Below are 72089 nucleotides of genomic sequence, written 5' to 3' on the forward strand. Positions count from 1 at the left end.
CAACAAAGCGGTGACCATATTGAACAAAGGATTTTTGTAGTACCAAGTTCATGAAAAAACAAGCCCAACAACTGGCGTCCCATCCTCAGAGAGAAAAAATTGTGTCGTGTAAAACAAAGATCATCCAGTCTATTACCATGTGACATATGTGGTAAGTAATTGAAACAATTCAAAAAAACATCATCTAGTCTAATATTATTCGGTGATGACATCATGCTTCGATAAAAAAACGTCATAATTTTGGTATCATGTGAAGGATTTCATTTACACTTAGGTAGTTCATGTCATTCTGTTTGTACTTAATAACGCTACCCACCAAACATGAACTGAAGCAGGTCAAAGTTTCAACATTTATATTTTGAAAAAGTTAAATATACATTCTCAACATCAGTGGGTCAAAGTTGTGTAGAATGCAAATGAAGCTATATCTAAGAAGCCGCTTTTTGGTAAACTTGAGAAAGTATTCGGTTAGCTCTTCTAACACTAATGAATAATGTTGCGGCCTGATCCCTTAGCGAGTGACCCATCAAACACTCTCTTGTGTCATACAGCATCCCATCATGATCTTCAGTGCACAGTATCACAAGACGATGTGACGATGCATCTCATAATCATGTTGAGACGACAACGTGTGGGAGGAAGATGCGCGATGATTGATAACGCCAAGAAGTGCATGCTAATATTATAGCTATCAATTAGCAATCCCAGTGCCTTCTACGCCTACACTTGTCAAATTTGAATCCCTAGTATGTAGGGACAAGAAAAATAATGGACATGCTAATATTAGTTAATTCTATGGTGAAAATAAATGAGAAATAAGGTATTCGTCTATTGCTTACAGAATCCTTGGTATTTATAAGATACTTTAGTGGTAGGCAATGATATGAACTGGTGGAGTACAACAGGCCGGGGAGGTACATGCAATTTTTTCACTAGATCACCGATTACTTCTACTAAAACCGTGATTACCCTTGTATTCTCATGGTCTGGCCCTCCCCGACCTAGATTAACAATACTTGCCGCACTCATTCATTTTTCATGGCCCCGCCACTGATATGAACTCAAAAGCCATCTAGTAGATCAATTGCTAAGAACACCTTTGTTACGGGCTTGGTCATTAGGTGGGTCAGAGATTCACTTGCATTTTTCTTTTCTGAAAAGACATGATTTCATTGATATTTTGAACTTTGCATCAAAGCTTAGACCACAATGTCGTTCGTAATTCTGGTATAAACGTGGGATCGATTTATCCTGCAAAATATCTTTTTGATATTGCGCTGGCAGGATCTTTAACTCTAGACCTCTTGCCTGTGATAACATTTTGAATCCATGCTTCAGCTAATTCATCCACAAACCTGAACTGGTAGAGAGAGGCGGGTAATATATTTTGACGGCCACCCATCAACCATGAACTGGAGCACATATCGCTAATGGATGAATTTGTTCGCAAGAAACATGAGAAAATCTTGCTAAGCACTAAACCAGAGGAATCTAGCAACAGCATTACGACCAACTTCTATGCAAACCTATTCTTGTGAGTCAAAAAACTTGGCATCATATCATGTACACAAACTTTTAGTAGTAGATACATGGTGTTCACATCACAAAAAACAAGGTACTTGCAACAAAAATGGACTGATACAAAACAAAGGTAAATGGTGTGTGCTTCTCCCTTAGCAGCCAAAGTTTTGATGCCTTGCAGGTCACTCCGATGAGAGAATGACTAGAGAATGACCATGTATTTATGTCCTGACTCAGCGCAAGGGGTGCGGCTCAATCCAGTGATGATCTCCCCAGTAGAAAACATGAATAGATAGCACATCTCACTGGATGGTCGAGCTTGTGGACAAGGATTAAACACAAAGTACCAAACGGAAATAATTTTTGCTTTACCCAATATATACTTCATAAAATTTAGCCAAGCCTATATATAATGATAGTTTCGAAGACATGGGGATCTCAGGCAATCATCAAAGTTTCATAGGCATGGGTTGACGAAAAGTTACCGCATGGCGAAACTCTAGGGCACGTCATTGGTGGATCAAATGTATTTTTCCGAGCATGCCATTCACCACAAATGGAAAAAAAGTGCCATATTGATTTTGAGGATGGAGACCATATGCTTGATTGTTTAAAAAATAGAAAAATAAAACTTACAAGGTTTATATGCCTCCCTCCTCGTGTTGCTTTTTGCCATTTATATGGTTTTCAAAATGTAATATTGACCACTATTTTTTGCAGTATATGTATAATACATTAATACCGAATAAAATTATAATACTTTGCAATTCTTTTCTAGGAAAATCTCTTCGTATATTTTTAAGTTTCTAATCTAAGTATTCGAAACAATATTAGCTGGAAAATTTTGTAAAACGTACATAAAGGTTTATTCACATCATCATTTTTTGTTTGTGAACTGGAGGCAAATGTTCAGTGATGGCACTTATATCATTCTAGAGGCCGTGCAGGCTCTCTGATCAACACCAGTCACTAGTTAAGCAAGCAAGTCACTCAAGCGAACCAGAGCCACTACATATTCAAAGCCTCAAAATACCACTCGATGTCATTTACGCTCTTCCTCCAAAACCAATATGATTGACGCTTCTGTCCTCTTGTCCCCAACCAAGAATTGTTCCTCCCGAGCAACCCGAGCGCCACATTCTTCACGTTTCCCTCCAATAAGTAGGTTACACGCGTTGGCGTGAGAGTGTGGCGTACATGACATATGAATGATACTTGTTTGATGGTTTGCCAAGTGACGTGATAGAGGTACACTAGCCACAGCGGCAGAGTAGACATCAGATGCAATATGTCCTACACAAGCAGGAAGTGTGTGTTGTAATCCCGGTCACCTATTGGTAATTCCTGAAGCCTCCTATGCCAATACCAATGATATTTAAATCCCTGGTATGCAGAGACACGACGTAACATAATGCACAAAATGAGATTGAACAATTCTAAGGCATAGAAATAAAATTATCAATATACTAGTCAGCTCTTTCTTAGGAAAGCCGTGCTCTTTATAAAAGAGTTGGGTGGTAAGCAATGATATGTGCTCACTAGCCCCTAGGTATATCAATAGTTGAACCCCTTCTGTTATGAGGTTGGTCCTTCCGTCCTTGGGTAGGTTAGGTGCTATCATAGCTTTAGACAGATAATGCATTTACTTGCCATTCTTTTTGCAAAGGAAAATTTCTGTTGATCTTTTGACCTCTTCATCAAGATGATGCACTTAGCCAATATTCGTTTGTCAGCACCAAGTTCTGAGAGAAAAAAAGGCCAAGTGAAACAAATTGGACAGTAATGTGGCGGCCACATCAATGGTTGGAGCACAAAACCGTAATTATGGTATGTCGCGAAGAATTTCATTTATCTATAGCTAGTCCATGTTTTTATTTTTGTAGTTAATAGTGCAACTCACTACGAAAAAGGGTTTCCCCCCGCTTTATATTATAAAGCAACCGCACCAAACATCCGACAACAAGACCAGTTCATGTTCAAGCAAAAGCAAAGAGTGCGACAAGACGGTATTAAAGGTTCCGCTGGGGGCACAGCACAACAAACCCCTGCAAATAAACATGAACAAAAGCATATGTCATCCACAGATGACTTTTTTTTCCAGAAGAAACAAGAGCAAACACCATATCTAACTTACATAATAAATTATAAAATAGAGCAACCATAACAACAACGTGAACACCAACTATACTCTCAAGTCAAATAACTTGACATCCTATCATTTGCACACTAATTTTTGGTAAGTAGTAGATATATACCAATTATGCGCTTCAAGGCCGCAAGCACTAGACTGTGGCTCTACTCTATATTGGGCAATATAGCTTGCTTAGTTTCTGCACCCGTGACACCGAGTTGAGAAGCAGGATGGCCAAGTAGGACTGGAGGCTTGGTGGAACAAACTCCATTATTCGAGCACCATAGACTGGAACGAGAGCTAGGGGACACGAGGAGCGCCAGGGGCAGGTGGATACTTCAGCAGAACAAATTATATGACCAAATCAGCTGCAACATCAAGGATGCCGACTTCGACAAGAGCACCCTTTATCTTGCATCTTTCAACTGAGTACTGGGTCTGCCTCTGCTGCTATGAGCTAGGACTAGGAGTAGCAGGAGCGACAACTGTGGATGACCTGTTTCAGGACCGTCACGAGAGTGCATATCACCTAGCCAAAACCATCAAGGAGAACTCGGACTGCATGCTATTCATCTACGTCGTGGAACCGCACATGCTGCCCGGCCCTGTCTGCAGAAGTCGGTACAACAACAACTGCCATGGTTTGATCGCACTGTGGCAGAATCCCTCACAATGATTGTGAAGACAAAAGGGTGCATGCCACATTTACAATTATTCCTGGTGCCTTCTATGCCTATCAAGTTTGTATCCTAGAGACACAACACATAATGCAAGAAATGGTACTGGATGAATCCAAGCCGAAAGAAATGACAAATAAGGCATTCATATTTTGCATAGGGAATCCTTACTCTTTATAAGAGAGTTGGATCGTAGGCATTATATGAAGCCCCTAGCCATCCGCTAGATCAATTGCCGAGGATTCTTTGTTATGAGTTTGGTCCTCGGGTAGGTCGGAGGTTATGAGAGATTTAAAGACACATAAGTTTGGTGTCATGCATGTGAGGTTCAATTCACATTTAGGCAATTCATCTCCTTCTATTTGTACTTAAGGGTGCCACCCATCCGATACAGGCATCAACATCCTAGGTAGTAGGTCCAAACTATGAGTCACGTCTAGGTCAGTAACCGACCGGAGAAAGAGAGAGAGGATGTCCCATAAAAGATATTACTTGGTAGTTCTCGATGATGCGTGGGAAGACACATGGGACCAAATAAATAGAGCAGCTCAAGCATTTTTGGATGCAAATAATGGTGGTATGGCATTCTTAAACCACATAAATAAAAAATTACAATCATATTGAAATGCCCGCCCATGTTCATGTTTGGAAGAACTTACGTGAAGACAAAGTTGGGAGGTTATCATATTGAAATACCCGCCCAATGTCATGGATTATCACTTGCACTTGAAGTTTTGAGAGGTTATCTATAAAAAAATCTTAGTATACAAGTATGGTCCAATTTGTTTTTGTGTTGCCATCAACCAAGAACACAAAAATGATGCAAGGCATAGTGTCTCATAGTTCGAGCATCGCTAAAAGCAGCACAATATTTTGGTGCCCTAAAACTGGTTTTAGGTGACGAGAGAGAAGGGTTTTGGGCACCATAACAGTTTCTGCATTTCCAGCACTTTGGGAGAGAAACAAGTTTCCCTAGGGGGCGCCACCTTAGAAAATTATGATAAACTTCAAAGTATGTTCTCAGGAGTAAGTACGAAGGAGGGCTACTCTCAAATGGAGGTCAGAGGGTATCTATGTGGGCCCCATGCGGCCTTGCCATGTGACCCTCTTCATCGAAAAAAATTACATGTGACGACCACATCAATTCCCATGGCAAATATTGTGCCGTATGAACACAAACACCCATACCGACTATTCTCTCTAGTCAGATAGCTTGACATCATGTCATATAACACTAGCTTTGAGTAAATAGTACTACATGGGGTTCGCCTTGCAAAGTACAAACTCACTGCAACATCAATGCATTTATTAAGACAAACAAGGCAATTAATTAATTGATGAAAGCTTCTTCCTTACGAGTTAGAGTTTTCATCATACACCTCAATACGAAAGCTATCCATTTGGGAATCGTTGCTGCCCAACAGAGATATTCTTAAGAAACCTCAGTAAAACCCAGTGTTTGATAGCAAGTCCAACGCAGCGCACCAAAAATGTCCAGACCGATCTTAACATCTGAAATCTAAAAAATCAGCATCAATAAAACCCAGTGTTTGATAGCAACTCCAACACAGTGCACCAAAAATGTGCACATCAGACTCCGACACCCTGGACCCACCCAAAAACCCTCTCAGCATCCACTCCAGAACCCTCCGTGTGTATTCAAAGTGGGTGTGACCGATCAACCACCTACCTGCAATCATGCCGGCTAGCCCATTGTCTGCGTACTCGACATTCACACCGACATGGGCTCCCAGATGCCTACTCCATCTGCCTACATTCAACCATCGCCGGTCCACCTACCCTGGCTATTCAAAGTCAGTCAGTCATGCCCCAAAACCATATGACCCCTCTGAGCCCCCTCTCACACGGTATGGGCCGTCGTCCAACGGCCCATAGTTTTCATCCTCGTCCACAGTCACAATAGCTAACTCCGTGCATTCATGGTGGAGATAGCTATCGCAGGGGCACCACACCGAAATAAGGTCCACGTTGCATGCGCAAGATGATGTGGAGCACCCCTCGACCATCCCCATGGACGTCCACTCAACACCCCAAGCAGCAAGGGGACCGATGACAAGAGCTCGTGCACGCGCCATCAAGAACGAGGTCAATTCTTTCCTTTTTGAGTTTCGTTCGGATTCACACGAGAATGGGATTCTACGTCAAGGAGAAACATTGAATGCGAAGAGAATGTTGTGGTGGATGCTCTTTCCCGCAAATGCATGTTAATTACTCAACTTGAATTGAATGTTGTTGGATTTGATCATATCAAAGATTTGTATGAGCACGATGTAACTTTTGCTACTCCTTTTGCTAAGTGTGTGACGCATACATCTTGGGAATGATATTATATCAAAGATGGTTATCTAATGAGAGCTAACAAACTACACATCCCCGAGTCTTCTCTTCATTTGTTACTTTTACAAGAGGCTCATGGCGGTGGACTCATGGGACAATTTGGACGAGACAAGACTTTTGCCACGCTCTCCAAGAACTACTTTTGACCCAAGATGTTTCGCGACGTCTCACGCTTCACCAACCGGTGCTCTATATGTCGCAAAGCTAAGTCACAATCTCAATCCCACGGTTTACATATACCACTACCTATTCCACATCAACCTTGGGAAGATATTAGCATGGATTTTGTGCTTGGATTACCTAGGACTCAAAATGGCAAGGACTGTATTTGTTGTTGTGGACCGATTCTCTAAAATGGCTCATTTTATACCATGCAATAAGATAGATGATTCTTCACATGTTGCAAATCTTTTTTGTAGGGATATCTTGAGGTTACACGGAGTGCCAAAGACAATTGTGTCGGACCGAGACGTCAAGTTCTTAAGCTACTTTTGGAAGACGTTATGCGCCAAGCTCGGAATCAAGCTACTCTTCTCCACGGCATATCACCGTCAAACCGATGGCCAAAAGTAAGTCACCAACCGGACGCTCGCCACTCTACTACGCGTGTTGATCAAGAAGAGCATCAAGGAGTGGGAGGAGTGCTTACCCATCACCGAGTACGCCTTCAACCGCGCTACACACTCTACTACCGGCAAGTCCCCCTTCGAGGTTGTCTATAGCTTCAACCCTTTGTCGCCATTGGACATCCTTCCTCTACTACAACAAGAACGAGCGAACATGGACGCTAGCGCAAGAGCCACCTACCTCAAGAAGATGCAGGAAGAAAAAAGGTCCACGATCGAGCGTCAAGTACACCGCCTCGCCTCCAAGCTCAACATCAACAAGTCACCGATGGTGTTCTGACCAGGTGATCTAGTATGGCTACATCTCCGCAAGGACCGCTTCCCCAAAGAGAGCAAGTCCAAACTACTTCCGAGAGCCGATGGACCCTTCAAGGTGCTGGAACGCTACAATGACAACGCCTACAAGATTGACATTCCACATGACAAGTACAACGTAAGCGACATCTTCAACGTCAAAGACTTGGCCAATTACCATGGTGATGATGATCATGATCCATGGATGGATCTCTCCCAATGGGGGGGGGGGGGGGGGATGATGCGGAGCACCCCTCGACCATCCCCATGGACGTCCACTCAACACCCCAAGCACCAAGGGGACCAATGACAAGAGCTCGTGCACGCGCCATCGAGAACGAGGTCAATTCTTTCCTCTTCGAGTTTCATTCGGATTCACACGAGAATGGGATTCTACCTCAAGGAGAAACGTTATGCATTCTTAGGTACTTCGGAGATCATCGCAAGGAAGCAAGGATGGAGACCCAAGCACCCGAGGAGAAGAAGGAAGGAGAAGGGAACGAAGACACGGAGGCACTGGACCCCCCGGGTGCCCGGCCCCTTGCTGGCGCTGGTCGTGGCCACCCGGGTGCCCGGCCCTGCTGCTGGGTGCAGCCCAGCCCTGCCCGGGTGCCCGGGCCACCAACCCCGGGTACCCCCCCCCCCCCCATCGTCGCCCACCTGGAGCCACCCTGGGTGCCCAGGCCTTGGACCCCCGGGTGCCCGGTCCTACTTTAGCGGGTTCCTTGACCGGTCCGGGTGCCCGGGCCACTTTACCCCGGGTGTTCGGACCCCTCGGAGACAGCCTGCGTGCAATTGGGATTTTTACCCTTGTATCCCTCTCCCCCCTTCCACTTCGTCCCTAGGCTATATAAACTCCTTCCTAGCTCATTTGAGAGGTTAGCAAAGTACTAGAAACACAAAGAGAGAGCTTTGCTCATCTTCCTCCTATAGGAGATCTAGACCTCCTCTTGGAGAAGCTCCTTGTGGAGATCAAGCCCTCCTCTTGGAGAAGATCCTCTTGGATAACAAGACCTCACCTAGTGGGAAGAACTTTTACCCTAGTGCTATTTTCCTTGAATTGTTCATGTATGCTTGTGGATCTCTTGTATGCTACTCTAGTGGGTGTGTTATTTGGGTTTGTTAGAGTGATTTCCTCCTTGTGATTTTGTGTGTTCTTGCTCTTTCCCCCCTCCAAGTGTGAAAAGATCCCCTCTAGGGTTTCACCCTACAACACAAGTACACGGCACAAGGCCAGCATTGTGGTAGGCCAACCTCCGAGTGATCCACAGATGAGCTCGGAGGAGAAGGAGGCGGATTGAGACAGCATGGAGATGGCAGAGGTCGTGGATGAGGAGGCACCGGAGAGTGAAGCTGCTGAACAACTTCGCAAGTGAGTGCAGAGGGCTTTCATTCATATACTGCATGTGTCTGGCAAAATATTTGTTGTCTGAAATCACCGAACTTTGTCCAATTTGATTAGCCCAACATCTGAACATGGTGACTTTGGCCCAGTCTGATGCCAAGTAAAATGTGGCTTGCAGAACTTCAACCATGAGAGTAATGGTGAGAACAAGTACAGTAATGAGAGTATGAGCAGTCTTGGCCTGCAGCTCAGTTATAGCAGCTGTTGTCACGACAGCCAATGAATTCTGTGTGACATAGTATAAGACAACAGATGCTTCTGCGGTGCTGCAAGGGAGAAGCCGCTTGATGTTAATTTCTGAGTAGAGGGCATAGTGAAAGACCTCAAAGAGATGCTTCTTCCACTGCTTGTTGTCGTCGAGATCATAGGACGTGATGGCGTTGGTGCATCCAGCAACCAGGAACAAAGAGACACAGCCCAGAAGGGGCACAGGACATTCTTCACCGGGGAAGTCTGCATCATGCCCAATGTGTAGGTGACCAGAGGGAACGACATGGTGTAGGACAACCACGCGCCGCCCTGGATGAAAGTGTTGCTCGACTGCCGCCTGCAGGAACAGAGGATGAGCCGGAGGAGCAGGAGACGGCCGCAGCGAGGATGAGCGCCTCCACTTGAATGACTATGCTCCATGGGTTTTCAAGCCACGGCGAAAGAGCTTCCAGCGCCTCGGTCATGTTCGTTGATCCTCGCTGCTCCATTTGCGCCATCGGGGTTGCTGGTGTTTCAGAGCTTCGGATGCAAGGCTATGTTAGATCTTGTATGGCTTGAGATGTGGTTCAGGCATCTTTAACGTTGATACAGAGATGGCTTAGGCATCTTTAAATGTCCAACTTAGACCTCAAATGCAACTGCCCGAGTGAGTTGCTTATTCACACTGCTGCTGTTAAAGAATACCCAAACCTCTATTTTCGGGGAGGTTTTCGCCATGAGGTTTCACCACTTGTATGAAAATGACCCTTGGGTAAATTGGTACAGGGCATGTGTATTATTTTGGTAAATGACTGTGTACGAATGCGTGGTATGCCCAGGTTTTCGTTTCAAATTTTTTGAACGTGTGCGGGTGCTGCGTTGGTTTAGCATTTTTCTCGGATCAGAGTTCGTGTCCTGACATATCCTTTCTGCTTCGATGCTTCTCTGAATTTCTATTGGGCATCGGGCTGTGTTCCGGCCGTTGTTGGCCCAATCGTTCCGTCGCATTCTGTCCCTGCCGTTGTTGGTCATCGGGTTGTGTGCGCATCGACATTTGCTCGAATGGAAACACACCGCGACATGCAGTGGCAGTTCTCGCCTGCACTCCAACGGAAATACACCGAGGCATGCAGTGCACGCTTGCACTCCAATGGAAATACACCGAGGCATGCAGTGTACACATGCAGTCCAATGAAAATACACACAGGCATGCAGTGCACGCATGCACTCCAACAGAAATACTAGGCATGCAGTGCACACATGTACTCCAACAGAAATACATCCACCGCATGCAGTGCACGTCTGCAGTCGAATGGGAACACGGGGCCGCATGCAGTGCGCACATTGCACTCCAATGGAAACTGGTTTTCGGGTTGCGTACGTGCCGTTGCTGGCCCAATCGGTGTCCCTTTGTTACGTGGTGCTGTCTTCTTCTTCTGACAAACAGCGGTGCCGCTTCGATCGTTTCATCTGGATGGTGCTGACGCTGCCGCCTTCAACGTTGGTTTGGAAGCCTGCTATCCTTTCTGATCGGTGCTGATTTTCTTACTGTTGTAGTTCCTCCTGTGTGGTGCGGAGCTATAAATAGGTTGATTCTGTCCAATCCGCGCCGCTCCACCGTTGTACTACAGTCTACACACTTATAGATAGCTCCATCTCTGCCTTGCTTTCTGCTCTACCCACCAGCACGCCACCGTCGCCCTTCTTTCCCCGGTGCATCAACGCCCCGCCGTCGTATGCTTGATTTGCTGTCCTCGTCGCCGTCGCCGTCGCTTTGAGAAGCACGCTACGCCGGGAGGGGCGAGCCACTGCCGGCCGAAGGCCATAGACGTGGTGGTGCCGCTGGAGGGCATCGTGGCCGCATTCTCCTGCATGGTCACAGCCAGCCACGCCGGACAGCGCCGCTGTGTCGCTGTGCCAGTGTGATGAGATGCACATGGACCCGGTCCAGTGGCCCTTCCGTTCATGCTTGGACGGTGTCTTGCTGCCATGACAAGGTGGCCATGTTCGTTCGAGCTTGGACTGCAACTTGCGCCATGCTCGGACTCTCTTTCTCTTACGTCTCTTGAAATTTCTCTCGCCGATCAGGTTCACCGGCGAAGTCGAGGCCGATGACGCCGCGACGGAGTGGAGGAGGCGGCCGAGCTCCTCCTTGCAGGAACACGGTGACACTCCGAGGTAGTTCCTGGAATGCAGTTCAGATCTGGCCCAGCCCATCAGGAGATATGTCCACTGTCCACAAGCCGCAGCCCATTTGCAGCACCGCTCGACAGCACAGATCGAGACACTAACACTTGATTGTGAGTCAACGAGTCGTTCCCCAAATCCCCAATCCCCACCCTGCTGCCTCCCTACGTCCGCGTCCGGCATCGCCGCATCGGCGACCTAATTCCTTGACGACGGTGGTCGGCGGTGGCAACTGACGACGGCAGTCGGCGGCGTTCCCCTTCTCAGTCGGCTGCTCAAGCGGCCGCACCCGCGAGCGACGCGCCCGGCAGCCAGCGGCCACACGCCCACCGGCCCACACCCAGTTCGCCTAGGTGCACAGCGGCTCCTCCTCCTGTGCTCGTCTAGTTCACAGCGCCTGCTCATCCGCTTCTTGCTATTGCTAGGTACAGTGACTGATTTAGGGCTTCTGTTGATTAATTGGATGCAAATCAACTGCTGCTACTCACTGCTTTTGTTAATTCCGACGAGTTGAGATGTTGTGGTAACTTTGATGTCTACCCAATTGATTATTTGATAGAAAATTTGATGTTGTATAAATATTTGTTTAGGTAGCAATTGTGAAACAACAGAAGATGCAGTCTTTTTTTAAAAGAAAAGAGGATGAGAGATTAGCTCCAGATGCTCTAGCATTGGTGCCATATATGGATGGAAGATATGCTGAAGATGCACAAGAAGGCCAAATGAAAGATGATAATGTGCAGGAAAATCAGATGCAAGATGATGATGTGCCGGATGTAGAACAAAGAGCAAACGAACATGTCACTTTTCGAGGCATTGAGTTGTTGGAGCGAGATCCTGCACTACGTCCACAAATTTGGCAGTACCCCCCAAACCAAAGAGATGAAGTACGAAGAGCTTACTTGAGGCTGGGTCCCAATCAACCTAAACGAAAGAAATATAAAGCTATTGGAAAACCAGGACACAAAAGACGTTTTCAGTACAGCTATTTTCGTGATTTTCCATCATGGCTGGAGTATTCATTGACCTCTCATTGTGCGTATTGTCTGTATTGCTTTCTCTTTAGCAAAAATAGAAAGAAAAGAGGTGGTTTTGATGTCTTCACAACACATGGTTTTAATAATTGGAAGAAAGTTCATGATGGACAGAAGTGTGCACTTTTAGTTCACATGGGATCAAGTCCTTGCTCACAACATAACAATGCAGTGAGAGATGGCCATGCTTTATTGGATCAGTCAAACCATTTGGCAAATATCTTTGATGTGAAGACCATGGGGGATAAAGAAAAGGATCGTTTAAGGCTCAGAACTACGATTGCGGTTGTAAAGGGGCTCACATTTCAGTCTTGTGCTTTAGGAGGCCATGATGAGAGGCCGGAATCAAGAAACAGAGGTAACTTTCTTGAGATGTTGAAGCTTCTTGTAGAATTCTGCCCTGATGTTCAAGCTGTAGTTCTTGGCAATGCTCCACAAGTTTGCAAATACACATCACACGAAATTCAAAATGAGATCTTGAGCATTTATGCTATGAAAGTCAGGGAGCATATTCGAGCAGAAATTGGGGACTCAAAGTACTCTATTATTGTGGATGAAACATGTGATGTGTCCAAAAGAGAGCAAATGGCACTAGTTTTCAGATTTGTTGATAAAGATGGTTATTCCCAAGAAAGATTCTTTCATCTCATACATGTAGCCAATACAAAAGCACTGACACTAAAGATGGAGTTGTGTAAAGTATTATCCAAGCATGGATTTGATGTACAAAATCTTCGAGGCCAGGGGTACGATGGGGCAAGCAACATGAGGGGAGAGTTGAATGGATTGCAACCTCTATTCATTAAAGATTATCCCTATGCATATTATGTTCATTGCTATGCTCATCGGTTGCAACTCTCCCTTGTTGGTGCAGCAAGAGATGTGGTTCCAATCACCCAATTTTTTTCCGAAACTTCACTTTGTTATAAACACAGTTGACTCCTCTTCAAAGCGACATGATGAGTTGCATGACGCCCAGGTGGTTGATATTGCACGCTTGCTTGCTATCGATCAGATTGAAACAGGCAAAGGAGCCAATCAAATACGCTCATTGAAGCGGCCAGGAGAGACTAGATGGGGTTCCCACTTAGGTTCGATTTCTAGCCTTATGCATATGTTCAATCCAGTGAGTTGTTCTAGAAAATCTAGCCGCAGATTCATCAGCTGGAGCAAACCGGGCTGATGGTGATACTTCTTTCACTTACCTGACCTCTTTTGAGTTCGTATTTATCCTATGCATGATGAAAGAAATATTGGAAACTAGCGAAGATCTTGGGAAGGCTTTACAGAAGAAAGCACAAGACATAGTAAATGCAGTTCGTCTAGTGCATTCCACAAAAGTACTTCTAGAAGAGATGAGATCAGATGAAGGATGGGAGTTGTTCATTGGAAATGTTGTTGAGTTCTGTGTGGAGCATGATATAGATATTCCAGACATGGAAAAACTATACATTCTGCGTGGTGGGCGTGCTCGTCGTCAACCTGATCACTTTACTAGAGAAAGGTATCTACGAGTGGAGATATTTCGAGCAACAATTGACAACCAACTAAATGAATTGAATCTTAGGTTCAATGAGAAAGTGATGGATCTCTTATCCATTAGTGTTACATTGATTCCAAAAAATGGATTTACATCATTCAACGTCAAGGAAATATGTTCAATGGTGGAGAAATATTATCCGGCTGATTTTACACAACAAGAGAGATATGGGTTGGAGATTCAGCTCAACCATTTTGCTGCAGATGCTAAAAACAGTGGAGACTTGAAGAAGCCCATCACCATAACTTCTTTATGCCGATGGCTTGTTGAGACAGGACGAGATAGAATTTACAATTTGCTTGATAGGTTGCTTCGATTGCTTGTTACTCTCCCAGTTTCCACTGCAAGTGCTGAGCGTGCTTTCTCGAGCTTGAAGATTATCAAGTCAAGGCTACGTAATCGAATGGAAGATGATTTTCTTGCAGACAGATTGTTGCTACAAATTGAACGAGAAATTGCATCAAAAATTCCTTGTGAAGATATAATTGCTGATTTTAAAAGTTGGAAGAATAGAAGATCGTATCTTTAGTTGGCAGTAGTGCTAGTTGGTTGGCAGTAGTGCTAGTTAGTTCTGTTTATTTGTTTTCTGGTCATTTGGTGTCACTACTGTTTGGTGTGGTCCGTTCTTTTGGAGCACCAAAATTTACCTATCAACAATGCTCAGGTATGTGTGAACCTGATGTATTTGTGTGAACAAGTACAATATATATATATATATATATATATATATATATATATATATATATGTGTGTGTGTGTGTGTGTGTGTGTGTGTGTGTGTGTGTGTGTGTGTTTGTGTAGGGTCGCGCTATTCGTTACCCTGGGTGAGAAATAGTTATTCTTCACCCCCTCTATTTTACCATCAATGCACCGTAATTTTACGTTTCGTAAGTTTTGTCTTATTTCCGACGCAAAAAGGGACCATAAGAAAATATATAATCGCCGTAAAAGATATTTTATGTTATGTAAAATTACAAACGTAAAAACATAGTCTGAAATACACATAAACTGCAAATTTTCTTGTCTTATGACCTATATTTTAATTTTCTTATTTCAAATTTTACGAAGTGAATCCATAGGAATGTAACTATTTGAATTCTAAACGTAATTTAATTATGAAATGATCGTAAGATCACTTCGGATGAAGAATAACTTATTCTGCACCCTGGGTGATGAATAGTAACACTATATATGGTCCTTTAATTGTCCTTGCATATGTTCTACAACTTAGTAGTTTTTTATGCATATGATGTGTTCTTATATGAAATCGGCCCCCACTTGAGATTTGGTCACGCTCCGCCACTGCTTGCGGGAACACGTACGGTGACACTTCAAGGTAGTTCCAGTCCTTTGCATTTTTCGTACCTGCATGTGCATGTATCAACTGATTTTCAGTATTTTTTCTTTGGCCGCTTAATTTAGACGGCTAGCATATCTTTCCATTTGCATGTGTATGTAATTACGTGTATGCGTTGCTGCTTTGCTGTGTGTCGTAGATGCATGGTCGTGTAATTCGTTCCTTGGAGCGGTCATGGCCTGTAAATACGGGGACTTCTCTAATCCCTACTTTGCTTCACGGCTGTGGTTAGTTAGATTTTTAATCCCATCGTGGCAATGCCCGTGCTCCTCGCCGTCTGGATCATGCATCCTTGTGGGATCCATCTCTGCACCCCTCCTCCGCGATGCCTCGGCCGACAGCACCACCTCTCCTCTCCGGCCATCTCCTCCCTGCGATGTGCCAGACATGATTGAGCTCAAACGTCTTGGGAGTAGCGTCCCCACTCTCCAGGTTCGCCGCTTCGATCTGTGTTAACTGCTTGCTCCTGTAGGCAAGCGTGGGGCCTCCTTCTTCTCCTCAGCCTAGCATGCGACGGATCCGGCTTGTCTACTCCCTCCTCATACTTCCATCCGTGTTTCCACTTCATCTTACGATTGTCTTTTTTTCTTTTTTTTTCCTTTTAATCTAATCATCTCCCCCCTCCCCTTGATTTTAAGAGGTGGGGCCGGGCCTTATTATGTTTCAATCAAATCAAGCCACCGATGGGCACACGCGCAGGGAGCAGGCAAGTCTCGTCCAGCATGCAATCTCCTTCGTTGCATGCAGTTGCCTGCCTGTTGCTCACTGTTGGAAATATGAACAATTTACCGAATGATTTTATTAACAGAAACACTAGATAAAATATGACCAGTATAGTAATGATAAAACAAGCCATGCGATTTAACAAAGAGAAGGTAAACAACATCTTCATATATGAACTATAACTAAACATATCTAAAGCAGACAGTATAGCAAGTTGCATATATGAAATAGAGTCTAACATATCTAGGGCAAATACTAGAACAAAGAAGTCGGCGACCTTCCGTACAGGACTCAAAAGGTGTGTCTCGGCGGGTGAAGGAGGAGAGCGCGTGGATGTCCCTCTTGTTCTCATGCTCATACAAATGGGAAAAGAACCTCCCTTATAAAGAGGTCCAACTCTTTCTAAACTAGCAATGTGGGACTAAATTTTAGTTCCACCTCTTGCCTTGCACAAATGGACTGCTTGGACCTATAGGATTTATTAAGAATTTCTGAGATTGCTATTAGGCTAGACCCAAAATAGACAAAATTCCAGCACTCACTGCCAGCCGTTTAATGGACGCAGCCATTAGCCTGCTTGTCACGTCAACAGGTTACATCCCAGCAATCACGTACACCGGTCCACATCCAGTAGAAAATCGGTAGACGTTGTACAACTGCCGACTTAGTATTATGACAAAAAATAATCTTTTTATTCATGGAATATGCTATATGTACTTCACTGAATAAGTCTATTTTCGTTTTACTAGGCATGATTTATCTATCAGTGCAGTTTTTACATCTCCATATCATGTATTCCATTGTTATTTTCTTTCAGAAAACATAACTTTTTGTCATTACATCACACCAATCATCTACACTAAACAAATTCGCTCGCAAGTTTAACTCTCTACAAAAAAAAGTACAGCCATTTTTATGCTCCTTATAAGATTTGTGACCTATATTACATTCTTATGACACTAAAAAAAAGGGCCACCGGGCCATAATTTTTCCCAAGTTAACAATACCATCACTATTAAAACATTCCAACCTTTCTAGCCAACATATTTTTCGATGATTTATAGTCTACACAACATTTTAAATTTTAGCTTCTTTTTGGCCCATACAAAAAATAAGCATTGAATATTCCCAAAAATTAGGGCACGTTCAATAGATACGTATACAATAAAGTACATGCAATAACATTGTTAAACAAAGTCTGCCAAGGAAAAAGTTGTGAACCAGGATATCCTTCTTCATCTGTTGGCTCTTTCAATTAATTGTTCTTCTGACACTTGCATGCTCCCACTCATCTTTTAAAATAAAATGAGCACAAAAGACAGTCCAATTTACGAACAATAATTTGCAACAAACATAAATAAAAAACATTAAATTAACCGGTATCTATGTACAGTATACAGTAACATTAAGTACCATCGACAAGCAGACACCACTACTATTGTGTGATAGAAACATCCTTGCCAATATAACAATGCTCAACAAAGTCAATTCAGAAGGCAGAATCAAATCTTAGCAAAGGCATGTTACAAAATTTGAATATCATACCACTCCATATGTACTCTAGCGTTCACAGATTGATGACCTAACCAGTTCTTACACTGGTGCTCAGCCATGTGTAGATCGCCGGCAACAATGTGCAAAAGTTCTGTATCATTTCACTACATGTACTAATCCTGCAGGAGGCTAAATTAGAATGATATAAACTGCAAATGAATGTAGTGTGTTTAGTCTTACTTGAAAGAAATGATGTATACTTTCCATCTTGCAGGGATGTAATACTCATGGTGATAGCAGATGTATCATTTCCAAAATGATCATGCGTAGAGCTAGCTATCTTGTGAATCCAAATTTATAGCCACAAATCGTATATACATATGTACCATATCTCGCCGCGCGGGTATGGCTAGTAAATTTACTACACTAGATTGGTAGTCTAGTAGTATAATTTAGTACCTCGAAATTCCACAAGGGCATGTGAAACCAGAAAGTTTTGTTGTCTGCCAGGACAAGCAAGACTTGTCAGATGAGTGTAGTAGTGTATTATAAACACATCAAAGCTTGTGCCTTGAATCTTCCTCAGGCCAGTCCCTAGCAATGCATAATGTACTCAAATTGACATTAGCATCTGAGTATCTGAATTCATGCTTCTGGAGTGGAATCCAGGACAGTGCTCGCTGCTACAAATCAAATGGGGGATCCCAATTAAGCACACTGATTGAACAAGCACGAACTAAGGGAAACCATGGGATCCACAAATTTTAGAAAAATGATGCAAGTAAAAATAGGGTTTGTATGTGTCACCATTAAGGGTTGGCCCGTCATTATGAGCAGATCCTGGACTGTCTTTGGGCTCCCTGAGAAGGAACGGGCTGGAGCACTTGAAATTGGAAGGCATAAGAAGAGAACGGAATCTGCGGTTTGCAGGGGAATTTCAGTGAGGCGCCGCCATGCGTCAGACACCGTTGTGGCAATCCCACACATCGATTTTCCAACTTGCCACGGACGCCAATATCTTCGTGGGCGAGGCCCTTAGATCTTGCCCTCTAGCGATATACTTCATGCGGTCCCTCGACCCAGCTGAAGAGGCCAGCTAGGCCGACCTCGTGGCCAAGCTCGGCTCCAGACAGCTCAGCTTGGGGGTTGATTCTGTCACCTGGAGCTTAGCAGCCTCACAAAATTTATCGGTCAAATCGCTTTACAATTAGCTCACCGAGGGCAACTCGCTGGACATAGCCAGGGGGCTATGGAAGGCTGCCCTGCCACTCAAAATTTTTAAAACAGTTTGTGGCAAATGTTTAGAAACTGCTTATCGACGTCAGATAATGTGGCCAAACGTAACGGACCGACCGATGGCTCTTGTCCGTTTGCGGACTAGGAGAGGACGCGAACCATGTTTTCTTTCGCTGCTTCCTAGCTAGGTTTGCGTGAAACACCGTTAGAGAAACGTTCAGTCGAAACTGAAATCCCCTCTCGGGAGGGAACCTGCTTTCCTCGCTGCAATCACAGCGGGGCGCTTATGCAAGGATCGCTTGGCGATGCGTAGGGGCACTTTTGTGGTCTTTATGGACGACCCAAAACAAAATTCGATTGAGAAGAAATTCCCCGCTCATCTAGCTGATGTTATTTTCAAATGTCATCTCTTCTTATAGATATGGACACCGTTGGGGAAGTAACATGATGTTGAGCGCATGCTGGAGATCATGGAGAAGATTAAAAGCACCCTCACGCTGGCTCGGCAGACCACACCGACAGATTGAGCTTTTGGTGTCTTCGTCCGCGAGGGAGGTAGGCCTGATGATCACCTAGTTTAATCCTGTTGTGCCTATGCTTCTGGCTGTTTCGAACATGACGCGTATTTGGACAGTGTTGTGTCGTTTATTTTGGTTTATGGGTCTGTAAGCTTGAGAACCTTGTTTGGATGCTGCATGGTGGTTTTATTAATTTAAAACTGGACGTTTCTAGTGTTTTCGTTTAAAAAAAAAGCACCGCCGCGCAAGCCGTCTGGGCAGGGGCCTAGATAGTGTTGTGCCTGCCTGTTTTTTTTAGAACATTGTGCCTGCCTGCTGTGTGCAGACTCTGCAGAGGGGCCTTCGTGTAAGTACGGGCCGGGCTTCGTGAGGGCAGGCTGCATTGTAAACTAGCGCAGCCTGCAGTACTTTGGAATGAACCTTTTTTCCAAGGTTCCCTATTCGGCGCGCAGGTCTCCCGCAAGCGACCTGCCGCGCACCCCCCGTCACACCTGTCTTTTCTTTCTTTCTAAATATTCTGTTTTCCTTTCTATTTTTTATTTTTCTTCTCAAACATTTTTTTCATCGAATTCCAAAAATGTTCATCAATGTCAAAAGATGTTCAGCAATTCAATTTTTTGTTCATCATTTTTAAAATTTCTTCATCCATTTTTCAAATACAAGTTTTGTTCATCAGGTTAAAAAAATATTCATCGATTTCGATTTTTTCAGAAAATACAAAGAAATGTTCATCCTTATTAAAAAAATACTCATAAAAATGCTCACCAGAATAAAAAATGATCATTAAAATTCAAAAAAGGTTCATTCCTTTGAAGCCACAAACATTTTTTAATTCAGGAACTATTTTTGAATACTCACAACTTTTAAAAAAATTATTACTTTTTGTAATCCTGAAATATATAATAAAACAAAAAGTAGAATAAAAAAGAAAAATTAAAACGAAAGGGGTGGGGTGGGGGGGGGGGGGGGCAATGGGCCGTCCCGCCCCGCGCATTGGGTGCGGGGTGCGCGTTTCCGCATCCTAGGGCGCATATAGGTTGCCAAATAGGACCTCCCCTTTATCCCCGTTTCGACGAAAACTGAAGCAAGACTAGAAAAAAAGGAAAATTGAAGCTGAATGCAGCACACAAATAGCTTTTCTTATTCTTAGAACAATTTGTATGCTCCTTTGAAGCATATCGCAGGATATATATTTAACAGATTCATCCTCACTATGCTATTAATCTTGACATGCGGCCTATCCATCTCGTCATGATGTTTTTTCTATTAAAACAATATCATTTTTTCCCCAGGAGAACTGTGTCTAGCATTTACCGGTTGCCCATCTACCTCTTGATCTTCCAATGCAGCAGCTCAATTTGTAGAACTAGCGCAGCAATGTGAAGAGACATGACCATTATTTACCTTCTTTGGGAATGAAATCGTTAATACCAAGTTACCAACTTCAGGTGCACCACACATCATCATCCACTTCGAATCCTGGTCGACGCGGATGGGTTAGGGAGGAGAGTAGAGAGGAAGAGCGGCGGCACGCGGGGGTGGGATGATTGCATCTCGGAGCTCCCCAACGCACCACGGCTGCCGCTTAAGTCAGCAATGCGCACCGGTGCTCTAGCTCACGGGTGCCCAACCTCTGAGAGCAGCGTGCAGCCCGTGTCCTCCTCACAGTGATTCTATTATCATTGCTCATTCCATTAAAATTATTGCCGTCATTAGTTAGTCAAAAAACGTGTAATACATCGGCGAAACTGCTAGCAGGCTGCCACAGTACAGATGGCTGTCGGAAGTTGGTCAGTGGTGCACATCTGAAACATGCAAAATCCTAGACAACAGTTTCCGCATAACAATTTTCTTACACAGTACTAATGACGGCTTTGACATGTTTCAAAAAAGAGTGAATTCCGATTTTTACCCCCTATTTTGACATTTTTGACACTAGTTACCCCATTTAACGAAATTTCATCCATTTTACCCATTTAACAAAAGTTCTGCCACGATTTACCCTGTTTAAAATTTCATGAGTGTTCTGGCAGACAGGTCCCAATTGTGAAGTCTAGCTGGCATGCCACATCGATGGTTTTTTCCTGCTTATTTTTCTCTCTCGTGAACCAGTCCTCACGGCTTCTCCCGACCGGACCGGCCCGATGGAGGTCACTTGCATCTCGTCCAACGCATAATGCCTGAGTCGACCACGCTCCTTACTCACGCCTAATAGATTGCATCGCCCGTCCAGGCTTCTGCCCACACGTACCTGTCAGGCTCGCTCGAATTTATGGTTAGGGATTGTCAGGCAACGGCAGCGGCGTGATTTCATACCTCCTCGAGCGGCGTTATATATGGTCGTGACATCAAGGCAAGAAATGACCCCGTGGAATCCGGCTCCGTCAATCTCGCCGACGTCTGGGCGCGACATCAAGGCAAGAAATGACCCCATGTAATCCAGCTCCATCAAGCTCGCCGACGTCGGCGTGGGCGCGTCCATGTACATGCCCCCATCAGGTTGTGCTCGGTTGCAGATCTATGGGGGCCGCTCGTCCAACAAATCAGCGAGGTTGGTGAACAAGCAAGCCCTCACGTCGTACCCCATTCCACATGATTTTGACCATCTCCATCATATGTGTATTATGAAGTTTTCCTGACTCATGCATTGGCCGGTGAGGCGTTTGATTCAGACAGAATTAAAATGCTTATTAGAAGATCACGTGTATACATATCACCCATCTATAACTGACGTACATTGATTTAAAGTTTTTTCACCATTTTAAATATTGTTGAAATCCTTTTTTTTCTTTGTTTGCAGCATGTGTGTGATTCGAAGGAAGGCGAACAATGTGTGCTATGAATATTGGAGGCCAGAGTGATGCGGCCCAACTTACGCCTTGTGCGTTGGACGCGAGCGACCTGCTCTGGCGATCATATCAGGCCAGCCCAGTCGAGCGAAGCTGCGAGGACTGGTTCAACGTGGAGAAAAATAGGTAGGTAAAAACTGTTGATGGGGCATGCTAGGTGGACCTAACAATTGGGACCTGCTCATCAGAATGCTCGCAAAATTTTAAAATAGATAAATTGTGGCAAAACTTTTGCTAAATGGGGTAAAATGGATGAAATTCTGCTAAATAGGGTAATTAGTGTCAAAAACATGAAAATAGAGGGTAAAAACCAGAATTCACTCCCTAGTAAATTATCATGGGGAACTTTGGTGGCATGCATGTGAGGTTTCGTTCGCATTTAGGTAGTTCAGGTAGGCCCTTGTTTTTGAGGTTAAGAGTGCCACCCACCTAATACGGACCGAAGTACATATCACCTAATCCTCATCTGCGCCAAAGTGAATATGCAAGCCAATGTCTTTCAAGCATTTGTTCATCAGAAGGAACTTTGTCATGCAGAACCATGTTTTGCGCTATTACTGTCTGAGTTGCTAAAAATGTTGCACAGAGCAGAGTCTTTCCAATTAATACACATCTGAAACACGTAAAAACAGTTTCAGTGATCCTTTCTGAGCTATGGACGGCCAAAAATACAATAAATTCTATAAAGATGCAGTTGAGCGCTCTCTAGAAGTGAAGTTCATCCTCAGGTTCAACGCACAACACCGGACCGGACTATATCATGTGTCCTGGCAACATGGCCGCAGAAGGCACACGATTCAGTTCCAAGCATCTGAGCGAACGAATCCATATACAATACATACATCACAAGTTCCAAGGATCGGCCCGTCAAAATGTAGGTTCTTCAAAGTGAAAAAGATAGAAATAAGAGAAGATAGGTACTCCACTTCAGAAAATTGGGAGACTCCAAAATGGATAATAGAGGCATCGAAGGTATGTAAATCAAACTGATCAAAGGGCTGAATCATAGATAAAAGCACAATAGTTTTTCTTACATAGTACTACTGACGGGTTTGACGCATTTCAGGAAAACCCACTGTTTGTACCTTGTCGTATACAAACTACGGGACAAAAAACCTGAAGCGTGCCACTACCCTGTTATTACAGTTCCAAATCTGAAGCATACCTAGTGGTCAATCCGGACTTCAAATACAATACACTGAGAAATTTCAATATATAGATGACATACAGCGAGGGAAGTCTTGGTGAACATGCACCAGCAAATTACACAAGCACAGAACAGCTTCTTCATCTCAATGGAATCTGCAAGGGAAAGCAATTCTTCTTTATTCTCATTATGTTGCATGGGGGTCCCTAAATGATGAACGGATGAAGGAATTGAGAAAAGAATCATAGTATGAGAGATCAATAATTTGTATGTTCAGAAAAAGTATATATGATAAGTCATGGATACAATAACAAATTTCCTCTAAATGATTAGAGGTAACTGTTGGATGAATGGCAACTGAATTCTCAGGAGGGCCAGAGGCTAATACATGTACATAAATGGTAAAGTGCAAGAGACCCCTTATACAATAGGGATAAACCGAAAAAGAGCTATACACATCTAACACCCCCATCAAACTCATGGTGGATCAACAACACTGAGTTTGGAGAGAAGAAAACTATGCTGCGCTCGAGTCTGTGCCTTCGTGAAGAAATCTGCCAACTGTAACTCAGAGGGCACATAGTGAAGAGTGAGAGTCTGATCCTGCACAGCAGCACACACAAAGTGGGCATCCACACCGATGTGCTTGGTGAGCTCATGCTTCACCGGGTCACGCGCAATACTGATAGCACCAGTACTGTCTGACAATAAGGGAGTCGAGGTAGCAGCAGACACACCAAAATCCTCAAGTAGCCACCGTAACCAGATCACCTCAGCCGTCAGCATAGCCATGGCTCGCAACTCAGCCTCTGCACTCGAGCGAGAAACTGCAGTCTGTTTCTTGGTCTTCCAGGCAATAAGAGAGCCACCAAGAAAGACACAATAAGCAGACAGTGAGCGTCGATCAGAGGGATCACTAGCCCAGGTAGCATCAGAGTAGGCCTGGAGCTCAAGAGAGCTGGAGCGAGGAAAGAAAAGGCGCTGAGAGATCGTGCCACAAAGATATCGTAGAACACGGAGGAGATGACCATAGTGGACAGAGGTGGGGGCTGAAACGAACTGACTCAGAATGTGGACATGATAGGAGATGTCAGGATGCGTAACAGCAGGATAGACAAGACTGCCAACAAGGTGACGATAGCGAGTGGGATTAGGGAGAGGGTCACCATCAGAGGCACGGAGCTGAACGTTGAACTCCATAGGAGTGACAACAGTGCGCTCATCACCAAGAGCAGCGCGAGCAAGAAGACCCTGAATATATTTTTCTTGGGAGATGTAGAAGCCATCAGAGGTCGAGGAGATCTCAATCCCAAGAAAATAGCGAAGAGGACCAAGACCAGTCATGAGAAACTGGTCGCGAAGGCGAGCCTTAACAAAGGCAATGTATTCAGAGTCGTCGCCAGTGATGATCATGTCATCAACATAGAGAAGGAGAAGAGTCCGACCATGAGGAGACGTGTGAACAAACAACGCGGGATCATGATCACTGGGCAAGAACCCAGCGGCAGTCACCACAGAGGCGAAGCGCTCAAACTAGGCGCGAGGGGCCTGTTTGAGACCATAGAGGGAGCGGCGAAGTCTACAGACCATACCATCAGGAGCATAGTACCCCGGGGGTGGCTGCATATAAACCTCCTCACGCAACTCGCCATTGAGAAAAGCGTTCTGAACATCAAGTTGAGAGATAGACCATTGACGAACAGAGGCCACAACAAGAAGAGTGCGGACAGTGGTCATGTGGGCCACAGGAGCGAATGTCTCATCATAATCGCGCCCCTGCTCCTGCTGAAAACCGCGGGCCACAAGGCGAGCTTTGTAGCGCTCAAGGGAACCATCGGAGCGAGTCTTAATCTTGTAGACCCACTTGCAGGTGATGGGGCGGACACCGAAAGGAAGGGGAACAATATCCCAGGTGCTAGAGCGCTCCAGAGCAGCAAGCTCTTCGGCCATCGCAAGCTGCCATTCAGTCTGAGTGATGGCAGTCTGATAGGAAGTGGGCTCAACAATAACAGAGAGACCATACCGATCGGGGGAGTAGAGATCAGGCGGGAGGCGAGGCCGAGCACGGAGGTTGTGAATCGGGGGAGGCGTGAGAGGTGAACCAGAGGTGGAAGGCTCATCAGAGGAGACCTCCGCAGTGCAAGAGCGACGAGTATAGTGAAGAGGAAACGGTGAGAGAGGGCGACGGACGGGAGATGATGGCGGAGAGGTGGAGGAGGAGGATGGAGAGGATGGTGTCGGTGGTGAGTGAGAAGGAATGAGAGGTGCCAGAGGAGGAGGTGACACATGAGGCACATAGAAGGGTGTATTGGGAAGAAGAAGAAAAGATAGGTCATCCACAGAGAAACGCGAGGAAGAAGGACGTGGGTAGTAAGAGCGAGACTCATCAAATGTCACAATCACGCGAGATGCGCAAGCGACGACCCACTGGATCCCAACATCGATAGCCCTTGTGCTCATCACTGTAGCCAAGGAAAACACACTCAACCGACTGAGCAGTCAGTTTGGTGCGTTCTCGGGGGACAAGGAGAACGTAGCACACACACAGCCAAACATACGAACAACTGAGTAGTCAGGAGAGCGACCAGTGAGACATTCCAGAGGAATACCACCTTGAAGAGCAGTCGATGGCTGAATATTGATAAAATAGGTGGATGCGGAAACAGCCTCGGCCCAAAAATGGGATGGAAGGGAAGCAGCAATCATCAGCGCACGAGTCGTCTCAAGCAAATGACGATGCTTTCGTTCGAAAACATCATTTTGAGCATGAGCGCCAGGACATGAGAACTGGGCAAGAGTACCCTGTTCCGCGAGAAAACCTTGCAACATCTGAGAGATATACTCGCCAGCGGAGTCAGCACGAAAAATACGAATGGGCGTGGCAAACTGGGTGTGAACCATGGCAGCAAAACGTTTGTATATAGGGAGAACTTCGCTGCGAGATTTCATGAAGTAGAGCCAAGTGTAGTGAGAGAAATCATCAATAAACAAAACATAGTAGCGATGACCACCCTTCGAATCAAAGGGACCAGGATCCCAGACATCATAATGAACTAAATCAAAAGGACGATGAGATACAGACTCACTAGTAGGGTAAGGTAACTGAGTCTGTTTGCCAAGTCTGCAACCATTACAATATAAGGAGACATCTCCAGATACAGACCCTAAGAGGCCCTGACGAACTAAAGAAGACAAGCAAGAGCCACAGATGTGACCAAGGCGATGATGCCACTGCTGGAAGGACGCAGACGAAGAGGCAGCAAAAGCATGGGAGCTGGCAGAAGTAGTGGCAGCGGAATGAACACAAAGCCAGTCAACCTCCCAAAGGCCCTCGGACTCACAGCGCCGGGGGCCAGCACCAACCAAAGTCTTGGTGCGTCGATCCTGAATGGAGCAAGAGTCGGTATCAAGAATGACACGACAACCAGAATCAGTAAGGTGGGCAGCAGAAAAAAGATTCATGGTAAGGCGAGGGACATGTGAAACACTAGGAACAGAAAAAGATGGAGTGGAAAGAAGACCACGACTAGTAACAGGAAGAGGTGTGCCATCGGCAGTAAGAACATTAACAGGCGAATCAAGAGGTCGAAGGGAAGACAGCACAGAAGAATTAGAAGACATATGAAAGGAGGCTCCAGAATCCAGAATCCAGAACCCACGAAGATGTACCTGACTGAGTAGATGCCTGCGGTGATGGAGAGGTGGATGCAGTTACAGCAGCAGCGGAACCAGTCGACGAAGAGCCCGAGGAAGCCAAGAGACGCTTGAGCCTCACAATGTCCTGGTCGGTTAGTGACGGAGTTGAGGAAGATCCAGGAGTCCCACTGGAAGAGGAGCGCCTCTGGTCTCGCTTCTTCTCACGACAATCAGACTCGGGATGTCCTGGCCGAGAGCAATAGCCACAGAAGGTGTCACGTCACGACCGGGCCTTCTCAGCATAAGCAGGGCGACCCACCCCCTGAAGGTATGGGTAGGAGCGGTGGAGCAGTGAGCCGAGCGGACGACACTGGAGCCCGAGCAGCCAATACAGATGGGACCACCAGCAAACCAGCAGAGCGAAGGCGGGTCTCCTCAGCACGAAGCTCGGCAAGCATCTCCGAGACAGGAACACGACCACGAGCAAGCAAGTGAGCACGTCTGGGCTCAAACTCAGAGCGGAGACGAGATAAAAACTCATGGACCCGCTGAAACTCCAAGTCAGACCGCGTAGTCTGACAGCAGCGGCAGGTTCCACAAACAATTGTCCTCAGTGAGTCAAGCTGACGCCAGATGGCAGAACACTGTGAGTAGAACTCATCCACAGACGAATCACCCTGCTGGAGAGCATGCTCCTGACGCACCACAGAGAGGTATAGGGCATCGCCAGAGGGCTGATAGCGCTGATAGAGATAGGACCACATCGCTGCAACAGTACCGAGGCCCATGAACTCTGAAGCAAACTGAGGAAGGACACTCGCAGTGAGAACGGCAGCAGCTCGAGCATCATCATTGCACCACTGAGTGTAAGCAGACAGATCATCCCAATAGACAGAAAGAGCATCAGAATATGCAGATACATGTTGATCATAAGCATCAACTACAGCATCATCAAGGGCCTTGGCTGCATCACGGTCAGCCTGAGAAGCATCAGCAGCAAACACCGGCGGAACCGGCGGAATAGGAGCCACCGGAGCAACGGGACAGGGCAGACAAGCGACCTCGCCAGAGAGCACGCCCCACAGCAGAAGACCGCGCATATGGATACGCAGGAAGCCCACAAACTCAGCATAGTTGGTGCCATCAAAGATCACCGAGCAGCAAGGAACAGCCACATAGCCGAAGATGACATACTGAGATATGTCGCTGTCTTTTTTTTGGAGTCAACAGATCTGGATCGGGGGATCGATCCCGGACTGAGTCAGGAGCGAGGGAGCCGGACCGGACTGGGTGCGGAGCGAGAGGGCTCCGCTCAGGAGCGAGGAGAGGAGCGCCTCGCGTTGACGCGAGGAGACGAGCGGGCCGGACGGAGCTGAGGCCCGCGGGAACGCGAAAGGGCCGAGCGCGGGAGGTTGGCACGAAGGGAAGCCGCCACGGGATGCTGGCGCGTAGCGGGAGGCGGGAACGCGGGAGGCCGCCGTGGGAAGCTGGCGCGGAGGAAAGCCGCTGCGGCGGCAGCGGAAGCAGCAGAGCCGAGCGAGGAGGGCTCGAGGCGGGCAGCGGAGCAGGCGAGAAGGACCGGAGCCGCAGCGAGGAGGGCCGGGGCGTCCGGATCTGCGGTGAGGAGAGCCGGGATGGACGAATTGGACCTGGCAGCGGCCGGACGGAGCGGCGGCCGGAGACGAGCAGGCTAGGAACGAGGCGCACGGAGTTGCATCGTGCGAGAGAGAGGGGCTAGCCTGGCATCTGATATCATGTTGGATGAATGGCAACTGAATTCTCAGGAGGGCCAGAGGCCAATACATCTACATAAGTGGTAAAGTGCAAGAGACCCCTTATACAATGGGGATAAACCGAAAAAGGGCTATACACATCTAACAGTAACTAATCTGCTCAACTGATATGAACTAGTATCATTTATGTTCTTATTAAATTAGTAAAGCACAATTTTGTGAGTTCCTCACGGTGATTGGTTATGATTCATATTCATGTGGTCCACACAAAATTAAAGTGACAAAATGTTTCACAGCAGAAGAAAATTTTGGTGAAACCGTAAATAAATAAATAGAAACTTACATTGTTACTAGAGGCGCCTGCATCATTGGCGAAGACGATGAAGTATCAGGTGTATATGCTTGGCACAGTCTTGTTCTCGTACCATAGTCATAAATTCTACTGGCATGTCCATGAGGACTATCTGTTGCAGTGAGGTTAAATTTTGGAATCCTGCTGGAACAACGAGCATACTTCTCAGACCAATGAGCTCCATATAATTCAGGATCGGCATGGTCCCAGCCTCCACTTCCATGCAACTGAGCTGCTCCATGTCAGCTAAGTACAATTTCTCAAGCTTTGGAAACCAACCTGCCCTAAAAGTCATGATCTGCCCCTCATAGACTCTGTAAAGGTGAAGTTCAACCAGATGCGATAAGTGTGCAAATGAAGGAATTGGATCTGCTTGCAACCTGGACCACCCCATGCGTAGGTCTCTGAGTTTTCTGAAACCGCTGAATATTGTTGGGATAACACCTCCGTGCAACTTGCCTTTCAGGTAAAACCATTCCAGATTTGGCAAAGGATCTAAGTTTTCCAGATCAAGAACTTCTTCCTTCGCATATGAGATTATAAGAAGATGAGAAAGGTGCGCCAATCTTGTGATGGAGGTCCATAATTCCTTGATGTGCTCACGCTTGACTTTCGTTATTTTAAATATTCGGAGCAAAGTCATGTTGCAAAGACTGACGACTAGATCTTTGTTTGCTTCTATATATCCCAGTTCTTGCATATCCTTTAGAAGACAAATTCCGGAATGTACTTTAGCACCTTGAAAGCAATCAAATATTCTTGCATCGTAATCATGGTTGACCTTAGTTAGCAAAACTCGGAGCTTAGCCAACTCTTTTATTTGGAGCGGCAGTTCCACTACATCAGTTCCTGAAAGATTTAGCATCTGTAGTTTCGTCAACTTACACAAAGCTTTGGGAACCACTTTAAGATTTGTGTAAGACAAATCAAGGTAGCGCAAATTGAATAGGGTGGTCACAACATCAGGGAGCTTCGTTATCTCTGCAGATTCTAAGGACAAGACTCTTAGCAATTTGAAATTTCCAGTAGCAGTTTCTACCCAGGCGGATGATACTCTAGGATCGAACAAAATGAAGGATCGTATCTTTTCTCCACCATCAAGAGTATCTTCAATGCTGTCAGCTTTCAGAACTGAAACACGTCGTGCTTCTCTACTGTGCATTGCATCACGAGAGTTATCCAGAAGAAGAGAAAATTTCCCACTTGCGCACTTGCTTACAACTATATCTCTTACAAGGTCATGCATTTGCAATGTCTCGGCCATGCCATCAACATCCCTCCGAACCACTTGAAGAAGCGAACGTTGAGCAATTTCATTGAGATACTCATTCCCCACTTCCTCCATAGTTATGCTTGGCCCTCTTTCTTCTATGAAGCCTTCAGCTATCCATAACCGAATAAGCTCAGCTCTTCGAATCTCATAGTCTTCAGGAAATATACCACAGTATAGAAAGCAGTTCTTCAGATTTCCTGGTAAATGGTTGATGCTAAGGTCTAAGGCATTCCTCACGGAGCTGAGCTCTGCATTGTTACCTATATGCCAATCTAGCTGATGATAGAAGGATTTCCAGTCATTTTCATATAGCTTCTTGTGTGATAACAAACTTCCAATGGCAACAATAGCTAGTGGCAATCCTTCACATTTGTCCACAATTTTTTCTGCCCAATAAATTAGACTCTGGGGACATGTTTTCCCCTCTAATCTTGGAAAGGCTTTTCTACAGAAGAGGTCCCATGCTTCTTCCTTTCCAAGAGTTTTAAGCTGAATGCCGTGCTCAACATCAGCCAATGAAGCAACATCTTCATTTCTTGTAGTTATGATGATTCTGCTTCCGTTTTTGCTTATACCCAGTGCATGATTCAATAATACCCATGCATCTCGACTCCACATGTCGTCCAAGACAATCAAATACCTTTTGTCCTGCAAGAAGTCCGTTAGTGTTTGTACCAAGCTTGCAGCATCCCTAGTGTCAACGTGACGAGGGATGTCCTTTTCCTTCTCCTGGAGCTGCTTTAATAGTTCCCTCAACAGATGTTCAATGTTGTAACTTTGAGAAACTGAAATCCATGCAGAACAGTCAAAATTCTGCTTAATTTCATCCTTTTTATAGACCTGACGGACAAGAGTCGTTTTGCCTAAACCACCCATACCACAGACAGAGACGATTGTTTGTTCGTCTTGCCCATGTATCAACTGTTGTACAAGCCATGATGTTTCTTTTTCAATCCCGACCACCTCATCCTCGATGTTTATACATGTTGAGTCCAGAGCATGTTCCAGCTGACCATTCTGGCTTGTGTGGCTAACTTCTCCTTCTGCACTGATTGTGATGCCATAACGATCTCTCATGCTTGTGAGCTTCGAAAGGCGGACCTCAATCTGCTTAAGCTGTTCAGTAATGCTTCGCCAACCACCAACATGTTTGGAACGACGCCATAGTTTCTTCAGTGAACTACAACCTTGTGTTTGTGTAGTTGATTGTCCAAGCAGGTATTCATACCCGTCAATTACATCCTCAGCGTCATGTGAAACCCTCTTTACCTCATCAAGCCACGCATCAAAAGCCAGATTACGTGATGAGCACATTGTTACTTGGATTAGAAAAGCTTTCATAACTCTAAATTCAATCTCAAGCTGCTTCATGTTGTTCTCAGCTTCAAGTAAATCCGATGCTTCTTTTCCTATTGCATTTATAGCATCTCGCCCCAAACTAGCAGCAATTTTCCCAAGCACAACATAAACAACAGCCTCTGCCATCTTTGCTAAGTTTCTTCCTAATATTAAATGCAGTGCTCTTCTATGTCACTTTCAAATCCTGTCATTGTGGAAAAGAACCATTAGATAAATATAACTAGTACGATTAATATAAGATGATAATGTAAATGGCACATACTCCCTCCGTAAACTAATATAAGAGCGTTTAGATCACTAAAGTAGTAATCTAAACACTCTTAAATTAGTTTACAGAGGGAGTATATAGCATGCAGAATTAGCGTATGGGATTGTCAAGTTTGCATTTAGTTCAGATACACTGAACACAGATGTAGGTTGTGAAATACTACTACCAAGTACATTGAACACAAAGGTATGATGATTAGAGAAGGGGGGAGATAGTACAAGCAATCTGCATCATTATCAAAGTCTTTCTTCCTCGTTAGCTTTGTCTAAATGAAAATCTGGAAGTAACGTTCCAAGTAAAAATAACCTTGCAACTCTGTTTTGGGAGCTTATGTTCCTCAGCAATCTAGCATCTACAGGCCATGCCAATAGGCAATAGATGGAGGGTTAAAACTTGCAGAAAGATGGTGTCCCCTACATCATTTGGCACCACATAAATTGGCTGAGTCTGGCCCAGCAAAACAAGATAGGAAATGTACTAGCCGTGTCCTTCTGATCCTCGACCTTGCAAATCTATTCGAGTTTTCAGTTCTCTCTTTAGCTTAGATCTGACCGAAATAGCCTTAGCTTAGATCTGAGTCAACCGAGAGTAAAATATGTAGGCCAAGATGGGAAAACTTCTGATGTAGTGGAGTCAGCTTAGTTAAAACAAATGCAGACTTCATAGGCAATGAACAAGCGAGAGAAGAAATGCTAGGATGTAAATTTGGGAAGCAAATTTCAGAGAGATCCTTGAGAGGACGATTACAGAGATACTACAAGGGAAGGCACACAATATCTCACCAGCGGAATGATGGTCTCCCAAGCTATGGATCACGTCATTGCCTCATGTTTCTTGTGACAGCAACTAGCTACATCTAGAGCACCAGTGGAGCTCTGCATTTCTATCCATTTGTGTGGTGAACTGGTCCATTTGAACCACACAGTACTAGTACTACTAGTGGGACAGTGTAGTTGGGGCCTCGAGCTGGTCGGGCGCCTCGGATTCGCAAAAAGCTTACATATTAAATGCTTGGCCCAACGAAGGACAAAATTAAAATAAAAGAGAACCAGTTGATCATTTTTAGACTAGTCACAATGGGAGTAACTTAGAGGGTGCTTGGATCCAAGAGACTATTTTTAGTCTGACTAAAAATAGTCTCTTTTAGAGGCTAAAGTTCCAAGCACCCCTGACTAAAGAGAGGTTAGGACTAGTCTTGAGGCTAAAAAATTTTAGTCATAGGAAACCTACTAAAATATGTATTAGCCCCCTCTCTCATCATTTAATGCCTCTCCTTTAACACATGCGAGTTCTGGATTGGAGCGTTTGGAGAATAATAAATGCTCAATAACTTGATTTTAGTCTCTTTAGTATTTGGATCCAAGCATGGGTGGGGCTAGCAAGTTTTAGTCCCACTACTTTTAGTCATGGGACTAAAACATATCCAAGCACCCTCTTAACTAGTAACATCACATATTTCAATACAAGATTGCTTATGTGGCAGCTAATTAATGAGGAGAGAGGGGTTTATGGTAACTTAGCTAGTTACTGTAACATCACACATTTCAATGCATAATGAGTCTATAGCCTAATAAATGAACTCTTTCATGATATCACTTATATGTTACTACCTACTATGAAGGTAGTAATATAGACTAGTAACATCGGCAAGTTACTACTCTACGTTACTCCCCACTGTGAGCAGTCTTAAGGGTCATATGTCAGTACCTCTTGTTATGTGGTATAAATAATTAAATCTATCTTTCATAAAAAATAAATGTAAATTTGCCACTTCCACCAAATAATACTCACAAAAAGCCCCCCACCAACTGGGTTCACATGTCACTAAGATAAAATGGTGTCATTTTACAAATACAGTGTCTGAATGTTAGTACTTGCTTGGCATGGTACATAATTAAACTAAGCGCCGTTTTCTATGTGTCTAGATCTTGGTATTGTTGCATTGAGGTTTTTTTGTGTGCCTAAAACGAAGTTAGAGTTCTTTTTGGTCGTACGACATGACGCCTAAGCAAAAAAAATGTTTCTAACTTTGATCATCAGTTTGCCACGAAAAATCCGCGTATATGCTATGTGCCACGAAAAGTATTTTAATAATATAGTAATATAAATTTATTTGATCAAAACAATGGTCAAAGTTAGTGTAGAACTGCACTCGCCCAAAAACTTAAACTCATAGGGAAAGGTGGGCTATGCATTTAGCGGGGCGACGGCGAGGTGGATCGGAATCGGATTGAGCTGCGGGGGTTACCTGCGAGGCGAGGGGAAGGGACGCGGCCGCCCAAGTCGGCGCTCCCGAGTGCATCTCCGTCTGCTGAATCATCATCCCCTCAGTCTCCCCGTCTACGCCGCCATTGCCTTGCTCCTGAATCCTGAGTGCCGGCCGTGCACGCCCAACGTCTCCATCGTAGCTCTGCTCATGCCCTCCGTCCGCCATCTGTCGGCGCCGGCTACAGTCCTTGGCCTCAATGACGAGCTGCCCACCACGCACTTGATGAAATGCCCCAGCAGACGAGGAGGAAGAGGATTGAGAGGTGGAATGCCATGCCACCTTGGACCGCCAGATGCACGTTTGGGTAAAACCCATGCCACGTCACCCAGAAAACCGCTCGTCCCTGGTTTTTGAAGTGACCAAAATGATACGATAGGTGCCAAACGTCACGATTTTAGTACCGTCGAATCATGTTTACGCATCTCGTAAAAAAAACACGTTCACGCATCTTGAAGCACAAGTTGAAGCACAAGAGGCTGCCACGCCAGCCGCATCCACCCGTTCGGTCATAGCAAGCCCAGACCGAACAATTTCATCCATGTCACCCCCAAAGATTCCCACTTCTATTTTGCCCCCCCCCCCCCCCCCCCCCTCTTCCTCCCCAACCACGCGGCAACGCCGGTGAATCGAGCAGTTGTCGGCAATGAGTCCTGGAGGCCGTGGATCCGGGAACATGAGTGGTGCAACCCCTGCAGCAACCGCCTATGTCGCGCCGTGTGTGGAGGTGCACCGCCAGTCACGCATGGATGGGCTCCTCGCCGCACGGCGGTCGCACGAGCAGGAGCACCAGGGTCTCGGCGGCATGCTCCCCCGCCGCCGCGGCAAGAAACGAGGCCTCCTCCTTCTGTGCGCTTCTTGCCATTGCCGAGGCCCGGGCCGTCACGCTCCCACTTCCCGTTGTCGTGAGCGAAGGGCCAAGCGTCGCATGCTTTCCCATGCCGCCAAGGTGGGTGCCGAGGCCTCCTTCGTCGATCCGCCGCACTCCAGGGCCGCGCCTATCGGCTCGAGCACGACTAGTTGCCGACGAGAAGAGTTGGGAAGATGGCGATGAAATGCCGGGGAGGGAGGAGTGGCGCGTTGAAGGAGAGAGGATGATCGGGCATTTGCCACCGGGCTCCAGGTCCGCGCTGGGGAGCTAGAGCCACCGAGTCACCAAGACTCAAGGCTGGACGAGGTCCGAATTTGGAGTTGATATGTTCCTCGATGATGATGTTGGAGCAGCTGGTGATGTCCTTGGAGTACTCGGCAATCTTGGCCACCGAGTCACCAAGACAACGTGATCGCCGGGTTCATGCTCTGCGCGCCCAGAATCATGAGGAACACGCAGGGACATGCGGTGTTTTGAAACGTTTCTGCACTGCTACCGTTTTGGGTACGACGAAGCTCCAGATCATTGCGGAAGCCGCTCCCAGGCCTAATCTCATCTCTATTTCTAATGAGTGTGCTCTATATTTTCAGTACTACCAGTTTGGTCAAAACTACCATTCTGATTCGCATGCCCAAATTATAGCACTAAATCACAGTATATTTTGCCACTTAATGGTTGCCATGTCCAGTCCAACAGCTAATCGAGGTAGATGTAGTATGCGCTCTATATGACAAAATTCATGTGATTTTTCGTGGCACTTTTTTATTTTTTGAAAATCATGAAAACTTTGTGTGAGTGATTGTTTGTTTCCAGCTTGTATCCATGTTGTCGTCATTAGTTAATGCTCCAGATGTAAACTTACATATATTTGACATCTCTAAACTTCAAAACTTTTTAGATCTTCTAAACTTAAGTTGTTAGGTGGCAACTTTTTTAGAAATCTACTTTTTTAAAGTTGTGTTGCCGATTACAACTTGACATGTTTAGGGGGGAACCTGACTTTTGATACATTTTGCCATGACTGTTTATGGCAAAAAAAATGTAACTTGCCATGTTGTTTTTCATACAATTACCATTGCCTAGGTATCAAAAGTTGTTGAACTTGCCATGGCAACTAAACTCGGTAAATTTATAGATGTGTTGTTTTGCCATGGCAACCAAAAGCATGTGGTACAATTAGAAATGTATGTAGGTAGTTCATGTCGGTAAATTTATGTTGTTTTTCATACAATTACTTTTTTGCCAGTTTTCTTTGTTTCTTTTTGTTTCCATTCTATATTTTTTTAATATGTCAACTACATTTTTCTAATACTATTTTAACACTTTTTAATACAAATTTAACAATTTTCTAATACGTGTTCAACATTGCTTCTATAAAAAAATTAAATACAAAATTAAAAAAATTTGAATACATGGTCAACATTTTTTCCTTCGGTTTAGTTTGTTTATTTTTTTGGTTTTTTTTCATTCTACATTTTCTTATATACTTGTTCAAAAAAATTCAAATACTTGGTCTATATTTTTTAAATACTTTTTCAACATTTTTATATACATGATCAACATTGTTTTAAATATTTGTTCAACATTGTTTTCAAATACTGTTTTTAACATTTTTTGCAAATACCTATTGAACATTTTTTGCATACTTGTTCAACATTTTTCGAATACCTATTCAACATTTTCATATGCTTGATCGACATTATGTTAAATACTTGTTCAACATGTTTTAAAACACTTATTCAACATAGTTTTCAACTACCTGTTTCAAAAAAATTCAAGTACATGTTCAACATTTTTATAGACATGATCAACATTTTTTCAAATACTTGTTCAACATTTTTTCAATTAAATGTTCAACACTTTTCAAATGTTTTTGAATAGTGTTTTAAATATATATTTATAATATTTCTAAAATATAAATAAAATTAACAAAAGAAAGCAGCAAATGAAAACATAATAGTATGAAAAAAAAACTAAACCAAAATCAGGCTGCTGGTTCCGCGCGCACGGGCCGGCCCATCTGGCATTTCCTTGAGCGATTGGTCGCTCCCCTCTCGCTGAATGCGAGAAATATGGGCGCCGGCGTGCCAGCGAACAGAAATGTTTGATCGGAACTCCAAGTAGACTGAACGAAAACGTTCGGTGTGTTTTTAGAAAGGGCACTACTAGGCGCCGGTGCATGAGCCTAACTTTAGGCCGGTCGTACCAGCATCTTCCGATAGAATAACGCGTAGCCGTATGATTCCTTCATCTTCTTTTGTCAGGCGTCTTCTTTTACAAAAAAAAAATTCATCGCGCCTTCATGGATGAGCTATGCGCCTGGCCTTGAAGCACCGCCCGGCGCACTTGCCTGTTGCTGCCCTCCCCGTCGGTCGCCAATTGTCATCATCACTGCCAGCAATCGGTCGCTGTGTCGCTGCCAGTCGTCATGATGGAAGAAAAAATATAGTTGGATCCAACAAAAATAAAATATGATGAAAACAAAAGATTTGAAGCCATTTTCAGTTAAAAAAATGATGGTAGCAAAACAATTTGCTAGATTCAGCTTCCAGTGATGATAGCGCTCGGGTGGCTAGTTTTAGCATCTCTACATCTCCCGCTCGCTGGGGTCAGAGTGCCAAGCAACAAAAATCGGAAGAAGCAAAAATCTTCCAGCAAAAATCTTCTCCGCGGGTCAAAGTCGGCTGTAGCACGCGTGCTCAGATACTTTGAGAGTGAGGTGGAGTATATGCAACTAATCCCTCCATTCCTAAATATAAGTCTTTGTAGAGATTCTACTATGGGCTACATACGAAGCAAAATGGATAAATCTACACTCTAAAATGCATCTACATACATTTGTATTGGTTCATAATGAAATTTTTATGAAGACATATATTTAGAAACGAAAAGAGTATATTATATTTACCAGCTATAAGCTTGACTATACATAATATGACACGATTATATAGGCAGGAGCTGGCTATACAATTAACCATGCTCTTAGTCACACAAATAGTAACCTATTGCAGCTCCTCCGACAAGTTAGCCTGATAGATCCAGAAGAGAACACAGCCACTGCCTTCTAATCCTACAAAACAAAAGTTAGGGTTCATGTCTCTTGCCGGCTCCGTTGCAGTTCCGCCTCGTCTTCAGTGGCCCTAGAGCCATGGGTTACGGTGGATCCTAGTAAAGGTTGGTGGGAGGGTTTCATTTTTAGTCGCTTTTTTCAGTTTGTCAGGGTTTGGGTTCTACTCAGAAAGACGAGACGGTGGCTGCTCCTTGAAGATTGGAATAAAGATCTCACCACCTAGCCCTGTTCTGGCAGTGAGTCTAGCATCGTTGGTGAGCGTGTGAAGGTATGTGTCCGGCGGATCTGTCTTGGTGGATTTGCTCAGATCTCGTCGTTGTTCCTCCACATTCGTGTGTCTTCGGTTTGTTTTTCCAATCTACATTTTTCTTCATCGGCGGTGGATGTTGTTCAGGTGCGCTGGTCCTATGGGGTCTTGCATTATGACTTCCCGACTGTCTGTTACAACAAATTGTGTCTGACTCTGGTAATGGAAGAGTGATGACGACGGCGCACATTCGGCTCGCTTCAGTGTTTGTAATCTTTGCTAGGTGGTGTATAAATCTGATAATATTTTTTATTTTTTATGTTCGTTGTATTATCATGATTAAAAATGAATATATTAGAAGTTTTTTTTAAGTCACGTCAATAGTAGCCCACTGCCCCACAGTCCATAGCGGTGCCGCATACGTGCCCTGCAGTGGAGAGGTGTCATTCCAGGTGTCGTTCTACTTTGCAGGTGTCGTTGCAGAGGAGCTCGCCGTGGCAAGCTTTCGCAGGCAGCGCCAAATCGCGCCGCTCTACCACCTTCCCTTCTCCTCTCGTCGTCACCATTTATTCCCGGCAACTCAAAGGGGTCACAGTAACTAGCCAAGCTAGCTAGCCAGCCAAAGCAGCAGCCTTCCCCGGTTAACTCTCGCGCGGATTGCTAGAGATCGATCGAGCGAGGCCGACGCCGGCCATGAGCGACCAGTCCCAGCCCGTCCGCACCGGCGACGTCTACCCGCCCTCCGCCGCCGCCCACGACGCGCGCCGCCAGCGCGACGAGGTCCTCACCACCCATGATGATCAGCAGCAGAAACGCGAGCTCCGGGTCACCGAGACCGACGAGCCACACGCCGGGAGACGCGTCGTCACCGCCACCGCCGGCGGCCAGGTAACAACCGCGCGTCTATACTATATACTCCTCGTGTGCATGCACGCGCGCGCTCCATGAACTTGCACGGCGACGTGATGTCCGTCCGTACGCGCGTGACACGCACGCAATATGCATGCATGCAGGTGATGGCGCAGTTCACGGTGCCGGTGCCGGGCGCCGGCGTGGAGGAGGCGACGGACGCGGTGACCATCGGCGAAGCTCTACAGGCCGCGGCGCAGACGTCGGCGGGCGAGAGGCCGGTGGACCTCGCGGACGCGGCAGCGGTGCAGGCCGCCGAGACGCGCGCGACCGGGCTGGGCGGCGTCGTGCCGGGCGGTGTGGCGGCCGCGGCACAGCAGGCCGCGGAGACCAACATGAGGCCTGGCCTCGCGGAGGAGGAGAAGGTTCGGCTGAGGGACGTGCTGGGCAGCGCCGCAGCGGTGCTGCCGGCCAACAAGGTGGCCACGAGGGAGGACGCCGTTGCGGTGGCGACAGCTGCGAAGCGCAACGTCCCTGCGGGAGGCGGTGGAGGAGGCAAGGGCGTCGCAGACGCGGTGGCCGCGGCCGCCGATATGAACGAGAAGAGGATGACGCGCACGCGGCAGGATTAATTAGGCTACTAGGTAGCAGGCTAGCAGCCTAGCAGAAGAGCGTGCGTGGCACTGTAATAAGTTGTACTGCGTAGTTCCACTTTCACCACGCACCTACAGTACGTACGTAGTAATGTACTTCTCTATCCGTGCTGTAATCTACAGTGTACTATACGCTTTTTTCATTAGTATTACTTCTCTATCCGTGCTGTAATCTACAACGTACTGTAGGTTTTTTCCATTAGTATTATGTACAACGTCGTGATCGGATCCCTGAAAAAAAAAAGAAAAAAAAAACGTCGTGATCGGATCCCGCAAAAAAAAGGACCCGATGACGTAAACCAACCGCATCCACATTGTGAACCAATTTGTGGTTGGGTGATTAAAAGGATTGTGTTATCCCCGCCCATCAAGGTTCAAGTCTTGATGCATTAATGTAATTATTTTAGAACTTTTTGATGCATTAATCTAATTATTTTAGAATTGTTCAAGTCTTGATGCATTAATGTAATTATTTTAGAACTTTTTGATGCATTAATGTAATTATTTTAGAATTTTTGCGATACGCATTTAGTGAGAGGAGATGTTTCTGTTAGCGATGAGGTGGCTACGGCATTTTGCGTGTGTGAGTGTATGCGCGTATATATGAGCATTTGCGTATGTATTATCTTAAAAGAAGAGACATGTATATAAGTGTTTACGTCTGTTAAAAAAAATTATGAGCGTTCGCGTTTGTACCTGTTAAGAAAATAACAGACTCCGACTTTTATTTTTAAAAGTATTTTTTTCTAATTAGGAATGAATTTACAGCGTATTGTACGCTTTTCAGGAGTATTATATATGTACTCCTTTTGTTTTAAATTACTTGTCACAGGTATGAATATATTTAGATATATTTTAGTTTTAGATATATTCATTTCTGCGACGAGTAATTTGAAACGGAGGAAGTATGATCGGAGCGGGTCGGAGAGGCACTCCGCGACGTACCCGATTTCCGATTCCGACTGATTGATAAGTCGCAACGAAGGCATTATATACATCGCCGTCTCCTCCACCTCCCTCCCTCACAGCTCCACACAATCCAACTTCGAAATCGGCCGGAAAGGCAGACCACATCTACCGATCGATCGCCGGTGAGGAGTGTCCGATCGATGGAGGTTGCCGGCGTCCGTGGTCCGCTAAATCCACTCAACCTCGACGGCGGGGCCAGCACCCGGCGGAAGCCGCGGCTGTCGGAGTCGGACGTCAAGCTCATCCTGGCCCTGAAGAGCGAGGCCTGCCCTACGCCGGAGGACCCGGAGAGGGCGGCGCTCGCCGGCAGGATCGACGCCATGTGGAACGAGTTCCGCGACGGCGTCGTGGAGCAGTTCTTCACCAAGGGATACGTGGAGGTGGAGCTCGGAGGCTTGGGCGAGAGGGCCGGCTCGGAGGCTTGGGCCAGGGAGATGTGGGCCACGCTGGACTTGAGCAAGTTCGAGCTGTACCGGCCCGGCGACGAGGGGCTCGACGACTTCGTGGTTCGTCCAGGCGAGGATGCGGAGGAGGCCATCTACTACGGCCGAAAGTGAAGACCCTGGATATATCTGGATGGAATGCTTTGGGTACGTGATGGAATTCCATCTGATGAGACGAGGACGAGGAACCCAAAACCGAATGCAAGTAGACATGTTGTAGATGTTTGTATGTGTTTTAATAGATTAAATTTTTTAGCAGATATTTTACAATTTCTGTCAGCAAACGAGATGTTGGAGCTGACTCCCCTCTTCTTCCTCACGGCTGCCTCACAGGTCTCAACTGCCTCAGATTATTTTTTGTAGAGAAGGATGATTACCCTATGGCTTCTGCGTTAGAGTGATGCATGAAGCCCTTTTTTATTAAGTAAGTGTTCGAAGACCGTGATTAGAACAAGTTTACACCGAGCAAAACAAGAAAAAAAAATTGCCACAACCGGCAAAAATAGAACTAGATGGCTAAACATCATATTACTAGCTCTAGATTTCCCGAGCTATCATCTCCCGTCAGTTGTAAATTTTCCAAGCTACCATCTCCCATCAGACAGACCCTATAACCAAAGGCTCCCCGACTCCCACAAGAGTGAGTAACGACCACATACAGATCTAAATTGTAGCCCTGTAGATAACCTGCCAAAAAATTATACGAGTTTGTCTGTTAAAAACCATATTCCAAATAGCCAAAGTAATGCACATACTCCTATCCTAATACGCATCGCAACACTAGTAGAAAACAGGGCTTTGGTCACAGCTCAATATACATATTAGTCCCGGTTGTATTACGAACCGGGATTAATGCTAAAGCCATTAGTCCCGGTTTAAATGAGACCTTTAGTCCTGGTTTGAGATACGAACCGAGACTAAAGAGTGTGATGCCCTTTAGTCCCGGTTTGTATCTTAAACCGGAACTAAAGATTAGACCTTTAGCCCCGGTTTGAGAAAAGATTAGACCTTTAGTCCCGGTTTGAGACACGAATCGGGACTAAAGGGTGTGATGCCTTTTAGTCCCGGTTCGTGTCTCAAACTGGGACTAAAGGGGTTCTTGTCTCAAACTCTACTCCTGTATCGCCATTTCAGTTTTAAAAAAACAAAAGAAAATGATAAAACTTTAAAAAATTTATATTACTACATTTACTAGTTAGGATAATTAAAAAACTTAAATTTAGACATGTTTTGCAAAAAAGTGTTATGAAAAAGTAAACGGCTATAACTTTTACATACGATGTTGGAAAAAACGTATAATATATTAAAATGTTCAGCACGAAAATCCGCATCCAATTTTGATGGCCGTAGGACGTTTTGCAAATTTTTAGAATCCTCAAATTCTAAAAGGAAAAAAGTTATGCTTAAATTTTAGTTTTTTTGAATTTTGGTAAAATCTGGTCAAACTATGGTCAAACTACTTATTCAAGAAGTATTAGTGTTATTAAATAATTATTCAAGAATATTAGTGTTACTAAATAATTATTTCAGTTTTTTTGAATTTCGGTCAAACTATGGTCAAACTACTTATTCAAGAAATATTAGTGTTATTAAATAATTATTGTTTTTTAGAATAATAGTTTCAAACTCAAACAGTGAAATATGTGACTTCATGCTCAAGCTAAACTCCTGAGGGTTAATAGGATTGACATCTTACTATTGTCAGGAAAACAACAAGTGCAGACTTGAAAATAAGGGGGAATAGAACCCGGAAGTTAAGCGTGCTCAGGCTAGAGTAGTAAGAGGATGGGTGACCGGCTGGAAAGTTAGATGATTTGAAATGATGAGAGATGATTAGAGATTAGAGATTAAATCTTGGGTATTGATGATGATGACGTGTGTGGCATATCATCTTTAGTGTTATTAGTTGGAAATATAAACCCACACTCCCTGAATTTTCCAATATTTTCAAAAGTTCATCCCTATTTACGTATTTGGTTAGGTAAAGAGCTTTTTTCACGTATATTTTTGTTTTGTTGCGGGTTATTCACGGAAAAAGTATTTGTATACAACTTAGCACATTGTATTCCTCTTTAGATATTATGATTGAAGTGTTTATCATTTATTTTTGCTTCTGGATACGCATGGTGGATATCGACACTCACAAATAGATGGTAGGATGATACTCATGAGGAATGCTACTTTCACTCGTTACTTTTTGTAAATGCTGAGCTCAAACCACAAATGGCGCTTACTTTGTGTTAACACTATTGCATACCCATGTTGATTTGCTCCGGCAATGAACTTCTCTTAGTTGTGTAATTTTATGACATCCATGGTAAAAGATTTTTCCTCGTGAACGACCCAAACATGGAAGGTGGGTTACCACACTTAGGGCATATACGCATCAAACTTCAAGTAAATTTGATATACCCGAAAAACCTTACGTTGAGTTTTTTGCCTAGGTACCCTATTAAACTTTACACAATTTCATTAATTTTTGTTCTTGTTTTTATTTTAGCGTGTAACTATGTTTCTCCTTTCTTCCATTTCAAATGCATTAACTATTTGACAAATAACCGATTGATTTTTGCGGGCACTTCTAAATGCTTTTTTGCTATTTCATTCCATTCCTCTATCATCTTTGTAGTGTTCACGAAATATTACATGATCACTAGATAACTGCTCGTGTGCTTCAATGGGGCATAAAAATTATACTCCCTATGTCTTAAAATATAAGATGTTTTTTGGTCGGTTAACCTATTGTTTAACTGTCCATATTAGTGTGATTGTTTGAAAAAAGTGGGACTTATTTGGTAAGCCCTCCATGGACGTGTGGCAAACGACTCGGATTGTTTGGTGTCGTGGTGCGTACGAGGCGAGCACTTCCTTTCCTCGCCATTGCAGATCTCGGATTCCAAATTCTGTTAGAATTCCGTCTGATATACTCATTTGATACTAGTACGTACTATATATAGTACCGGCTGGCTCCTGATAATTTCCTAGATCGATCCACCCACCAGCGCCGAGAAGCAGCGCCGGCTCAACGATGGCCAAACGTCGGCGTCAGGAGTCAAGCGAGAAGCGCTGCGACTGCGACTGCGGCAAGCGGCGGCGCAAGCACCTCTACCTCGTCTTGGACGACTGGGACAAAGGCTTCAGCGTCCACAAGCTCGACGCCCTCAGCTTCCTCGACGACTCGGACGACGACGGCGGCGGGACCCTCAGGCGTCTCCCTGACCCTCCGGCGGTCCGTATCACCGAGGCGCGACACTCCCCTATGCTCTTCGCCGGCCTGGGCACCACCATCTTCGTCGCCAACAAGAAACAGCTTTCCCCCAAAGCCACCGGCGCCCTCGTGTACGACACGGAGACGGCCGCCATGTCCATGGGCCCTTGCCTCCCCGAGAACCCATGCTGCGTCTTCGTCGCTGCCGGCCACGGCGAAAGCAAGGACAACGACGAGAAGCTGTACACGCTCGCAAAAATAGACCACGGCGGCAGATCAAATCACCCGAGCGGGCACCTGATGGGCGTGTCCGTGCACGCGCTGTCATGGGCGCGCTCCCCGGCCGCCGTCGCCGAGCCATGGCTCCCGAGCCACGAGTGGGCCTGGGAGAGCGTGACCGCGCCCATGGCGCCGTTCGACGGCAACGAGGAGACCGTCGTCTCGTACGCGGTGCACCCGGACGGGCGCACCATATTCTTCTCCACGAGAGGCAGGGGGTGGGTACCCGCGGGCACCTACTCATTCGACACGGAGCAGCGCGAGTGGAGGTCGCACGGGGACTGGATGCTGCCTTTCGACGGGCAGGGCTACTACGAGAGGGAGCTCGACGCCTGGGTCGGGCTCCATGAGGACGGCTACATCTGCTGCTGCCAGGCCGCCACGGCCACGCCGGGAGCGGCAGCGGCGCCGGAGTGGAGGAAGACGGAGCGCAAGATGTTTCGCGAGGGCGACCGGGAGCGGCGCCTGGGAGCCACGCTCACCTACATGGGCAACAATGTCTTCTGCCTCGTGGAGAGCGTGGTGCAGGAGGGCGTGGAGCCCGGGGGCGCCTACGGCGCCGGCCGCGGCTGCGCGCTCCATGTCACCGTGTTTGGCCTCAAGTACAGCCGTGACGGGGAGCTGCAGCCCACCGTCCGCCGTGTCACCAAATGCTACGCGGTCTGCAAGTACATCCCGGGCTTCACGCATGAAGCATTCTGGATGTAGAAGAAGAGCTAGCTGGATACAGATCCTGATCCTGCAAGTGTATGTCCAGTAGTCGGCCTACAAGTGTGTATGCACTATATACAATGTATTCAGAAACATCTTGTCTGCAAGTGTTCAAAGAAAGAAAGGAACTACTGACAATGTATGTCGATATGTATATGACTAAAAGGAAGAATTTATATCTGGTCAAAATATTTGAACAGGGCGCAAAATGAATCCTCAGAGCCACGTGCACTTACAAATGCCTTCTCATGAAGCTAATATAAAATACAATGAGCAATTTTACAAATTATTAACTAGTTTGTAGAGTGACGAGCAATGCACCTTGTTTTTTCGACAGCCTAAAAATCAATACCTAAGACTGAGACTTCAAATTCAGTTAACAGATCAGCAAAATGAAGAATTACTCAATTGTTTTTTTGGCATCAGAACATGGAAAAGCATGCTTCTTCTTTTCGGTCGGAGGAGAAAACACAGGAATAGCGGTGAGACAGACCTAGATACTATATATACTTGACCAGTGGCAAATAATTTGATATCCCGCCTGCATCATCAATCCTAGAAACCAGATCACAGTACTTGCTTTGTTAAAATAGAGTACTCAGGGGAAGGATTTTTATGGGCTTTAGATACCAATTGACAGGACCTAACTAGGGAACTGTCGATGTTCTTCACAAATGATGTGCAAACACAGCAAAGTAGGCAACTTGAGATGGATGAATTGCTCAAATCATATACTACTGTAGCTAGGGTTCTACGCCAGCCAGAAAACGGCCGCTCGGGGACAGCCCCTATTACAAATTATGGATCCCGAATGGGGCTTTAATAGCCAAAGAAAGTAGGAACAAAGTGATAAAAGCAGTGAAGCTAGAGTAATATTGTCGGAAAAGTGAACAGCGACCGCTTGGCGTCTGGCAGCCGTCGGATAGGAGGTCTGCGGCCAGAAGTAGCTGGCCGTTGCGTATCGGTATGAAGCGGCGGAAGCCACCGGATGCAGATCAGACGACCGAGAATGTCACTGGAGCCGAAAAAGTTCTCGCTACAGTATAAGTGTTCAGATCTTCAGTTTCGTTAGTACAGATCCTGACACGCAGGATGCCGGCACGCCGCCGCCGCCATGTTTATCTTTGTAAATAGGGAGGAGGTGAAAGAAGGCGCGGCTGTTGGATGCTCAGATCCGACGGTCCATGTTTTCTCTCTCGTTCGAGAGGAGTGGGGAAGAGGACCGACTCCCTCCCCTGTTTCATTACAGATTTTCTTTAGCTACTACTACTGCACTACTACTACTAGTACAAAGTACAAACATAAATAAAAACAGCTCATTGATCAGGTAGTGGATTTCAGCTGGACCTGGAAAGCTTACTGTGGCAGTAGTAATGTTTTCCTTCCAATTATTATGAATTACTTACTGCGAGATAATCCAGACAAACAATGAGAAGCAGCAAACTCTGTTCTCCACTGCCTGAGATGGTCTGTTACAAGATGCACTCAGTCGGTTTAAATCCAGTTGAAATATTACTGATTTTCTTCCATTAATAATTATCATTGTGAGAAAAGACAATAGAAAACAAAACAAAGAATTCAGATGGGGAGCAAACTCTATTCCCGTTGGGAAGAATACAGAGAGTATCATCCTCTTCTGTTGCATCCATCTGTTGTCTTGCAGATGAGAATCTGGCTGGCCAACGTTTGTCTTGCTCATCTCTACTCCTAATGGACGAGTTAGTTGAATAGTCCCACCACTTTCGTCTGGTTTTTTTTCGTCTGGCTTTTTTTCGTCTGGTTTTTCTTCGTCCCACCTCCCACCACCCCCCTCCCGCCGGTTTTCCTCTTTTCTCGTCTGGCTGGCAATACCCAACGTATTTATGGTAATCAATCACAATTAATCCACGTATGGTAAGGCTATAAAGTCAGAAATCTCAAATATGATAATTATAGTAATAAATCAATCCAGGTATGGTAAGTCCATATATAACTCAGGAAATTTTGAATATGGTAATTATTCTCTTCACTTCGTAGGCCCCACACCCCATCGATCGAAGTTCTCCCCCAGCGCTATTTACATTTCTTTTTTCACCATGAATAAACCGTTTATGGAAACATCAATATCATCCCCGCCTCATCCTCCTCGATGCGGTGCCCTAACCCCAGCCGCCATGGCTCACCCGTTGCGGTCCTCCAACCCCGGCCAGAACTCGCTGGCGCTAGCCCACGTCTAGGCACTCCTCTGCATCATCGACGAGTTTTCCCCACTCATAGCGGAGTCCTGCACCCAGCTCTGCGCTGCCAAGGACCACACCGACCTCGCCGTCGCTGCTGCCCGCTGCATGCTAATGCTAACAAAGTAAACAACGCCCGCGCCTCTGCCACGTCCGGCTCGAACTGATTTACATGGTCACCGAGGCGGTGGGAGGCACTACGGCCACGTCAGAACTCAGAATCCGTCTTCCTCGCTCCATGTCTCCGGCCTCACTGCTGCTACCGCCATGGCGCTAGCGCCCCCTCCTCCTCGTCCAAGGCATGGCAGGCGTTGGTGGGCAGCAAGAGGCTGGCCGGCGTCGGAGAGGACACGCACAGGGACCATGCTCGAGGTGACGTGCATGCTCGCCGCCGCCGCCGCCATAGCACTGGCGTCCTCCTCGTCCAAGACGTGGCTGGTACTGGTGGGTGGCAAGAGACTTGGATCAGGACTGAGGACAACGACAAGGTGTTCAGGGGCCTCCTGCGAATCAAGGTCTTCCTGCTAGCATCCACACGCCAACAATTTTCTTAAGAGATTTAGATTATTTGTTTAGGTTATAATACATAATGCAGAGATCTCAGGTTATAAGGTGCAGCAATAAGTCTTGGTCATATTTTGCATTTTGATTACTGAATTACGAAAGATATGATGCTTGCACCAAATTTCAGTGTCATGATAATTTTCGCTTCACAAAAAGACTGAAACATTGCTCCAACAACTGTGGTGTCTGTTTGCTCTGATGGAAGGTTACAGGCGGTAAGCTCACTTATCACAGGAAAGAAACGGTAAAAATGATTCGTTCAGTGTGCTTCACGAAATTAAGTTGCCACTGCAAGACAATTTACAATTCATCAGTTTTGAGCCTAAGTTCGATTTTATTGCTGCTTCCTTTATACAGTGATTGTTATATTATTCTCGGTTAGATACAACCATGTTTCTTACATTGTTGTATTATTGGATCAAGATGATAAAGATGTTAGGTCAGTTTGACAACACTGATTTGTATCTGCTAATTCTCAAAGTTGATGTTGAATGTCCATAATAATTAATTGGCTTACCTTTTTCTCTTCCATTTAATTTCCTTCAGATTACTTGCACCTTAATTTCAAGGTTACAAATCTGGCACTGAATGAGACTAGAATTATTAGGATTGAAGGATGCTTCAATGATGCTGTAAGCAGTACGAAACACTTGCAAATGTATGTCTCATTTGTTTAAACGCGCGCTCTATAAATAAATGTAGACAACTGTCACAATATTGTAATAGTGCAATATTTGAATCAGAAGTAGTAGTTTTGGATTTTTTGTGTAGTTTTGTAGTATCTCAGTTATGAAATAAAATATTAGCCTTCCATGAAATTGGTTTTTTTGCGTTGCTTTTTATAATTCAATTCATTTTCTTATTTTATAATACTCAAACAAAATGGCCTGCAGAGATCAATATCTGTGACTTAGATAGATTTAATGAGATGATGAAGCATTTGACCTGAGACGAGTGTCGGGAGGGGCTGAGCATGATTGCGACGAGGGTGAGACGTTACTGAGGACGCGACCGCAACCGCTGGTGCGAGGCGCCGGTGACCGTGTCATTGACCGTCTTTGCCCCTGGTGTTTCTGACCCGCCGCTCTTGGTTTTTGGCAGCTTCGATTCGGATTGATCCCCTCCAGAAGCATTCAGGTGAGTGAGCAGCTTACGCTCCACCAATGCAGGCATCCAGAGGTTCGACTGCGTGGGCAGGAGCTCGGTTGATTCATTTATATGCATTTTTTCTGCAACATTGGGTTGTTTGGGTAGTTCGTGCATGTTCATCCTCTGATATGGTTTTTCTTATAATGTGCGCCACGAAGATAGGTTCTTTTAGTCACCACAAATTTTAGTTTTTGCTGCTTACTGTCATGTCCACTTTCTTGTCTGATTAAGCAAATAATAAATGAATCTCTGTGCACAGTTCTACCATTTTTGCACTCACTTGTCACTTATGGGGCCATCTATGTTGATCGTTTGTTCTGCAATTCTGCAACTTAAATAAAAAATGCAGTCTCATGTCATTGTCTTTGCTTATAATGTTTGTAATGCAATCCAATTGTAGTGTCATGTCCCAGCTCCTTTTATTTTCATCGTCATGTGAATGGTTGTTCATGTGCTCTTCTTTCCATGCACTAATCGAAGTGTACATGTAGATGCTCAAAATTGCTTATCATCAAATTACTTAACCTATGTACTGCTTGGACTTGTTTAATTAAAGAAACATCTGTTTAAGTTTACTATATTTACTTGTCATGCATCATTTGGATCTTTTGCATTGCCAAGAGTTGTTACCTGAAAGTTCATACATTGTATAATTTGTTGTTATCCTTCTGTGCATGGAGTCATCTTTTGGGTAGTACAATCCAGGTCGACCATGCTGAGATAATCATCATTTTAATCAGTTCTCCTAAACATAATCTGACTATGACAACTTATCAAATTTAATATTCTACGCACGGTGAACTTCATCAAATTAGGATACCTACTTGTTTTTATCATTCTATCAGCAACCTAAGCTCTTAGTATATATTAAACCAATTTGTAGTTCAGACCTTGCAAGCTCACCCACATTCTTTCTTTCCGCCTCGGACAAACATACCGGTGGTCAAGTTGAGCTTGGAGACGTCGCGATGGCGAGCATCGTGGCCAGCACCACGAGGTACTGGTGTAACTTCCACACCACGATACGACTACATGCTAGAAGAATACTATGATCTGAAGCATGTCATAGCTGGCAGGGTTTGAATGAAACTGAAGGCACTCCCTGATCTTGCTGTGTTGTGGGTGTAGCACGTCCAGATCTTGCTAGATGAGAATATACACATGTCTTTCTAGAGATCCATGGTTAATGGATTTAGGTGCTCCACTTACTCATGGTCATCCCTTTAAAGGTAGGTTGCTTTATCAAAAAAGTTTGGCCATAATCCATGGTGTATTAATTAAGTTTTCTGCTAACCTGCTGGTTTACTATCTCTCTACAATGTGTGAGTAATCGTAAATTTTTTTTGCCATGATGTATCAGAAGAGAGAAAATAGAAGACAATACACAGTTCTACATGCTGTTCCTTTTCTTAAGGAAAATCTATAGACTGTTTTTTTTGCGATGGACTACAGACTATTCTTGCCAAACCGTACAGATCAACTAGGTATGTATTGCATGATTTCATGCTGGTTTCATTTCTATTTCTTCTGATTATGGTTTACAGTTATCGCGTTGACAGAGGAAACTAGGAATATGGCCTTGAGCTATGCATCAACGTGTATGATTGTCAAACATTTGATCAAGCAACACAAGCTGGCTCTCTACACTCAAAATGAGTTGCTTTAACATGCATAAGAAGTTGGAGGACCACATTTTTCTTGGAAATTCTGTGAGGCTACTACCCAATTAATTAAGTTCCCAAATCCAACACTAGAATTTCTTTGTCTCATCTGTAGTAGGTATTACTATGTTGGCAGGTTTTTCTTTCTTCCATAAAATATACGGTGTGAAAGTGAGCTTATTTTGGAACATATCTTCAACAATTTGGTCAGCGTGTATCTCATGCATTCCGTCTATCTCTTGCATGTAGAAATCAATGTTCTCGTATACTATGCCATTTTTATTTGTATTTGTATTTTTACTTTTACTGCGCTTTGTGAACAGTACTTTGCACTCCTGACTTTGTTCTATCGGTTTTTTTTAATAAAATGGCTGCATGCATCTTTCCGATGCAGAGGCCGGGGGATAACCTTCTTTTCCAAAAAAAAATACTATGCCATTTTGAGCACCATTCAGAACTTGTTCTCGTATACTATGCCATTTTTCCGTGTATCTCATGCATTCCGTGTATCTCTTGCATGTAGAAAGATGTTTTATTTTGAGCACGATTCAGAACTTGTTCTCGTATACTATGACATTTTTCATATGTTGACATGTGATTCCTAATAAGTTATTTTGGTTTAGAAAAATGTAATATTCAACATTCCCCATTTTAATTTATAAAATTTGAAATATGTTTATATGTTTACTTTTGAAGATCAATATAAAAACCATTGGCTTCGGATGTTGCTTTAAAAATGTTGATTGACAAAGTTACTGACGTAACTATGATGGATCAGACTGAAACTAATTGAGTAGTATTACACAAGGAAAATGATGAAAATGATTCCTTTTGGGCTGCCGGCGGAAGCTTGCGCCTGTAGCCCGTGAATTGTTCGATCACGTCTCATCTATTGGTCATCCCTGACACACGCATCCAGACGATTCGATCCCCTCCTGCATCTTTATCTTAGCCACTCGTTCTCTCTCGTTTCAGTCATCTCTCTCACTCGTCTTCTCACTGTCTTGCAACACCTTTTTTCTCCTTTTCGTCCAGCGTCGTTGGGATCGGCAGGGCGATGTGCTACGATGGTGATGCAGGGGCGCCGACGGTGTGTTGGGATGCAACCGACAATGATTTTTGCTGGGACCAGCGGAGCGACGTGCTTGTATCGGTGATGGCGTGCTGGGAACGGCCGAACGGCAAGACAAAAAGATGCAACCAGCAATGATTTTTGCTGGAACCATTCATGATGACGCCGCCACACGTGACGTCGGCAACGACATTTTTGCTGCATCTGTCATTGTTTTTTTGCTACGCCCGGTGTTGAAGATTGCTACGGCGACAGGACTCGTCAGCTGGGAGGAGCTGCAACTGTTGGCAGGCCGGACAAGTGCTTCCTGCTTTCTATGACGATGATGGATCAAGTACTGTGACGTCTGCCACTTTTTGCTGCGATGAACTTTTGATGGGCGCAGTGAGTCGTGGTGCTGCAAGCGGCTGACGAGGGGGGCGTGCGCCATCGTTGCTATGACGAGCGACGGAGAGAGCACCGAAGTGCCTCGAGCTAGAGGGCATGAGGTGGATTTCAGGCTGCGGTTCCATGTTTATTTTTTGCATATAATGACAGATATAGAGACATATTATGTTGATATTAAGAAAGAATCTATCGACAAGGGTCCTAAGACGATGTTTTTGGGAATACAAGTTTTAGAGTGGTTGGGCTTTTTTAGAACCGTTTGTTGATGTCGATCTAACGGCAGACAAATACGAAGTACTGGGTAGTACTCCGATGAAAGTACGCGAAAGTACTAAAACGAGTGGGGCCGGTACTCGTCACAAGGTGGGGACGCGTTTTAATCTAGGGGCAGTTTAGTCCTAGGAAAATTTGCACGCGCCACCCCTCTCGTCGAATAAATAACCGCCGCCATGGTGCTACAAATTCCATAATTACTCATCGGCGGCCATCTCCTCCCTCTCCATGTCCACCGCAGTCATCTCCTCCTTCTTGCCGCTGCAACTTCGCTCCACTCAGGCAACCCCCCCACCCACCCCCACCCCCTCTTCCACGGCAGATCGAGCTGATGGCCGGCGGCGAGAACACCGACTTCGTGCAGATCGCCGGCGGCGACCAGGTCAAGTTGGCCAGGTTGAGGGAGATCCGTTCTTGGTTTGACAACACAAGGCAGATGAGCTGGACGGCAATGGCCACTCTCAAGAATTTGACGAAGAAGGAGAGGGCAAAGCTTTTCCCCCAGCCCGCGCAACCGATTCAGAAGATCGAGATCCTCCTCTGGGCGATGGAGCAGGCCAATTCGTCCAGCGAGTGGACTAGGCGGAGGTGGTGGGCGTTCAGATCCAGGGTAGAGCATCCACTTGATCAGGAACCCACCGTGCACGAGGTGCCGTTGCAGATTGTGCAGCCCTCAACCGAGTCACCGGAGACTTCGAAGCGCAAGATGAGGAGGACAATGGTCGCGACCTCGCTTCCCCGCCATTCTCCACGCTTCCCTCGCCGCTCTCCTCATCTGAACGGCGGCGGTAGCTATGTTTAGAGTAAGCTTCCTCACTCCTCATCTTTCTACTGCTCGTGCTTACATCGTGGTGATACTGATCATAATAGTTCAGAGAGGGAAGGCTAGATGGCATTTTAATCTCAATGAATTGCATGAACATTTGAGTACATGGATTTGGAGGATGGATTATGATGTATGTGAACCCTAGGCATCATATGAACCCTAGGAAAAATTAGTAATGTTGTAGTGGTAGACACTGAAATATTTCAGTACACACCGGTAGGCACTGAAATATTTCGTTACTGCCCTAGGCAAAATTTGTAATGTTGTAGTGGTGGACACTGAAATATTTCGGTACACACCGGTAGGCATTGAAATATTTCGGTACTGCCCTAGGCAAAATTTGTAATGTTGTAGTGGTGGTAGACACTGAAATATTTCGGTACACACCGGTAGGCACTGAAATATTTCGTTACTACAATTTCAGTACACACCGATGCACACTGAATTATTTCACTACTGCAGTTTCAGTACACACCGGTACACACTGAAATATTTCAATACTGCAAATTCTATACAAAGTTGGCATTTTGTCATTTATGTACGAATTAATCCATGCATCATATGGCCTAACTTTGTACATGAGTTTGGGTCAATTTCATGTCTATTTATTGTTAAAATTATTGTCATGCCATGAAACACAAGACAAGTCACTGACCCAAGCTTGCAAAGATGCCATATCAATGTTGCTGATATGAAATATGCATGTTTTCACCAAGTCTTGTGTCTGAATTAAAACTGAGCATTTTTTCTTGATGGTATCCATGGATCTAGAACTCCTATGAATTTGCTCATGTTGGATGTTTTGTTCTCCATCATTTGTACTAGCATTCCGTGCGATTAGATGCCATGACAAGACCCCTGGCATATTTATTTTCTTGCCTCCAACATCACATGTGTGTTTTGCATGAAAAAACCTGGAGTTCACCAGGCTGGCTGAAGTTGTGAGGCTGGGAGGCTGATGGTGCTGCTACTGGCTGATCCTTCTTCTTTCAGTTTTTGTTCGTCATTTCTCAAGCCATTGGACGAGTGCTACTTCCCTATGTGCTGTTAATGTATTAAGTAGTTCCTTCGAATTTGTAGTATTAGTTAGTTTGAATGTGGAAGTACCTTAATTTGTAGGAACGAAATGTTGCTATGTATGACCAAGGGTTTCATACCTTAATCTTTGGATAATTAATTATGTGAACTGTTGGATGTGGCGCCTAACGAAACGCCTCTACCATTGATACTAGTTCAACATGTCGGTCCAATTAGAGACCAGCCACTACCATATAGAACAGTTAGCATTTCATACTACAACCTGGCACATACAAAACATCACACAGTGGAAGCACATCCCTAAGCACCTTGCATTGTACAAGGTCTTAGAGACAAGCCTCTACCATATATAACAGTTACCATGTCACACTACAGCCTATAAAACATCACACAGTGGAATAATCATAGCTAGTAGAGCATTAGGTACCAGTTAATAATAGTTGCAATCCATCACAAGCAATAGTACCTAGATATGAGTAGATATAGGTACGGTAATACACGACAAGTACTCGCAAACAAGAGCTAACATAACAAGTTCATTTCAGATTGATAGATGGCCCACCGCAGTTCTAAATGAGGTGGATGGTGATCATCATCCTCAAGTCATGGCGACGGGTGTTCGCAACAGTGAGTAGGATGGCCTGTCCTACCCGAAGATTCTTGGCACGAAGGAACTTCTTCCACCCTGCCCTGCTCAAGACAGTGCGACCGTCCGTGTCCACTGCATAGGCACAGCTGGTGATGGAGCCCGTTCTGGTAAGGCGTAGTCCAGCAGCCATGCCTTCTTCGTCCGGGTCGATGCCACAGCTATCAAGTAACCTCTTAGGTAATTTCTGAAAACAGTTGACATGATCATATACATTAATGGAAATAGCAAAACAGTTGACATGATATATGATCATGTCACGTGCAATTATCAACAAAGCATACACTTGAAGACACATATATCATTGGATTCAACACTGAGCATATGTATCATCACATCAGTACACTATACGCCAAGCATCAAATTACTACAGTAATTAGGCATATCATTAGATTACTGCGTACACTAAGCATATCATCGCATATTACTACACTACATGCATGTCATAAAATTCTTCACTAAATGAATTCTAAACTAGGCCTCTCATCACAGTACTACAACATGCATATCATATGAACTACTACACTAACTAAGCATGTATATCATGTAATTACCACACTAAGTAACATACCATGATATGCCGTTTAACATTCGTCCTTGTGAGGCGGGTCACGAATGGCTTCCCTAGGTAGTCTTCACATAGCGGAAGCATGTCCCAGAGGTTGCCGATTTCCTCGTCGCCCAGTCTGAGTCCTTGGGCATACAGGTATTCAACAAGTGGGTTCTCATCATCATCAGAATCGTCATCATCTGACTCAGCACCATCTTCCTCCTCATGAACTTCATCCTCACTATCCGGAATCAAATTTAGATAGATAACAGAAATCCTGGGCCTATCTTTTCTGAAGGAGAAGCTGATCAATTCCCCCCCCCCACTAAGACGGTTGCGGGCGATGAAACGATCCCAATCATCTCCTCCTATCTGGGTTATCTTTCGCCCCTTCTCGACCTGCATAGTGTATGGGCCCCCAAGAGCATCGAAGGTCACGGTGTCTGCGACGAGCTCATTGAATGCCAATCTCACATTGCATGGTATGATCTATGTAAGATAAAAACAAATAACAGACACAATACATTAGTGGAAATAGCAAAAAAACAAAAAGAATGTACTGTCAGAAGGTTCATATAAATTGTTACCGCTGCAAAAACAAAAGAAGGCTGGAAGTAGATGCCGAACAGCGTGGCAATAGAAAGGCTGGTCCGGCACCGTGAGTTGCAGCGTCCACATTGTGCTTCCTCCATTCTACACAGAATGTGTTGAACTCTAAGTTGAATTGTACATAGTACAATACAAAGATCATACATATAATAAATCATAGTGATAACCTATACTGGCAATGGCCAATCAATCTATTTTCTATCATCTACGTAATAAAACAATGCCAATGACAATGGCAATGCCCGTCTCATCTAAACCTGGGAATAGTTCGGCATCCAAACTAAAACCAGTCCAATCCACAGCACACATCAAAACCAAACCAATCCAGATATTTTCATTTAGAATCTAGACCAAACCGAACTATACATGCTCGTCATCCAACCCAGTCCAAACCGTTTTCAACTTTTGGATTGAATCCAAAGGTTCAAACCGTGGACAAAGCCATACGCGAGGGCACGTCATGAATCTAGATCAGACATGGCGTCAAAGCTCGAGAGAGGCGACGAGCTCCGGCCAGCAACAGCGGCTCTTGGATTTGAAGCAGTAGTAGGTGGTAGTGGTGGCTCAAACTAATTGATTGATTTCGTCTCAAACCATAGAAACCAAATCAAGATCCAATCCAAAAACTAAGTTTCAGTCCAAACCAATCGGCTCAAATCTGCCTCCGTAGGGAGACGCGGTTGGGGAAGGGAAGAAGAGGGGAGATCTCACGTACTTGCTGGAGTTGGCGGCGGCCGCGCACCGGCAGCGAAGAGAGGGGTCGTCGAGAGATGGCGGCGACGGCGGCGGCGCTGGTCGAGAAGGGGAGAAAGAAAAATGTGGAGTGGTCGAGACGGGGAGAAAGAAAAATGTGGTACATGTGGTGGCTCGGTTGTGTGGATGACAAGGGGACCACTTGTGCGACCGATGGCAATTGATGGCAAACCGTAGGAGGTGCAGGACCGCGTGCACGACCGCCACGTCCCCACGTGGAATGGGGACGGCCGGGTGGGTGTGTCAAGTCAAATCGGCACCCGCGGCTTCTCGATAACTCCAAGAGGCAGGAGCAGTGCATTTCTTCCCCAAATCGGGTAGAAAACCCTCGTCCTCTCCCCACCCTCTCTTCCTTCGTCACCACCTCACCACCCTCTCCTCCTTCCTCACCACCCTCCTCCCTTCCTACGCCTCCCTCCTCCTGTCTTCGACCGACAATGAAGCGCGGGCGTGAAGATGCGGCGGACGAGCCGGAGGCAACCATCGGAGCACAGCAGTCTGCTGCCGTGGCTGTAGCCGTGGGTGTAGTGGCTGAGTCCGCCGTAGCGGTGGAAGCTGGCGGTGCAGCGACCGTTGTGCCTGCTCCCGCTGCCATCGCAGCCGTCGAGGAACCCGTCGGCGAGCACAAGGTCGGGGAAGATCTGGAGGAGGAGGAGATGATAAGGCGTAAGCAGAAGGTGCATGACGAAATCGAAGAGCTCATGGAGGAGAACGCCATAAAGGAGTTCGACGTAGATAGCAGGAAGGGCAGCGACTTCGACGAGGATGCCATCGACGGGCTATCTGAGGTAGTACTCTGTTTTTTGCTTTGTTTTTTTCATGACATTGGGGTTTTTCTTGTAAACTAGATGAGCATCAATTTCACTTGGGCGTGCTAGTTCTACGTATGTAGGATTGTAGGGATGTAGCATAGATCTTCATGTTGGATGTGGATTTTTAAATCTGATTCACATTCTGATTCCAGCAGATACTCTGGTTTTTTTTCCATGGCATCGGGGTTTGTCTTGTTAACTAGATGAGCATAAGTTTCACAAGAGATACATTAATGAAAGAAGTGGGGTAATGAACCCAAATACAAGAAAATTTTCATGGCAGGGATACATTAATGAAAAAGTGGGTTAAACAATGGATATATGGCAGGATTCTCCATTGGCTTCCCAAGGACAGTGACAAAATGCTGCAGTTCCTGATTCATTTTAGTTTATGTAGATGAATTAATTTGCACACACGTTCATATATGATTAGTTTGCACACATGTTCATAGATGATCCATTTGCAAATTCTATACAGCTTTCCATTTTGCAAAGGAAGTGATCGCTCCCTTAATAATTATGGGCTGACAGTACATATCCACTGGATACTAAAAAATCAAAACATTTCATCTAGCCAATTTTCCACAGTATGTTATCTAGATGATCACAGCCACATCTCTCATCAATATGAGCAGTGAGACACCCCATAGCTCCTTTACCAATTTCCTTCTGAAACTTAGCAGGGTCTAACAATGTTGGAGAAGCAGTATTGCCGCTGTCAGAAAAAATAATGGTTTCTTCATTCCAGTAGATAGAACAAACCCCCCTTGTGTGAAACATGGAGGAGTATAATGAAGCCATTTTTCTGATTCCAATAAGAATTACACCTGTAACAAGTATCAAATATGATTAAACCAAGCCACTTCATGAAGTCATTCATGTGTTAATTATGTACTACTTGTGCACTAATCTATAAATGCAACTATTCCACCGTCCATATTTATGCATGTCAATTTCTTTGGATCAATTATGTATGTGCACATACGCCTTATTTCTAGCAAATAGATAGTTGCCATGTTACACATGTGTACTTTCAAAACATTGTAATTAAAGTCAATGTACCATAATAGATTAGCTGAGTTGTTCTATGTGTACTAATTCACTAATTCACAGGAGGATGATGACGACGTGGACTACAACATGGACAGCAGGCACAGCAAGAGCCGGTACACCCTGAGGCATCTGATTGCTGGGAAGATCAAGTACCGTTTCTTTGGCAAGATTGGGTGCCCTTTCTGTTGCAAGCAGATCAGTGGCGGCATAGATGGCATGATCCAGCATGCCTTCAGCACTGGCAATGGACATGGTAAGAAGCATCAAGCCAGTACTCTGGCTAAACATGCTGCCTATGCACGCTTCCTCGAGATTGTCAAAGTGAATGAGCCCTACAACATGCATTGAAGAAGGGAGAGAAGTGATGTGCTGCTAGAGTGCTGCTGCTGCCCCAGGACCGCCGTGTCCTCTTATGTTATCTATGTTTCTTTGTTGTTCGAGTCTAAAACTGATGTCCTATGGTGTGTCTGAACCTATGCTGAGCGGTGGTTGATCTGCCGTTTATGTTAAGAGTTTGCTGCTACTCTGGTTTAGTGTTCCTAGTTGTTAATACTATTTTGGTGATGCATGTTTAAACCTTGTACAATGCTAGATGCTTAGGGTGGTGCTGAGAAAAATAAACAGGGTTTTTCTGAAGCACGGGTGCCTATTTCTACAGGAGAGACGCCTAGTTATGCGTCTACCCTGTACAAATAAGCACCTATGCTTATGAAAAGCCTGGTTTATTTCTATAAGCAACTCCCCTAAGCACCTTGCATTGTACAAGGCCTTAGCAACTCAAGTATCGTACGGTGGTCTATGTTATGGTTGCTGTGTTATTCTGCCGTACGGTGATGCATGCTAGGAACTCTAATAATATGACTATGGTAGTTATAGCTTGGTATGACTATGTTTAGTGTATAACTCAGCATGTTCCTGCCATATCTATGAGCAGTTACAACTGAACTATGCATTAATTTTTGACAAAATTAAAGCATGCAAATGATTGCCGATTCCACCTATTGCTAAATCAAGCTTTGTACTGATGATGCATTAGATATTGCAATAAGTAGGGGATGCTCATGATTGCTAACAGTACCTATTTCCACTTTCTGATAAGAACTAAACGTGTATCAAATGATGCTAAAAGTAGAGCATGAGCATGAGAATGTATCAATGCATTAGATATTGCAGTAAGTAGAGGATGCTCATGATTGCCAAAAGTACCTATTTCCACTTTCTGATAAGAACTAAACGTGTATCAAATGATGCTAAAAGTAGAGCATGAGCATGAGCATGTATCAATTGATGATCAATTGATGCTACCTATTTGTGTTTGAATGGGCTCAATAAAGCTGGTGCTGGTTTATGCTCTGTGCGTGACCGTGATGGCAACGAAGACACTTGGTTGGCTATGGTCTTGCTGTCAAATTTAAGTTTCAGTTCTTTAAGACTCTTTGTTTTTGCTGCTTGCTCGGGATCGACTAGCTTTCTCGGGCGTCCACGTGCTCTCTTCCTTTTGGGGTAGTTGGGTGCACCATTTTTGGGGGAGTTGGCTGCACCGGTATCCTTCTGGGAGTTGGATGTGTCAGGTTCGTTGGAACCATCGGGATTGTTGACTAATTGTACGTCCTCTTCTGAAGCATCAGGTAGAACTGCTTGCTGGGCATCGTACACCTCCTTCTGTATAAGAGAGAGTGCTGCGTTAGTTCTAATCATGAGACTTATGAAATAAATGATATATTCTTCATGTAGCGCTAACCGTTATGGGGAACTTATATGATTCGAGACGAAGCGCATTGCAATTTGAATGCAGTAAGGCTGTACATATTTTCCACCTGAAAATATCTATCCTTGCCTATATTGGATAACCGACACTGACGTCAGCATAGCTTTCAAGCTAAACAAAGTACAAATTTAAATTAGGCATTCAATTACCTGGTTCAAAATATCGGTCATTTCATCCCCGTTCCATGACAACATGTACTGCAGTGTCCAAACCGCACAGGAAGTCCTGCGATGTTTAGTTAAAGATCAGTAATCTTATTCGTGTATGCAAATAATAATTTATGAGGCCATGCGTACCCATCGGTCTGTTGTGGTATGTTCTCATAGCGTTTTTTGGTCCATTCGGCAAAATTGATGTTCTTAGCTGGTGATATCAACCCTTTTTGACAACTTCATCAATGCAGAATTGAATCGAGTCCACCTAGGGTACGACGAGTTATACATAGGGTTACGGTACTTTGGGAACTCATGTTCCATGCGGATCAAAAGAGGCAGCAAGAGAATACTTACAAGAGAATCTTCCTTGGTCTTGTCGCAATGATAATTCATGGAGTTCAGAGTCTGAATTTCTTTTTTGTCAAAATTAAACATCATTAGCATCCAATGGTTTTGGTGTACATTCAGTGGGACATGCACCTGCAGTAAAATTTGGGTTGGGTTGAGAACCGAAATTTGTCGTGTACAGTGTGTACGTAAACTATGAAAGTGTGGAAAACGTGTACCTTTCGGCGCCCTACAAATTTTCCTGCTACACGAGCTAACCATGAGGCTGCACGTCCAACAGGAACCACCCCCTTCATTTGTAACAGCTTTTCGGTTTCTTGACGGGATATGATTGAGGTAGTATCATTCTCAATTTGGCTAATGCTAGCATATGCCATAATAACTTGCCAAATTTTCAATCATACAATAATAAGACAGTTGTTGCAGTAATGATGTAGAATAGAGTATAATGGGCTTACATCACCATAAATGTATTTGTCGTCCAAATTTCGCTTCAGATTTTCTGCTGTGAGGGTAATGTCTCTGATTCTAGCTATTTCAACAGGGTCGTATGTTCCGTGAATGTAAACGGCTGTCTCTATGTCCTCATCCGTGAACTTGTAATCATTACCAAAGACAGGCTTCACCGGAGTTAATTGTGGTTCCTCATTGTTTTCCGTCACATGTCTTGCACTTGGTGTACTCGAAGTCCCTGTCGTGAATTGGCTAGCCCTAGGAGTTCCTGTCAGGGATGAATTGCACACATTGACTTGATCCTACAATGAACAAAGGTAGTTCATCATTAGTTTGTTACTTTTAGATATTAACGTGTTGGGCCATATTGATCACCTGCACGCCTACTTTCTGTGACACTGATTGTCGGTTCCTTGTAAATTCGTATTTTAAGTCCTGTAACAATGCAAACAATAATGAACATGAAGGAACATATTCATAAAAAATACAAAATGCATAGTATGACATACATGGAGTTCCCTCCTTAAGTCTTTAATTTCGTCCTCGGCCTTTGACAACCTAGGATTAGTGCCAGTTTTAGTCTTCATGTTGATCAAGTCTTCACCTAGAGTCTGGTATTTGACATCAAATCTGTGCTCAATTTCCATTAACTTCCCGCATACCTTCTTTTCATGATCAGCAATGCATGCATTCATGACTTCAACTACCATTTCAATCTGTGTAAACAAAATAAAACCCCGTTGGTAACAATAGCTAAATGAATGAGGTTCCATGACACCTATTTGTGATATTGCAAAAACAAATAGTCTTTGGAGTACATACTTGCTGGCTACTAAATTGCTGTCCTTGTGATGGTGCTCGATACGAATCATGTTGATGCACATGTTCATCTTTTTTTCTTGGAAAATTATTAGAATTCTCGGACGGTCATTGAGGAGCACAAATTTCCATGACAACCTATTTTTTTAAAATATAATGAACCATTAGTACCAAATAAAAAATCGGATATAGAAAGTTCAATTGTAGATAGGTACCAGCCCGTTATGAAGACCTCCTTTCTCGTAAGCATCGCTTCTTAAAGTAGCCATCATTTCGTCCCATCGTGCGATCAATGGAGGGGGTCTAGAAGCATACATTAATCGGCCACTACACACGTGCTCCCAGTACCAATACTACACAATAAATTAGTTCATCACCATACAGATATGCAACAGAACAATAATTAAAGGATATTAAGTAGTGATCTATCACTAACCTGGAGCAGAATTAGATTTCCTTGTAGATTTACGTGATCTCGATTTCTAAACTTGTGAACGGACTTGAAGAAGTGATTAAGTGTGAAACATCCCCAGTTAAATTTTGGAAGGTTTTGAAGATCTGTAACGAGGTTGAGAAATTTTGAGTCCACATAATGTTGTGCTGTTGGTGCTAGAACAGTACCAATTGCGTACAGAATGAACCGCCTCAGGAAATCGCCGTCTGGGGCTTTGGAAGCTCGGATCGCCGTTTCAAGGTCAGAAATCAAAATTTTCCCATTGTTTGCATATGCGGTAAACAATTCTGTGTCGGTTTGCATTTCCAGATGTGCCTCTATATCCTCCCCTTCTATCGGAATGCCAAATATACCTTGCACGTCCTCTTTTGTTATAGGAATTGGCGTTTTACCGATGGTAATGGATTGAGTGTCCATATCTATGCTCTTGGCTAGTCTAACCAACATTATGCGCCGTAGAGTCACTTCATGCATCTGGGTTAGACCGCCAAGACTGGTTTCTGATATGATGTACTTTTTGTGGTCTTGTGACAACAGTTTCATGGTTTTTCCGAACCTTGTCTGTGAGCATACTAACTTCATATGACCATGCTTTTCGGCGAGTTCATGTTACATGCCATTAAATATTACTGAGTACACATGAATTATGTGTACGAAACGATTGTACACAAACAGTAAATTACTTACCGCATCGGTAATTTCGAAGATGGGCTTTTCTCCATTATTAAGGTTCGTATCTGAAACTGAAATTGCTGCCTCGTATGCAATGATAAAATTAGGCTCAATTAATCTGAACAAAATTGGAAAATGTATAACAAAATAGCAGAGAATTAATTTTAACAAAATTAACTGGGTCATTTAACATATGATCCACTTATGGGTTTAAGCACAGAACCTATTTGGGTGCAAAACCTATGAGGGTTCAACAACTAAAGCATCGGCGGACAACGATTATAAAGAGTTACGATCAGCTAATACCTTATCTCGGAGATGGTGCCACCGAGTAGATGGCAGCGGTTAGTGCGTTGGAAACTATAAGTGCCGGTATAGCGCGGTCGACGGCGCAAAGGAAAAACGGCACGTTCACGCGAGGAGGACGCGGCGAGAAGAACACTGACGTCCGAGCCCTCAGATCACGTTGGCGGTGGGCGGCGAGTGGTGGCCGCCGACTCCTGTATTCCGTGGGCGACCGGCGTCTCCGATCTGATCTTGCAACAGTCGTGGGAGGTGCGGACGGCCCGGGTGGTTAGAATGCGGAGCTGTAATCGCGGGATTTAGGGAGGGGTGGGCCGCGTGAGTTATGTGAGATTTGGATAAATGATATAAAGAAATAAGAAAATCTTGTGAACTCGGTGTGGGGTTTATGGGGTTTAGGGTTATTAGGGTTTAGGGGTTTAGGGGTTTAGGGTTATCAGGGGTTAGGGTTATCAGGGTTTAGGGTTGAGTGTTTACATGCAAGCCCGGAAATGCGCGTGTCAGAGAACATACTTGCATGTATATGTACTAATGATCCCAAACTTTCTTAATGGCATCCCATGACCACATAGAGAATGAATGCATAATGGTTTCCATGTTGGGCAAAATTTTGAATGTTTTTACGGTTTAGTGTGTGTGTGGGGGGGGGGTTAGGGTTATCAGGGTTTAGGGTTTAAGGGTTTTAGGGTTGACGGAACTATGTTTGTCTTACGGTGGACGTAGCACACACACCGGACATTGGTGGAGCGTTGGTCTACAATGGATTCCCTCTGGTAGCATCGATCCGATCCGTTGAATGGCTCGGCCGACAAACTTCGTGCCACATAGAGCATGCATCCATCCACTGGACCGGATCAATGTTGGGTTGGTTTCATACAGGTGAGGAAAGCAGCTAGTGCTTTCGGGGTGTTGACATGCTAGGCCGAAAATGCGCGTGTCAGATATCGTACTTGCATGTATAATCCCAAACTTTTTTCATGGCATCCCATGACCCCATAGAGAATGCATGCATAATGGTTTCCATGTGGGGCAAAAATTTGAATGTTTTTACGGTTTAGTGGGGGAGGGGGGTTAGGGTTATCAGGGTTTAGGGTTTAAGGGTTTTAGGGTTGACGGAACTATGATTGTCTTACGGTGGACGTAGCACACACACCGGACATTGGTGGAGCATTGGTCTACAATGGATTCCCTCTGGTACCATCGATCCAGTCCATTGACTGGCTTGGCCGACAAACTACGTGCCACATAGAGCATGCATCCATCCACTGGACCGGATCGATGTTTGGTTGGTTTCATACAGGTGAGGAACCCAGCTAGTGCTTTCGGGGTGTTGACATGCTAGGCCGGAAATGCGCGTGTCAGAGATCGTACTTGTGTGTATAATCCCAAAAATCTTTCATGGCATCCCATGACCACATAGAGATGCATGCATAATGGTTTCCATGTGGGGCAAAAATTTGAATGTTTTTATGGTTTAGTGGGGGGGTTAGGGTTATCAGGGTTTAGGGTTTAAGGGTTTTAGGGTTGACGGAACTATGTTTGTCTTACGGTGGACGTAGCACACACACCGGACATTGATGGAGCGTTGGTCTACAATGGAGTCCCTCCTGTAGCATCGATCTGGTCCGTCGACTGGCTCGGCCGACATACTTCGTGCCACATAGAGCATGCATGCATCCACTGAACCGGATCAATGTTGGGTTGGTTTACATGTACATGTACAGGGACCCGAAATGCGCGTGTCAGAGATCGTACTTGCGTGTACATGTACCATCCGTTCCATCCACTGGCTGGGCCGACAACCTTCATGCCACATTGTTCACATTGTCCAATTAACACTTTGTATAGATTTTTTTGGTAAAAAATGAATGAAATAATGCAACTAATCTGAACGTAACGTTTGGCATGTATCAAACCAAGTTGCCACTATTCCTCAAAAAAAAAAGAACCCAGTTAGCCACTAATTGCGCCAAACATATCTCGTAATTACGAACGAAAATGGGTTGACAATTATATCTATCTAGAAATTCTTGGACTGAATTTATTGCTCTTCCTTTTTTAGAAAACAATAAGTTAGAATGGTGGGTGGCGGGTTGGCACGGGCACAGCGATGGCTCGGGCTTGTGTCATATGTGGTTCGACCCGCGGTCAGTGCACATGTTTTCGAAGCCCCGAAAAGATCGCGCTCGTTAAAAAAAACTTGCATCGAAGCGCATTACTTCAAAATAACTAATTAACTACAATCACGGATATATACCTTCCCATTCTACCACATATCTACCCTATCCTAACCACCCCCATCTACCTTGTTTCTCCTCACATAGCCATCGCCGGGATCGCGCCATCGCTTCTCAAGCGACCACGCCGATGCCGGATTAAAAAGGTCTCTTGCACGGCTTCTCTCATCTTCGATTGCAGTGCTGATTATTTTTTCCATTGATTCGACCAACAAGTAATTTCCGAAGAGATTAGAAAATCCAGCTTTTGCCATAGTTGAGTAGTTCTGGTGTGATTCGAGTACAGGATGTCATGCAAGAGCTTTTTGATTGATAGTTTGTACTAGTTGATCGTATGAACTGATTATGAATATTTTTTCACGGTCGTATTGTTTCGAATTAGTTGGATGAGGGTGTGGATACAGTTTTCATACTATGGGTATATGTGTTGCTGTAGGGACCATGGTCTCAAAGGCGCATAACAACCATGCGGAGTACGACAAGTCTTTGCATGAAGCGCGTCGGGAGATCGACTTGAAGGTGCAAAAGGATCGCGCTGAGGTAGATAAGAAACTGAAAAAAGAACGTTCATACGTGGATAGGATGATAAAGGAGGAGCGTGAGGAGTTTTCCCTTAAGATGGCGAAGATGCGTCTTGAGATTGAAGAAAAGTATAAGAGGGACTGTGAGTACATGGAAAAAAAGTTTGTCTTAGGCTACAAGGAAATGCATCAAACGTTGCAGAAGGACCGGAAGCTTGTGGACAGTATTATACAGACAGAGCGAGTCAGGATGGATGCCTATGTGTTGCAGGCACGTGCGGATATGGACAGTAAGCTGCTACAGGAGCGGTCGGACATGGATTATAAGGCCATGCTGGAGAAGGTCCGCTTGGAAGGACATATGTTAGAAGACTGTGCGATCTCACGGCCACCCCGACAACATGTCTTCAATTATTCTCCCCCTGTAAGTATCTCGCACCGATTCTATATATTAAGGACCTACGTATTTTATGATACAAACATCTTCAATTTGTGGCAACCTTATGTCGGCGATTGTATGTAGGCTAAGCATCATGAGACGGCACAGTCGCCATTCACTCGAGACATTGCGATAGAGTCACCCGTTCAATGCCACATCAGTCCACCCCAACAACATATCGTCAATTCTCCCCTTGTAAGTACCTCGCAACGATGCATACCCAAGATATGGTATGACCTTTCAAAACTTGTGTGTAAACCCACTATCGACGTTTCATATGCAGGATAAGAAACCTGTGATGGCAGAGTCCCCAGTCACACCACATGAAGGATACATTCCACATAATAAGGTGAGAAGGTTTGAGATGGCACAATCCCCAGTCACTCCACATGAAGGATACATTCCACAAAAGCAGGTAACAACACCGCAATGTTGCTATGCACATAAAAAATTATGTTTGCCCCTTTACTCATTGAATGTATTAACTCTGATGTGAGATACTAGGTGCTGGTCATGGAATTTTTTGTTAGTAGGGATGATGAGATGTCACATGTCCCGAGAGCATACTTTGATGAACACCCGGCAGAAGTCAAAATTTTTGAACCCGCCAAAGTGACCTACGATCTCATTATGAGTGAAATGAGAGATACTTTTGGTTGCAAACTGGGAGCAGAACTGTACTACTTCTTACCCGGGTCTGCGTGGAAGATGCCAGAAGGAATGTTCTTGATTGCAGGACCAGATGATGTACAAAAAATGCTTTCTGATCTGAATGGCAGCAAGGCATGTCACCTGTACATTGTGTACAATAGAACTACGGGTTGTTTTCCCGAGGATGACATTGATTCCAAGGTTCAAATTTTACATGTTACATGCATCTAGTTTATGGCTACGTCTTTTTTGAGTTCTTCCTAATACAATTCCTATGGTTTTCTACAGGAAGTGAGAATCCAAGAAATGGAGGGTCTTGCTAGAGAGTTGGCAGAGAAAGACCAAGAACAACTTAAGTTGTATGGTTACATTGATGTTAAAGAGAAAAAGATTGAAGCACATGGATCGTCGCCAAGCCCGACGCAATCTCCAACGACGCAACGCAAGAGGTCACTGGATTTTGGCAGTGCAGAAGACAATATGGAGTAGGCTCAATTGTTTTTCAACCAGTTTAAGCTTCAAACCAGGATTATTTAGTTGCAAACAAACATTTTGTTTTCTGTTTCACACTATGTTCGCAATTATGGTACAATTTATTCATGATACAGTTCTTTGAACAACAATGCATGCGTTTTATGATCAATCATACAGTTGTTTCTGAGTTGTTTTTGAGATGGCATTGTGTCTAAAGAAGTTTCCATCTATAAAACTTGGCACGCAGTCGCATCGGAATCGCGTATCACGCGAGAGGCGTGCGTCGCACGGGAGAGCGTCGCACGCGAGCTTGTTTTCGGGTAGAAATCATAACATATTTTGGATAGATAAAGTTCACGTCCGCCACCCGCGCATGCAAACCCACGTCGCCGCCATTCCCATGCATGCATGCCTCAGGCGCAGACAACGAGACGACCCATCCGAATTAGGCCCATCCGAAGTAGGCCCATCCGAAGTAGGCCATTAGAACCCTCCCCCACTCCACCTAGTCCCCTCGCACTGTGGCCTCCCTCCCTCCATCGCCAGATCCCCCACTCGTCCCCCTCTGTCCGCCGCCCCTGCACACCGTCGGCGACTCCACCCCCGCCGCCCCCGCGCCCCCCGAACGGGATCGGCCGGATCCATCTCCTCAACCACCGCAGGACAGCGCAGGTACCCCAGTTTCTGTTGACGTCTCAATGGTATCCATGCTGATAATGCTAGGTAGATCGACTGAGTGTAGCAATTTTGTGCCACCAATCCACTTTTGTGGAAAATTCTTGCTAGAAAACCATCTGAAACTTGTGATGCTTGCTACTGTATAATATAGGACTTTTCAAAGTTCTGTTATGATGGCACTATTGGACACATACAGTAGAGCTGCGTTTTTAGTTGTTATACTTTCAGTTACCATCACTGCTTGGGAAAGGACGAATTGGATGCATTCAGGTCTGCAGTTGATAGTGTATCATCATAATGTAGGTGCTGTGTTGTGTGATTCTTCATGCTGAGAACTTCAGCTTTTTCAGTTATAGTGAAAGGCTTGTGTATAAAAAAACTACTAAATGATCACAAAAACTTCTAGACAACATTCTGTATGATCTGACCAAAACTTGAACTAAATGATCACCAAAAGTTGAAGGATTTTGCATCACATCACAACCATAAGTGTCCTGCACCAGCATCATAACAATCACATAACTACATAACAAAAGCAAACTTGTTCATCATTACAAAAGCAAACTTGTTCATCATTACAAAAGCAAACTTGTTCAACATAACAAAAACTAACTTGTTCAGCATTACAAAAGCAAACTTGTTCAACATAACAAAAGCTAACTTGTTCAGCATTACAAAAGCAAACTTGTTCAACCACATAACTGCAAACTGAGACACATAATACCACAAACAACTCAATATCCCCAGTAGTAGGGGTCATCCCAATGATCCTCCGCCTCTTGCCAGTACTCCAAACCTTCTTTGACGATTTCGATTTTCTTCCATGCCTCCTAGGTGACGTACGCATCTTTCGCTGCGTACTCGATGAGGTTGTTTGGCAGTGGGCTTTCCCCCCATAGTTTGTGGTCCAATTCCTTGTTGATCATCTTCTTCATTTCCTTGTACGATGGGTGGATGAGGCTGGCTGCAAACTCAACCAAAGCCTGCCACTTCTTTCCATTCCTTGGAACTCTCCATTTGCGCTGCATGTCGACGTACTTGTCGGGGTTGATCTCCAAACCAGACAATTTCAGCTTCTCCTTGTCACCTCCAATGGAGAAGCCAACAAAGGTGTACAGCTTCTTCTCCTGCAGGAGCGGGCGGAGTTCCTTGGGCCTGCATCAAATTCATCTACTTCAAAAACTTCAGAAACTACTAATTAGACATAAAATTCAGAACTAGTATTGCATCTACTCCAGAACTTCAGAACTAGTATTGCATCTACTTCAGAACTTCAGAACTATTGCATCTACTTGAGAAACTTCAGAACTATTACATCTACTTGAGAAACTTCAAAAACTACTAATTAGACAGAAACTTCAGAACTTTAGAACTGGTATTGCATCTACTTCAGAACTTCAGAACTATTGCATCTACTTCAGAAACTTCAGAAATACAGAAACTACTAATTAGACAGAAACTTCAGAACTAGTATTGCATCTACTTCAGAACTACAGAACTATTGCGTCTACTTCAGAAACTTCAGAAACTACTAATTAGACAGAAACGTCAGAACTTCAGAAACTTCAGAACTGGATGTTTTTACCATTTGGTTGCCGTGGTGATGTGGTATACCAGGACGAGATCCTCCACGCATAATTGTAGAACTGCAGCCTTTTGCGGAGGTTCATCTTCCCTCGTATACTCGACATCAATGCCGATCGACCGAGGAAACATGCCGCCGAGCCTCCTCCTGATCTCGCGGATCCTCTTGTCGGCTTCGTCTGGATTGCTGGTGCATACGACATCCAGCTTCTCCTTCTTCAGGTGGATATCAACCATGAGCTTCACGGTGTAGTCCTGCTTCTGCCCGGGGACCGGAACGTCGTCGTCGACCACCAGCGGCTCCTTGCCAGACGCCTCACCTTGGTGATGCTTGGCAGACGGAGGGGAGTTGCTCCATGATGCCTCCGCCATTCTCTTGGCAGACTGAGGGGAGTTGCTCCACGATTCCTCCGCCATTGCCCTCCTGGCCAGCGATGGTGGAGGCAGAGGGGAGTTGCTTGATGGTGGAGGCAGAGGGAGGAAGATGGAGCGGCAATGGAATGAGGAGGGAGGCAGAGGGAGGCAGATTGAGTGGCAATGGAATAGGAGGGGAGTTCCCTGCGTCGTGGGGAGTTGCCAGTGGAGGGGAGTCATGGGGAGTTGCCAGTGGAAGGGAGGCATCGGGAGTTGCCTCGAAAACTCAAACGTCCTGCCCTTTGGCCCTCGAAAAATCTGGAGGGGAGACGTGGGCCCTTTGGTTTATCCTGTTTCTGAAACAAAACAAAAAAAAATAACAGCCATATTTTGCTCTCACTACAACCATATTAAGAGATCAAAATGGCACCAAAAAGTCACTGCAGCCATCCTAAATGGCACGAAAACAGCACCAAAACAACATCAGCCAAAACAACAAAAAATGCATCCATCGATCGTTCTTTATTCTTCTAACATTCTGTGTTCTGTGCAGTGAGATAGACACAACGCTACAAATGCAGGCTGACAACGCCCGCGATTTCATGACCATCAGGATAGACGGCGGCTTCATCCACGCTCCGGTCCCATGAGTCGAGTCGAAAGTAGTGATGCTATGTGTAGTTCTGAAACATTGATTGACTCATGTTGTAATTAAACTTTAATGAATTGTATGTCTCTTCGGTTTGGACAGTCGTTAAACTTAGATGTAATCGATGCTATTTATTACTAGGACCATGAATTGTGCTATTAATGTCTTGCTTTTCTCTTCCGATCCTTTTGTTGCATACTTATTTATTGCTTATGTATTGTCTGTTGTTTGGCTTGTGCATAGAGATGCCGTCGTATGTCGTGTACAAGGGTAAGGTTCCCGGAGTCTACGACGATTGGGAGGAGTGTCGGAGACAGGTTCACCGTTTCAGCGGTAACAGTTACAAAGGGTACACCACTAGGGCGGAGGCGGAATCTAGATACGCCCGCTATCTAGCGGGAGAGAGGAGGGAGCGTTGGAGGAACCGGATGAAGACCAGTTTCATCGCG

At 44.8% G+C, this 72089-nt stretch overlaps 5 protein-coding genes across 6 annotated transcripts; 2 read left to right on the top strand and 3 right to left on the bottom strand.

Annotated features, from left to right (window-relative positions):
- Window positions 1-13552: 13552 nt before the first annotated feature.
- Window positions 13553-14491, top strand: LOC147967631 (uncharacterized; the record flags this gene model as incomplete). The annotated part of the gene is made up of 1 exon (XM_087522493.1): window positions 13553-14491. A coding segment is annotated over one exon (939 nt), but the record flags the coding sequence as incomplete, so codon positions are not given.
- Window positions 14492-23303: 8812 nt separating this feature from the next.
- On the bottom strand, window positions 23304-32866 carry LOC125507159 (disease resistance protein RPM1). Of its 2 annotated transcripts, none has more exons than XM_048671831.2 (3): window positions 32689-32866; window positions 28998-31822; window positions 23304-23440 (listed from the first exon to the last, which is right to left on the bottom strand). In XM_048671831.2, the coding sequence occupies exon 2, from the start codon at window positions 31762-31764 to the stop codon at window positions 29020-29022; it is 2745 nt and encodes a 914-aa protein (XP_048527788.2). In that variant the 5' UTR covers window positions 31765-31822; window positions 32689-32866; the 3' UTR covers window positions 23304-23440; window positions 28998-29019. The 2 variants fall into 2 exon arrangements, with proteins under 2 accessions (XP_048527788.2, XP_048527789.2); XM_048671832.2 differs by having other exon boundaries at window positions 23353-23491.
- Window positions 27199-28726, bottom strand: LOC147967632 (uncharacterized). The gene is made up of 2 exons (XM_087523198.1): window positions 28209-28726; window positions 27199-28127 (listed from the first exon to the last, which is right to left on the bottom strand). The coding sequence occupies exons 1-2, from the start codon at window positions 28724-28726 to the stop codon at window positions 27218-27220; spliced, it is 1428 nt and encodes a 475-aa protein (XP_087379324.1). The 3' UTR covers window positions 27199-27217.
- A 6051-nt stretch (window positions 32867-38917) lies between the features above and the next one.
- Window positions 38918-40008, top strand: LOC125555472 (late embryogenesis abundant protein 3-like). The gene is made up of 2 exons (XM_048718415.2): window positions 38918-39248; window positions 39374-40008. The coding sequence occupies exons 1-2, from the start codon at window positions 39054-39056 to the stop codon at window positions 39839-39841; spliced, it is 663 nt and encodes a 220-aa protein (XP_048574372.2). The 5' UTR covers window positions 38918-39053; the 3' UTR covers window positions 39842-40008.
- A 15219-nt stretch (window positions 40009-55227) lies between these two features.
- On the bottom strand, window positions 55228-56546 carry LOC147967633 (uncharacterized). Its single transcript, XM_087522494.1, has 3 exons — window positions 56442-56546; window positions 55876-56343; window positions 55228-55491 (listed from the first exon to the last, which is right to left on the bottom strand). The coding sequence occupies exons 1-3, from the start codon at window positions 56544-56546 to the stop codon at window positions 55228-55230; spliced, it is 837 nt and encodes a 278-aa protein (XP_087378620.1).
- Window positions 56547-72089: the final 15543 nt, after the last annotated feature.

Source organism: Triticum urartu, chromosome 5A (genome assembly GCF_056163025.1).
Source record: "Triticum urartu cultivar PI428250 chromosome 5A, HENAU_Tu73, whole genome shotgun sequence".
NCBI classification, from domain to species: domain Eukaryota; kingdom Viridiplantae; phylum Streptophyta; class Magnoliopsida; order Poales; family Poaceae; genus Triticum; species Triticum urartu.

Bases quoted from the DNA above. Each gene is read 5' to 3' on its own strand.
- LOC147967632 (XM_087523198.1), bottom strand. From the start codon at position 28,726: ATGTATTGGCCTCTGGCCCTCCTGAGAATTCAGTTGCCATTCATCCAA. The intron at 28,128-28,208 runs GTCCGGTCCGGC...AAAAAAAGACAG, and splicing joins GCCCTCTCGCTCCGCACCCA to CGACATATCTCAGTATGTCA.
- LOC147967633 (XM_087522494.1), bottom strand. From the start codon at position 56,546: ATGGAGGAAGCACAATGTGGACGCTGCAACTCACGGTGCCGGACCAGC. The intron at 56,344-56,441 runs GTAACAATTTAT...TATCTTACATAG, and splicing joins CTTCTTTTGTTTTTGCAGCG to ATCATACCATGCAATGTGAG. The intron at 55,492-55,875 runs GTATGTTACTTA...AACTGTTTTCAG, and splicing joins ATGTTAAACGGCATATCATG to AAATTACCTAAGAGGTTACT.
- LOC125555472 (XM_048718415.2), top strand. From the start codon at position 39,054: ATGAGCGACCAGTCCCAGCCCGTCCGCACCGGCGACGTCTACCCGCCC. The intron at 39,249-39,373 runs GTAACAACCGCG...GCATGCATGCAG, and splicing joins CCGCCACCGCCGGCGGCCAG to GTGATGGCGCAGTTCACGGT.
- LOC125507159 (XM_048671831.2), bottom strand. From the start codon at position 31,764: ATGGCAGAGGCTGTTGTTTATGTTGTGCTTGGGAAAATTGCTGCTAGT.